Below are 72089 nucleotides of genomic sequence, written 5' to 3'. Positions count from 1 at the left end.
GATGTCACAACACATCATGATTGCATCTTGTTGGATTTCCAAGAAAAATAGTACTTTAAGTGCTCAAACACACAACTTTTGTGACTTTTCAAACTTTGAAGCTCGATAACTTCGGGAATTGTGGACCAAATTTCTTAAACAAAGTGTCAAATTAATCCACTCCACGAGATCTTTAAGATGTCACAACACATCATGATTGCATCTTGTTGAATTTCCCAGAAAAATAGTACTTTAAGTGCTCAAACACACAACTTTTGTGACTTTTCAAATTTTGAAGCTCGATAACTTCGGGAATTGTGGACCAAATTTCTTAAACAAAGTGTCAAATTAATCAGCTCCACGAGATCTTTAAGATTTCACAACACATCATGATTGCATCTTGTTGAATTTCCAAGAAAAACAGTACTTTAAGTGCTTAAACACACAACTTTTGTGACTTTTCAAACTTTGAAGCTCGATAACGTCGGCAAATGAGGACCAAATTTGTTAAACAAAGTATCAAATTAATCCGCTCCACGAGATCTTTAAGATGTCACAACACATCATGATTGCATCTTGTTGAATTTCCAAGAAAAATAGTACATTATGTGGTCAAACTCACAACTTTTGTGACTTTTCAAACTTTGAAGCTCGATAACTTCGGCAAATGAGGACCAAATTTGTTAAACAAAGTATCAAATTAATCCGCTCCACGAGATCTTTAAGATGTTACAACACATCATGATTGCATCTTGTTGAATTTCCAAGAAAAATAGTACATTATGTGGTCAAACTCACAACTTTTGTGACTTTTCAAACTTTGAAGCTCGATAACTTCGGCAAATGAGGACCAAATTTGTTAAACAAAGTATCAAATTAATCCGCTCCACGAGATCTTTAAGATATCACAACACATCATGATTGCATATTGTTGAATTTCCAAGAAAAATAGTACTTTAAGTGCACAAACACACAACTTTTGTGTCTTTTCAAACTTTGAAGCTCGATAACTTCGGGAATTGTCGACCAAATTTCTTAAACAAAGTGTCAAATTAATCAGCTCGACGAGATCTTTAAGATTTCACAACACATCATGAGTGCATCTTGTTGAATTTCCAAGAAAAATAGTACTTTAATTGCTCAAACACACAACTTTTGTGACTTTTCAAATTTTGAAGCTCGATAACTTCGGGAATTGTGGACCAAATTTCTTAAACAAAGTGTCAAATTAATCAGCTCCACGAGATCTTTAAGATTTCACAACACATCATGATTGCATCTTGTTGAATTTCCAAGAAAAACAGTACTTTAAGTGCTTAAACACACAACTTTTGTGACTTTTCAAACTTTGAAGCTCGATAACGTCGGCAAATGAGGACCAAATTTGTTAAACAAAGTATCAAATTAATCCGCTCCACGAGATCTTTAAGATGTCACAACACATCATGATTGCATCTTGTTGAATTTCCAAGAAAAATAGTACATTATGTGGTCAAACTCACAACTTTTGTGACTTTTCAAACTTTGAAGCTCGATAACTTCGGCAAATGAGGACCAAATTTGTTAAACAAAGTATCAAATTAATCCGCTCCACGAGATCTTTAAGATGTTACAACACATCATGATTGCATCTTGTTGAATTTCCAAGAAAAATAGTACATTATGTGGTCAAACTCACAACTTTTGTGACTTTTCAAACTTTGAAGCTCGATAACGTCGGCAAATGAGGACCAAATTTCTTAAACAAAGTGTCAAATTAATCAGCTCCACGAGATCTTTAAGATGTCACAACACATCATGATTGCATCTTGTTGGATTTCCAAGAAAAATAGTACTTTAAGTGCTCAAACACACAACTTTTGTGACTTTTCAAATTTTGAAGCTCGATAACTTCGGGAATTGTGGACCAAATTTCTTAAACAAAGTGTCAAGTTAATCCGCTCCACGAGATCTTTAAGATGTCACAACACATCATGTTTGCATCTTGTTGAATTTCCATGAAAAATAGTACATTATGTAGTCAAACTCACAACTTTTGTGACTTTTCAAACTTTGAAGCTCGATAACTTCGGCAAATGAGGACCAACTTTCTTAAACGACGTGTCAAATTAATCAGCTCGACGAGATCTTTAAGATTTCACGACACATCATGTTTGCATCTTGTTGAATTTCCAATAAAAACAGTACTTTAAGTGCACAAACACACAACTTTTGTGTCTTTTCAAACTTTGAAGCTCGATAACTTCGGCAAATGAGGACCAAATTTGTTAAACAAAGTATCAAATTAATCAGCTCGACGAGATCTTGAAGATTTCAAAACACATCATGATTGCATCTTGTTGAATTTCCAAGAAAAATAGTACATTATGTGGTCAAACTCACAACTTTTGTGACTTTTCAAACTTTGAAGCTCGATAACTTCGGGAATTGTGGACCAAATTTCTTAAACAAAGTGTCAAATTAATCAGCTCGACGAGGTCTTTAAGATTTCACAACACATCATGATTGCATCTTGTTGGATTTCCAAGAAAAATAGTACATTATGTGGTCAAACTCACAACTTTTGTGTCTTTTCAAATTTTGAAGCTCGATAACTTCGGGAATTGTGGACCAAATTTCTTAAACAAAGTGTCAAGTTAATCCGCTCCACGAGATCTTTAAGATGTCACAACACATCATGATTGCATCTTGTTGAATCTCCATGAAAAATAGTACTTTAAGTGCTCAAACACACAACTTTTGTGACTTTTCAAACTTTGAAGCTCGATAACGTCGGCAAATGAGGACCAAATTTCTTAAACAAAGTGTCAAATTAATCAGCTCCACGAGATCTTTAAGATGTCACAACACATCATGATTGCATCTTGTTGAATTTCCCAGAAAAATAGTACTTTAAGTGCTCAAACACACAACTTTTGTGACTTTTCAAACTTTGAAGCTCGATAACTTCGGCAAGTGAGGACCAAATTTGTTAAACAAAGTATCAAATTAATCAGCTCCACGAGATCTTTAAGATGTCACAACACATCATGATTGCATCTTGTTGGATTTCCAAGAAAAATAGTACATTATGTGGTCAAACTCACAACTTTTGTGTCTTTTCAAATTTTGAAGCTCGATAACTTCGGGAATTGTGGACCAAATTTCTTAAACAAAGTGTCAAGTTAATCCGCTCCACGAGATCTTTAAGATGTCACAACACATCATGATTGCATCTTGTTGAATCTCCATGAAAAATAGTACTTTAAGTGCTCAAACACACAACTTTTGTGACTTTTCAAACTTTGAAGATCGATAACTTCGGCAAATGAGGACCTAATTTGTTAAACAAAGTATCAAATTAATCCGCTCCACGAGATCTTTAAGATGACACAACACATCATGATTGCATCTTGTTGGATTTCCAAGAAAAATAGTACTGTAAGTGCTCAAACACACAACTTTTGTGACTTTTCAAATTTTGAAGCTCGATAACTTCGGGAATTGTGGACCAAATTTCTTAAACAAAGTGTCAAATTAATCAGCTCCACGAGATCTTTAAGATGTCACAACACATCATGATTGCATCTTGTTGAATTTCCAAGAAAAATAGTACATTATGTGGTCAAACTCACAACTTTTGTGACTTTTCAAACTTTGAAGCTCGATAACTTCGGCAAATGAGGACCAACTTTCTTAAACGACGTGTCAAATTAATCAGCTCGACGAGATCTTTAAGATTTCACGACACATCATGTTTGCATCTTGTTAAATTTCCAATAAAAACAGTACTTTAAGTGCTCAAACACACAACTTTTGTGACTTTTCAAAATTTGAAGCTCGATAACTTCGGCAAATGAGGACCAACTTTCTTAAACGAAGTGTCCAATTAATCAGCTCGACGAGATCTTTAAGATTTCACGACACATCATGTTTGCATCTTGTTGAATTTCCAATAAAAACAGTACTTTAAGTGCACAAACACACAACTTTTGTGTCTTTTCAAACTTTGAAGCTCGATAACTTCGGCAAATGAGGACCAAATTTGTTAAACAAAGTATCAAATTAATCCGCTCCACGAGATCTTTAAGATGTCACAACACATAATGATTGCATCTTGTTGAATTTCCATGAAAAATAGTACATTATGTAGTCAAACTCACAACTTTTGTGACTTTTCAAACTTTGAAGCTCGATAACTTCGGCAAATGAGGACCAACTTTCTTAAACGACGTGTCAAATTAATCAGCTCGACGAGATCTTTAAGATTTCACGACACATCATGTTTGCATCTTGTTGAATTTCCAATAAAAACAGTACTTTAAGTGCACAAACACACAACTTTTGTGTCTTTTCAAACTTTGAAGCTCGATAACTTCGGGAATTGTCGACCAAATTTCTTAAACAAAGTGTCAAATTAATCAGCTCGACGAGATCTTTAAGATTTCACAACACATCATGATTGCATCTTGTTGGATTTCCAAGAAAAATAGTACTTTAAGTGCTCAAATACACAACTTTTGTGACTTCAAATTTTGAAGCCCGATAACTTCGGGAATTGTCGACCAAATTTCTTAAACAAAGTGTCAAATTAATCAGCTCGACGAGGTCTTTAAGATTTCACAACACATCATGATTGCATCTTGTTGGATTTCCAAGAAAAATTGTACTTTAAGTGCTCAAACACACAACTTTTGTGACTTTTCAAACTTTGAAGCTCGATAACTTCGGCAAATGAGGACCAAATTTGTTAAACAAAGTATCAAATTAATCAGCTCGACGAGATCTTGAAGATTTCAAAACACATCATGATTGCATCTTGTTGAATTTCCAAGAAAAATAGTACATTATATGGTCAAACTCACAACTTTTGTGACTTTTCAAACTTTGAAGCTCGATAACTTCGGGAATTGTGGACCAAATTTCTTAAACAAAGTGTCAAATTAATCAGCTCGACGAGGTCTTTAAGATTTCACAACACATCATGATTGCATCTTGTTGGATTTCCAAGAAAAATAGTACATTATGTGGTCAAACTCACAACTTTTGTGACTTTTCAAACTTTGAAGCTCGATAACGTCGGCAAATGAGGACCAAATTTCTTAAACAAAGTGTCAAATTAATCAGCTCCACGAGATCTTTAAGATGTCACAACACATCATGATTGCATCTTGTTGAATTTCCCAGAAAAATAGTACTTTAAGTGCTCAAACACACAACTTTTGTGACTTTTCAAACTTTGAAGCTCGATAACTTCGGCAAGTGAGGACCAAATTTGTTAAACAAAGTATCAAATTAATCAGCTCCACGAGATCTTTAAGATGTCACAACACATCATGATTGCATCTTGTTGGATTTCCAAGAAAAATAGTACATTATGTGGTCAAACTCACAACTTTTGTGTCTTTTCAAATTTTGAAGCTCGATAACTTCGGGAATTGTGGACCAAATTTCTTAAACAAAGTGTCAAGTTAATCCGCTCCACGAGATCTTTAAGATGTCACAACACATCATGATTGCATCTTGTTGAATCTCCATGAAAAATAGTACTTTAAGTGCTCAAACACACAACTTTTGTGACTTTTCAAACTTTGAAGATCGATAACTTCGGCAAATGAGGACCTAATTTGTTAAACAAAGTGTCAAATTAATCAGCTCCACGAGATCTTTAAGATGTCACAACACATCATGATTGCATCTTGTTGGATTTCCAAGAAAAATAGTACTTTAGGTGCTCAAACACACAACTTTTGTGACTTTTCAAACTTTGAAGCTCGATAACTTCGGCAAATGAGGACCAAATTTCTTAAACAAAGTGTCAAATTAATCAGCTCCACGAGATCTTTAAGATGTCACGACACATCATGTTTGCATCTTGTTAAATTTCCAATAAAAACAGTACTTTAAGTGCTCAAACACACAACTTTTGTGACTTTTCAAATTTTGAAGCTCGATAACTTCGGGAATTGTGGACCAAATTTCTTAAACGAAGTGTCAAATTAATCAGCTCGACGAGATCTTTTGATGACACAACACATCATGATTGCTTCTTGTTGGATTTCCAAGAAAAATAGTACTGTAAGTGCTCAAACACACAACTTTTGTGACTTTTCAAATTTTGAAGCTCGATAACTTCGGGAATTGTGGACCAAATTTCTTAAACAAAGTGTCAAATTAATCAGCTCCACGAGATCTTTAAGATGTCACAACACATCATGATTGCATCTTGTTGGATTTCCAAGAAAAATAGTACTTTAGGTGCTCAAACACACAACTTTTGTGACTTTTCAAACTTTGAAGCTCGATAACTTCGGCAAATGAGGACCAAATTTGTTAAACAAAGTATCAAATTAATCCGCTCCACGAGATCTTTAAGATGTCACAACACATCATGATTGCATATTGTTGAATTTCCAAGAAAAATAGTACTTTAAGTGCACAAACACACAACTTTTGTGTCTTTTCAAACTTTGAAGCTCGATAACTTCGGGAATTGTCGACCAAATTTCTTAAACAAAGTGTCAAATTAATCAGCTCGACGAGATCTTTAAGATTTCACAACACATCATGAGGGCATCTTGTTGAATTTCCAAGAAAAATAGTACTTTAATTGCTCAAACACACAACTTTTGTGACTTTTCAAATTTTGAAGCTCGATAACTTCGGGAATTGTGGACCAAATTTCTTAAACAAAGTGTCAAATTAATCAGCTCCACGAGATCTTTAAGATTTCACAACACATCATGATTGCATCTTGTTGAATTTCCAAGAAAAACAGTACTTTAAGTGCTTAAACACACAACTTTTGTGACTTTTCAAACTTTGAAGCTCGATAACTTCGGGAATTGTGGACCAAATTTGTTAAACAAAGTATCAAATTAATCCGCTCCACGAGATCTTTAAGATGTCACAACACATCATGATTGCATCTTGTTGAATTTCCAAGAAAAATAGTACATTATGTGGTCAAACTCACAACTTTTGTGACTTTTCAAACTTTGAAGCTCGATAACTTCGGCAAATGAGGACCAACTTTCTTAAACGACGTGTCAAATTAATCAGCTCGACGAGATCTTTAAGATTTCACGACACATCATGTTTGCATCTTGTTAAATTTCCAATAAAAACAGTACTTTAAGTGCTCAAACACACAACTTTTGTGACTTTTCAAAATTTGAAGCTCGATAACGTCGGCAAATGAGGACAAAATTTCTTAAACAAAGTGTCAAATTAATCAGCTCCACGAGATCTTTAAGATGTCACAACACATCATGATTGCATCTTGTTGGATTTCCAAGAAAAATAGTACTGTAAGTGCTCAAACACACAACTTTTGTGACTTTTCAAATTTTGAAGCTCGATAACTTCGGGAATTGTGGACCAAATTTCTTAAACAAAGTGTCAAATTAATCAGCTCCACGAGATCTTTAAGATTTCACAACACATCATGATTGCATCTTGTTGAATTTCCAAGAAAAACAGTACTTTAAGTGCTTAAACACACAACTTTTGTGACTTTTCAAACTTTGAAGCTCGATAACGTCGGCAAATGAGGACCAAATTTGTTAAACAAAGTATCAAATTAATCCGCTCCACGAGATCTTTAAGATGTCACAACACATCATGATTGCATCTTGTTGAATTTCCAAGAAAAATAGTACATTATGTGGTCAAACTCACAACTTTTGTGACTTTTCAAACTTTGAAGCTCGATAACTTCGGCAAATGAGGACCAAATTTGTTAAACAAAGTATCAAATTAATCCGCCCCACGAGATCTTTAAGATGTCACAACACATCATGATTGCATCTTGTTGAATTTCCAAGAAAAATAGTACATTATGTGGTCAAACTCACAACTTTTGTGACTTTTCAAACTTTGAAGCTCGATAACGTCGGCAAATGAGGACAAAATTTCTTAAACAAAGTGTCAAATTAATCAGCTCCACGAGATCTTTAAGATGTCACAACACATCATGATTGCATCTTGTTGGATTTCCAAGAAAAATAGTACTGTAAGTGCTCAAACACACAACTTTTGTGACTTTTCAAATTTTGAAGCTCGATAACTTCGGGAATTGTGGACCAAATTTCTTAAACAAAGTGTCAAGTTAATCCGCTCCACGAGATCTTTAAGATGTCACAACACATCATGATTGCATCTTGTTGAATCTCCATGAAAAATAGTACTTTAAGTGCTCAAACACACAACTTTTGTGACTTTTCAAACTTTGAAGCTCGATAACTTCGGCAAATGAGGACCTAATTTGTTAAACAAAGTATCAAATTAATCCGCTCCACGAGATCTTTAAGATGACACAACACATCATGATTGCATCTTGTTGGATTTCCAAGAAAAATAGTACTGTAAGTGCTCAAACACACAACTTTTGTGACTTTTCAAATTTTGAAGCTCGATAACTTCGGGAATTGTGGACCAAATTTCTTAAACAAAGTGTCAAATTAATCAGCTCGACGAGGTCTTTAAGATTTCACAACACATCATGATTGCATCTTGTTGGATTTCCAAGAAAAATAGTACTTTAAGTGCTCAAACACACAACTTTTGTGACTTTTCAAACTTTGAAGCTCGATAACTTCGGGAATTGTGGACCAAATTTCTTAAACAAAGTGTCAAATTAATCCACTCCACGAGATCTTTAAGATGTCACAACACATCATGATGGCATCTTGTTGGATTTCCAAGAAAAATAGTACTGTAAGTGCTCAAACACACAACTTTTGTGACTTTTCAATCTTTGAAGCTCGATAACTTCGGCAAATGAGGACCAAATTTGTTAAACAAAGTATCAAATTAATCCGCTCCACGAGATCTTTAAGATGTCACAACACATCATGATTGCATCTTGTTGAATTTCCAAGAAAAATAGTACATTATGTGGTCAAACTCACAACTTTTGTGACTTTTCAAACTTTGAAGCTCGATAACTTCGGCAAATGAGGACCAACTTTCTTAAACGACGTGTCAAATTAATCAGCTCGACGAGATCTTTAAGATTTCACGACACATCATGTTTGCATCTTGTTGAATTTCCAATAAAAACAGTACTTTAAGTGCACAAACACACAACTTTTGTGTCTTTTCAAACTTTGAAGCTCGATAACTTCGGGAATTGTCGACCAAATTTCTTAAACAAAGTGTCAAATTAATCAGCTCGACGAGATCTTTAAGATTTCACAACACATCATGATTGCATCTTGTTGGATTTCCAAGAAAAATAGTACTTTAAGTGCTCAAATACACAACTTTTGTGACTTCAAATTTTGAAGCCCGATAACTTCGGGAATTGTCGACCAAATTTCTTAAACAAAGTGTCAAATTAATCAGCTCGACGAGGTCTTTAAGATTTCACAACACATCATGATTGCATCTTGTTGGATTTCCAAGAAAAATTGTACTTTAAGTGCTCAAACACACAACTTTTGTGACTTTTCAAACTTTGAAGCTCGATAACTTCGGCAAATGAGGACCAAATTTGTTAAACAAAGTATCAAATTAATCCGCTCCACGAGATCTTTAAGATGTCACAACACATCATGATTGCATCTTGTTGAATTTCCAAGAAAAATAGTACATTATGTGGTCAAACTCACAACTTTTGTGACTTTTCAAACTATGAAGCTCGATAACTTCGGGAATTGTGGACCAAATTTCTTAAACAAAGTGTCAAATTAATCAGCTCCACGAGATCTTTAAGATGTCACAACACATCATGATTGCATCTTGATGGATTTCCAAGAAAAATAGTACTTTAAGTGCTCAAACACACAACTTTTGTGACTTTTCAAATTTTGAAGCCCGATAACTTCGGGAATTGTCGACCAAATTTCTTAAACAAAGTGTCAAATTAATCAGCTCGACGAGATCTTTAAGATGTCACAACACATCATGATTTCATCTTGTTGGATTTCCAAGAAAAATAGTACTTTAATTGCTCAAACACACAACTTTTGTGACTTTTCAAATTTTGAAGCTCGATAACTTCGGGAATTGTGGACCAAATTTCTTAAACAAAGTGTCAAATTAATCAGCTCCACGAGATCTTTAAGATGTCACAATACATCATGATTGCATCTTGTTGGATTTCCAAGAAAAATAGTACTTTAAGTGCTCAAATACACAACTTTTGTGACTTTTCAAATTTTGAAGCCCGATAACTTCGGGAATTGTCGACCAAATTTCTTAAACAAAGTGTCAAATTAATCAGCTCGACGAGGTCTTTAAGATTTCACAACACATCATGATTGCATCTTGTTGAATTTCCAAGAAAAACAGTACTTTAAGTGCTCAAACACACAAGTTTTGTGACTTTTCAAATTTTGAAGCTCGATAACTTCGGCAAATGAGGACCAAATTTGTTAAACAAAGTATCAAATTAATCCGCTCCACGAGATCTTTAAGATGTCACAACACATCATGATTGCATCTTGTTGGATTTCCAAGAAAAATAGTACTTTAAGTGCACAAACACACAACTTTTGTGTCTTTTCAAACTTTGAAGCTCGATAACTTCGGGAATTGTCGACCAAATTTCTTAAACAATGTGTCAAATTAATCAGCTCGACGAGATCTTTAAGATTTCACAACACATCATGATTGCATCTTGTTGAATCTCCATGAAAAATAGTACTTTAAGTGCTCAAACACACAACTTTTGTGACTTTTCAAACTTTGAAGCTCGATAACTTCGGGAATTGTGGACCAAATTTCTTAAACATAGTGTCAAATTAATCCACTCCACGAGATCTTTAAGATGTCACAACACATCATGATTGCATCTTGTTGAATTTCCAAGAAACATAGTACATTATGTGGTCAAACTCACAACTTTTGTGACTTTTCAAACTTTGAAGCTCGATAACTTCGGCAAATGAGGACCAAATTTGTTAAACAAAGTATCAAATTAATCCGCTCCACGAGATCTTTAAGATGTCACAACACATAATGATTGCATCTTGTTGAATTTCCATGAAAAATAGTACATTATGTAGTCAAACTCACAACTTTTGTGACTTTTCAAACTTTGAAGCTCGATAACTTCGGCAAATGAGGACCAACTTTCTTAAACGACGTGTCAAATTAATCAGCTCGACGAGATCTTTAAGATTTCACGACACATCATGTTTGCATCTTGTTGAATTTCCAATAAAAACAGTACTTTAAGTGCACAAACACACAACTTTTGTGTCTTTTCAAACTTTGAAGCTCGATAACTTCGGGAATTGTCGACCAAATTTCTTAAACAAAGTGTCAAATTAATCAGCTCGACGAGATCTTTAAGATTTCACAACACATCATGATTGCATCTTGTTGGATTTCCAAGAAAAATAGTACTTTAAGTGCTCAAATACACAACTTTTGTGACTTCAAATTTTGAAGCCCGATAACTTCGGGAATTGTCGACCAAATTTCTTAAACAAAGTGTCAAATTAATCAGCTCGACGAGGTCTTTAAGATTTCACAACACATCATGATTGCATCTTGTTGGATTTCCAAGAAAAATTGTACTTTAAGTGCTCAAACACACAACTTTTGTGACTTTTCAAACTTTGAAGCTCGATAACTTCGGCAAATGAGGACCAAATTTGTTAAACAAAGTATCAAATTAATCCGCTCCACGAGATCTTTAAGATGTCACAACACATCATGATTGCATCTTGTTGAATTTCCAAGAAAAATAGTACATTATGTGGTCAAACTCACAACTTTTGTGACTTTTCAAACTATGAAGCTCGATAACTTCGGGAATTGTGGACCAAATTTCTTAAACAAAGTGTCAAATTAATCAGCTCCACGAGATCTTTAAGATGTCACAACACATCATGATTGCATCTTGTTGGATTTCCAAGAAAAATAGTACTTTAAGTGCTCAAACACACAACTTTTGTGACTTTTCAAATTTTGAAGCCCGATAACTTCGGGAATTGTCGACCAAATTTCTTAAACAAAGTGTCAAATTAATCAGCTCGACGAGATCTTTAAGATGTCACAACACATCATGATTTCATCTTGTTGGATTTCCAAGAAAAATAGTACTTTAATTGCTCAAACACACAACTTTTGTGACTTTTCAAATTTTGAAGCTCGATAACTTCGGGAATTGTGGACCAAATTTCTTAAACAAAGTGTCAAATTAATCAGCTCCACGAGATCTTTAAGATGTCACAATACATCATGATTGCATCTTGTTGGATTTCCAAGAAAAATAGTACTTTAAGTGCTCAAATACACAACTTTTGTGACTTCAAATTTTGAAGCCCGATAACTTCGGGAATTGTCGACCAAATTTCTTAAACAAAGTGTCAAATTAATCAGCTCGACGAGGTCTTTAAGATTTCACAACACATCATGATTGCATCTTGTTGAATTTCCAAGAAAAACAGTACTTTAAGTGCTCAAACACACAAGTTTTGTGACTTTTCAAACTTTGAAGCTCGATAACTTCGGCAAATGAGGACCAAATTTGTTAAACAAAGTATCAAATTAATCAGCTCGACGAGATCTTGAAGATTTCAAAACACATCATGATTGCATCTTGTTGAATTTCCAAGAAACATAGTACATTATGTGGTCAAACTCACAACTTTTGTGACTTTTCAAACTTTGAAGCTCGATAACTTCGGCAAATGAGGACCAAATTTGTTAAACAAAGTATCAAATTAATCCGCTCCACGAGATCTTTAAGATGTCACAACACATCATGATTGCATCTTGTTGGATTTCCAAGAAAAATAGTACTTTAAGTGCACAAACACACAACTTTTGTGTCTTTTCAATCTTTGAAGCTCGATAACTTCGGGAATTGTCGACCAAATTTCTTAAACAATGTGTCAAATTAATCAGCTCGACGAGATCTTTAAGATTTCACAACACATCATGATTGCATCTTGTTGAATCTCCATGAAAAATAGTACTTTAAGTGCTCAAACACACAACTTTTGTGACTTTTCAAATTTTGAAGCTCGATAACTTCGGGAATTGTGGACCAAATTTCTTAAACAAAGTGTCAAATTAATCAGCTTCACGAGATCTTTAAGATTTCACAACACATCATGATTGCATCTTGTTGGATTTCCAAGAAAAATAGTACTTTAAGTGCTCAAACACACAACTTTTGTGACTTTTCAAACTTTGAAGCTCGATAACTTCGGCAAATGAGGACCAAATTTGTTAAACAAAGTATCAAATTAATCCGCTCCACGAGATCTTTAAGATGTCACAACACATCATGATTGCATCTTGTTGAATTTCCAAGAAAAATAGTACATTATGTGGTCAAACTCACAACTTTTGTGACTTTTCAAACTATGAAGCTCGATAACTTCGGGAATTGTGGACCAAATTTCTTAAACAAAGTGTCAAATTAATCAGCTCCACGAGATCTTTAAGATGTCACAATACATCATGATTGCATCTTGTTGGATTTCCAAGAAAAATAGTACTTTAAGTGCTCAAATACACAACTTTTGTGACTTCAAATTTTGAAGCCCGATAACTTCGGGAATTGTCGACCAAATTTCTTAAACAAAGTGTCAAATTAATCAGCTCGACGAGGTCTTTTAGATTTCACAACACATCATGATTGCATCTTGTTGGATTTCCAAGAAAAATAGTACTTTAAGTGCTCAAACACACAACTTTTGTGACTTTTCAAACTTTGAAGCTCGATAACTTCGGCAAATGAGGACCAAATTTGTTAAACAAAGTATCAAATTAATCCGCTCCACGAGATCTTTAAGATGTCACAACACATCATGATTGCATCTTGTTGAATTTCCAAGAAAAATAGTACATTATGTGGTCAAACTCACAACTTTTGTGACTTTTCAAACTTTGAAGCTCGATAACTTCGGCAAATGAGGACCAAATTTGTTAAACAAAGTATCAAATTAATCCGCTCCACGAGATCTTTAAGATGTCACAACACATCATGATTGCATCTTGTTGAATTTCCAAGAAAAATAGTACATTATGTGGTCAAACTCACAACTTTTGTGACTTTTCAAACTATGAAGCTCGATAACATAAGGACCAAATTTCTTAAACAAAGTGTCAAATTAATCAGCTCCACGAGATCTTTAAGATGTCACAACACATCATGATTGCATCTTGTTGGATTTCCAAGAAAAATAGTACTGTAAGTGCTCAAACACACAACTTTTGTGACTTTTCAAATTTTGAAGCTCGATAACTTCGGGAATTGTGGACCAAATTTCTTAAACAAAGTGTCAAGTTAATCCGCTCCACGAGATCTTTAAGATGTCACAACACATCATGATTGCATCTTGTTGAATCTCCATGAAAAATAGTACTTTAAGTGCTCAAACACACAACTTTTGTGACTTTTCAAACTTTGAAGCTCGATAACTTCGGCAAATGAGGACCTAATTTGTTAAACAAAGTATCAAATTAATCCGCTCCACGAGATCTTTAAGATGACACAACACATCATGATTGCATCTTGTTGGATTTCCAAGAAAAATAGTACTTTAAGTGCTCAAATACACAACTTTTGTGACTTCAAATTTTGAAGCCCGATAACTTCGGGAATTGTCGACCAAATTTCTTAAACAAAGTGTCAAATTAATCAGCTCGACGAGGTCTTTAAGATTTCACAACACATCATGATTGCATCTTGTTGGATTTCCAAGAAAAATAGTACTTTAAGTGCTCAAACACACAACTTTTGTGACTTTTCAAACTTTGAAGCTCGATAACTTCGGCAAATGAGGACCAAATTTGTTAAACAAAGTATCAAATTAATCCGCTCCACGAGATCTTTAAGATGTCACAACACATCATGATTGCATCTTGTTGAATTTCCAAGAAAAATAGTACATTATGTGGTCAAACTCACAACTTTTGTGACTTTTCAAACTTTGAAGCTCGATAACTTCGGGAATTGTGGACCAAATTTCTTAAACAAAGTATCAAATTAATCAGCTCCACGAGATCTTTAAGATGTCACAACACATCATGATTGCATCTTGTTGGATTTCCAAGAAAAATAGTACTTTAAGTGCTCAAACACACAACTTTTGTGACTTTTCAAACTTTGAAGCTCGATAACTTCGGGAATTGTGGACCAAATTTCTTAAACAAAGTGTCAAATTAATCCACTCCACGAGATCTTTAAGATGTCACAACACATCATGATTGCATCTTGTTGGATTTCCAAGAAAAATAGTACTGTAAGTGCTCAAACACACAACTTTTGTGACTTTTCAATCTTTGAAGCTCGATAACTTCGGCAAATGAGGACCAAATTTGTTAAACAAAGTATCAAATTAATCCGCTCCACGAGATCTTTAAGATGACACAACACATCATGATTGCATCTTGTTGAATCTCCATGAAAAATAGTACTTTAAGTGCTCAAACACACAACTTTTGTGACTTTTCAAATTTTGAAGCCCGATAACTTCGGGAATTGTCGACCAAATTTCTTAAACAAAGTGTCAAATTAATCAGCTCCACGAGATCTTTAAGATGTCACAACACATCATGATTTCATCTTGTTGGATTTCCAAGAAAAATAGTACTTTAAGTGCTCAAACACACAACTTTTGTGACTTTTCAAACTTTGAAGCTCGATAACTTCGGGAATTGTGGACCAAATTTCTTAAACAAAGTGTCAAATTAATCAGCTCCACGAGATCTTTAAGATGTCATAATACATCATGATTGCATCTTGTTGGATTTCCAAGAAAAATAGTACTTTAAGTGCTCAAATACACAACTTTTGTGACTTTTCAAACTTTGAAGCTCGATAACTTCGGGAATTGTCGACCAAATTTCTTAAACAAAGTGTCAAATTAATCAGCTCCACGAGATCTTGAAGATTTCACAACACATCATGATTGCATCTTGTTGGATTTCCAAGAAAAATAGTACTGTAAGTGCTCAAACACACAACTTTTGTGACTTTTCAAACTATGAAGCTCGATAACTTCGGGAATTGTGGACCAAATTTCTTAAACAAAGTGTCAAATTAATCAGCTCCACGAGATCTTTAAGATGTCACAACACATCATGATTGCATCTTGTTGGATTTCCAAGAAAAATAGTACTTTACGTGCTCAAACACACAACTTTTGTGACTTTTCAAACTTTGAAGCTCGATAACTTCGGGAATTGTGGACCAAATTTCTTAAACAAAGTGTCAAATTAATCCACTCCACGAGATCTTTAAGATGTCACAACACATCATGATTGCATCTTGTTGGATTTCCAAGAAAAATAGTACTGTAAGTGCTCAAACACACAACTTTTGTGACTTTCCAATCTTTGAAGCTCGATAACTTCGGCAAATGAGGACCAAATTTGTTAAACAAAGTATCAAATTAATCCGCTCCACGAGATCTTTAAGATGTCACAACACATCATGATTGCATCTTGTTGAATTTTCAAGAAAAATAGTACATTATGTGGTCAAACTCACAACTTTTGTGACTTTTCAAACTTTGAAGCTCGATAACTTCGGCAAATGAGGACCAACTTTCTTAAACGACGTGTCAAATTAATCAGCTCGACGAGATCTTTAAGATTTCACAACACATCATGATTGCATCTTGTTGAATCTCCATGAAAAATAGTACTTTAAGTGCTCAAACACACAACTTTTGTGACTTTTCAAACTTTGAAGCTCGATAACTTCGGCAAATGAGGACCAAATTTGTTAAACAAAGTATCAAATTAATCCGCTCCACGAGATCTTTAAGATGTCACAACACATAATGATTGCATCTTGTTGAATTTCCATGAAAAATAGTACATTATGTAGTCAAACTCACAACTTTTGTGACTTTTCAAACTTTGAAGCTCGATAACTTCAGCAAATGAGGACCAACTTTCTTAAACGACGTGTCAAATTAATCAGCTCGACGAGATCTTTAAGATTTCACGACACATCATGTTTGCATCTTGTTGAATTTCCAATAAAAACAGTACTTTAAGTGCACAAACACACAACTTTTGTGTCTTTTCAAACTTTGAAGCTCGATAACTTCGGGAATTGTCGACCAAATTTCTTAAACAAAGTGTCAAATTAATCAGCTCGACGAGATCTTTAAGATTTCACAACACATCATGAGTGCATCTTGTTGAATTTCGAAGAAAAATAGTACTTTAATTGCTCAAACACACAACTTTTGTGACTTTTCAAATTTTGAAGCTCGATAACTTCGGGAATTGTGGACCAAATTTCTTAAACAAAGTGTCAAATTAATCAGCTCCACGAGATCTTTAAGATGTCACAATACATCATGATTGCATCTTGTTGGATTTCCAACAAAAATAGTACTTTAAGTGCTCAAACACACAACTTTTGTGACTTTTCAAACTTTGAAGCTCGATAACTTCGGCAAATGAGGACCAAATTTGTTAAACAAAGTATCAAATTAATCCGCTCCACGAGATCTTTAAGATGTCACAACACATCATGATTGCATCTTGTTGAATTTCCAAGAAAAATAGTACATTATGTGGTCAAACTCACAACTTTTGTGACTTTTCAAACTTTGAAGCTCGATAACTTCGGGAATTGTGGACCAACTTTCTTAAACGACGTGTCAAATTAATCAGCTCGACGAGATCTTTAAGATTTCACGACACATCATGTTTGCATCTTGTTGAATTTCCAATAAAAACAGTACTTTAAGTGCACAAACACACAACTTTTGTGTCTTTTCAAACTTTGAAGCTCGATAACTTCGGGAATTGTCGACCAAATTTCTTAAACAAAGTGTCAAATTAATCAGCTCGACGAGATCTTTAAGATTTCACAACACATCATGAGTGCATCTTGTTGAATTTCGAAGAAAAATAGTACTTTAATTGCTCAAACACACAACTTTTGTGACTTTTCAAATTTTGAAGCTCGATAACTTCGGGAATTGTGGACCAAATTTCTTAAACAAAGTGTCAAATTAATCAGCTCCACGAGATCTTTAAGATGTCACAATACATCATGATTGCATCTTGTTGGATTTCCAAGAAAAATAGTACTTTAAGTGCTCAAATACACAACTTTTGTGACTTCAAATTTTGAAGCCCGATAACTTCGGGAATTGTCGACCAAATTTCTTAAACAAAGTGTCAAATTAATCAGCTCGACGAGGTCTTTAAGATTTCACAACACATCATGATTGCATCTTGTTGGATTTCCAAGAAAAATAGTACTTTAAGTGCTCAAACACACAACTTTTGTGACTTTTCAAACTTTGAAGCTCGATAACTTCGGCAAATGAGGACCAAATTTGTTAAACAAAGTATCAAATTAATCCGCTCCACGAGATCTTTAAGATGTCACAACACATCATGATTGCATCTTGTTGAATTTCCAAGAAAAATAGTACATTATGTGGTCAAACTCACAACTTTTGTGACTTTTCAAATTTTGAAGCTCGATAACTTCGGGAATTGTGGACCAAATTTCTTAAACAAAGTATCAAATTAATCAGCTCCACGAGATCTTTAAGATGTCACAACACATCATGATTGCATCTTGTTGGATTTCCAAGAAAAATAGTACTTTAAGTGCTCAAACACACAACTTTTGTGACTTTTCAAACTTTGAAGCTCGATAACTTCGGGAATTGTGGACCAAATTTCTTAAACAAAGTGTCAAATTAATCCACTCCACGAGATCTTTAAGATGTCACAACACATCATGATTGCATCTTGTTGGATTTCCAAGAAAAATAGTACTGTAAGTGCTCAAACACACAACTTTTGTGACTTTTCAAATTTTGAAGCCCGATAACTTCGGGAATTGTCGACCAAATTTCTTAAACAAAGTGTCAAATTAATCAGCTCCACGAGATCTTTAAGATGACACAACACATCATGATTGCATCTTGTTGAATCTCCATGAAAAATAGTACTTTAAGTGCTCAAACACACAACTTTTGTGACTTTTCAAATTTTGAAGCCCGATAACTTCGGGAATTGTCGACCAAATTTCTTAAACAAAGTGTCAAATTAATCAGCTCCACGAGATCTTTAAGATGTCACAACACATCATGATTTCATCTTGTTGGATTTCCAAGAAAAATAGTACTTTAAGTGCTCAAACACACAACTTTTGTGACTTTTCAAACTTTGAAGCTCGATAACTTCGGGAATTGTGGACCAAATTTCTTAAACAAAGTGTCAAATTAATCAGCTCCACGAGATCTTTAAGATGTCATAATACATCATGATTGCATCTTGTTGGATTTCCAAGAAAAATAGTACTTTAAGTGCTCAAATACACAACTTTTGTGACTTTTCAAACTTTGAAGCTCGATAACTTCGGCAAGTGAGGACCAAATTTGTTAAACAAAGTATCAAATTAATCCGCTCCACGAGATCTTTAAGATGTCACAACACATAATGATTGCATCTTGTTGAATTTCCATGAAAAATAGTACATTATGTAGTCAAACTCACAACTTTTGTGACTTTTCAAACTTTGAAGCTCGATAACTTCGGCAAATGAGGACCAACTTTCTTAAACGACGTGTCAAATTAATCAGCTCGACGAGATCTTTAAGATTTCACGACACATCATGTTTGCATCTTGTTGAATTTCCAATAAAAACAGTACTTTAAGTGCACAAACACACAACTTTTGTGTCTTTTCAAACTTTGAAGCTCGATAACTTCGGGAATTGTCGACCAAATTTCTTAAACAAAGTGTCAAATTAATCAGCTCGACGAGATCTTTAAGATTTCACAACACATCATGAGTGCATCTTGTTGAATTTCGAAGAAAAATAGTACTTTAATTGCTCAAACACACAACTTTTGTGACTTTTCAAATTTTGAAGCTCGATAACTTCGGGAATTGTGGACCAAATTTCTTAAACAAAGTGTCAAATTAATCAGCTCCACGAGATCTTTAAGATGTCACAATACATCATGATTGCATCTTGTTGGATTTCCAACAAAAATAGTACTTTAAGTGCTCAAACACACAACTTTTGTGACTTTTCAAACTTTGAAGCTCGATAACTTCGGCAAATGAGGACCAAATTTGTTAAACAAAGTATCAAATTAATCCGCTCCACGAGATCTTTAAGATGTCACAACACATCATGATTGCATCTTGTTGAATTTCCAAGAAAAATAGTACATTATGTGGTCAAACTCACAACTTTTGTGACTTTTCAAACTTTGAAGCTCGATAACTTCGGGAATTGTGGACCAACTTTCTTAAACGACGTGTCAAATTAATCAGCTCGACGAGATCTTTAAGATTTCACGACACATCATGTTTGCATCTTGTTGAATTTCCAATAAAAACAGTACTTTAAGTGCACAAACACACAACTTTTGTGTCTTTTCAAACTTTGAAGCTCGATAACTTCGGGAATTGTCGACCAAATTTCTTAAACAAAGTGTCAAATTAATCAGCTCGACGAGATCTTTAAGATTTCACAACACATCATGAGTGCATCTTGTTGAATTTCGAAGAAAAATAGTACTTTAATTGCTCAAACACACAACTTTTGTGACTTTTCAAATTTTGAAGCTCGATAACTTCGGGAATTGTGGACCAAATTTCTTAAACAAAGTGTCAAATTAATCAGCTCCACGAGATCTTTAAGATGTCACAATACATCATGATTGCATCTTGTTGGATTTCCAAGAAAAATAGTACTTTAAGTGCTCAAATACACAACTTTTGTGACTTCAAATTTTGAAGCCCGATAACTTCGGGAATTGTCGACCAAATTTCTTAAACAAAGTGTCAAATTAATCAGCTCGACGAGGTCTTTAAGATTTCACAACACATCATGATTGCATCTTGTTGGATTTCCAAGAAAAATAGTACTTTAAGTGCTCAAACACACAACTTTTGTGACTTTTCAAACTTTGAAGCTCGATAACTTCGGCAAATGAGGACCAAATTTGTTAAACAAAGTATCAAATTAATCCGCTCCACGAGATCTTTAAGATGTCACAACACATCATGATTGCATCTTGTTGAATTTCCAAGAAAAATAGTACATTATGTGGTCAAACTCACAACTTTTGTGACTTTTCAAATTTTGAAGCTCGATAACTTCGGGAATTGTGGACCAAATTTCTTAAACAAAGTATCAAATTAATCAGCTCCACGAGATCTTTAAGATGTCACAACACATCATGATTGCATCTTGTTGGATTTCCAAGAAAAATAGTACTTTAAGTGCTCAAACACACAACTTTTGTGACTTTTCAAACTTTGAAGCTCGATAACTTCGGGAATTGTGGACCAAATTTCTTAAACAAAGTGTCAAATTAATCCACTCCACGAGATCTTTAAGATGACACAACACATCATGATTGCATCTTGTTGAATCTCCATGAAAAATAGTACTTTAAGTGCTCAAACACACAACTTTTGTGACTTTTCAAATTTTGAAGCCCGATAACTTCGGGAATTGTCGACCAAATTTCTTAAACAAAGTGTCAAATTAATCAGCTCCACGAGATCTTTAAGATGTCACAACACATCATGATTTCATCTTGTTGGATTTCCAAGAAAAATAGTACTTTAAGTGCTCAAACACACAACTTTTGTGACTTTTCAAACTTTGAAGCTCGATAACTTCGGGAATTGTGGACCAAATTTCTTAAACAAAGTGTCAAATTAATCAGCTCCACGAGATCTTTAAGATGTCATAATACATCATAATTGCATCTTGTTGGATTTCCAAGAAAAATAGTACTTTAAGTGCTCAAATACACAACTTTTGTGACTTTTCAAACTTTGAAGCTCGATAACTTCGGGAATTGTCGACCAAATTTCTTAAACAAAGTGTCAAATTAATCAGCTCCACGAGATCTTGAAGATTTCACAACACATCATGATTGCATCTTGTTGGATTTCCAAGAAAAATAGTACTGTAAGTGCTCAAACACACAACTTTTGTGACTTTTCAAATTTTGAAGCTCGATAACTTCGGGAATTGTGGACCAAATTTCTTAAACAAAGTGTCAAATTAATCAGCTCCACGAGATCTTTAAGATTTCACAACACATCATGATTGCATCTTGTTGGATTTCCAAGAAAAATAGTACTTTAAGTGCTCAAACACATAACTTTTGTGACTTTTCAAACTTTGAAGCTCGATAACTTCGGGAATTGTCGACCAAATTTCTTAAACAAAGTGTCAAATTAATCAGCTCCACGAGATCTTGAAGATTTCACAACACATCATGATTGCATCTTGTTGGATTTCCAAGAAAAATAGTACTGTAAGTGCTCAAACACACAACTTTTGTGACTTTTCAAATTTTGAAGCTCGATAACTTCGGGAATTGTGGACCAAATTTCTTAAACAAAGTGTCAAATTAATCAGCTCCACGAGATCTTTAAGATTTCACAACACATCATGATTGCATCTTGTTGGATTTCCAAGAAAAATAGTACTTTAAGTGCTCAAACACACAACTTTTGTGACTTTTCAAATTTTGAAGCCCGATAACTTCGGGAATTGTCGACCAAATTTCTTAAACAATGTGTCAAATTAATCAGCTCGACGAGATCTTTAAGATTTCACAACACATCATGATTGCATCTTGTTGAATCTCCATGAAAAATAGTACTTTAAGTGCTCAAACACACAACTTTTGTGACTTTTCAAACTTTGAAGCTCGATAACTTCGGGAATTGTGGACCAAATTTCTTAAACAAAGTGTCAAATTAATCCACTCCACGAGATCTTTAAGATGTCACAACACATCATGATTGCATCTTGTTGAATTTCCAAGAAAAATAGTACATTATGTGGTCAAACTCACAACTTTTGTGACTTTTCAAACTTTGAAGCTCGATAACTTCGGCAAATGAGGACCAAATTTGTTAAACAAAGTATCAAATTAATCCGCTTCACGAGATCTTTAAGATGTCACAACACATAATGATTGCATCTTGTTGAATTTCCATGAAAAATAGTACATTATGTAGTCAAACTCACAACTTTTGTGACTTTTCAAACTTTGAAGCTCGATAACTTCGGCAAATGAGGACCAACTTTCTTAAACGACGTGTCAAATTAATCAGCTCGACGAGATCTTTAAGATTTCACGACACATCATGTTTGCATCTTGTTGAATTTCCAATAAAAACAGTACTTTAAGTGCACAAACACACAACTTTTGTGTCTTTTCAAACTTTGAAGCTCGATAACTTCGGGAATTGTCGACCAAATTTCTTAAACAAAGTGTCAAATTAATCAGCTCGACGAGATCTTTAAGATTTCACAACACATCATGAGTGCATCTTGTTGAATTTCGAAGAAAAATAGTACTTTAATTGCTCAAACACACAACTTTTGTGACTTTTCAAATTTTGAAGCTCGATAACTTCGGGAATTGTGGACCAAATTTCTTAAACAAAGTGTCAAATTAATCAGCTCCACGAGATCTTTAAGATGTCACAATACATCATGATTGCATCTTGTTGGATTTCCAAGAAAAATAGTACTTTAAGTGCTCAAATACACAACTTTTGTGACTTCAAATTTTGAAGCCCGATAACTTCGGGAATTGTCGACCAAATTTCTTAAACAAAGTGTCAAATTAATCAGCTCGACGAGGTCTTTAAGATTTCACAACACATCATGATTGCATCTTGTTGGATTTCCAAGAAAAATAGTACTTTAAGTGCTCAAACACACAACTTTTGTAACTTTTCAAACTTTGAAGCTCGATAACTTCGGGAATTGTGGACCAAATTTCTTAAACAAAGTGTCAAATTAATCCACTCCACGAGATCTTTAAGATGTCACAACACATCATGATTGCATCTTGTTGGATTTCCAAGAAAAATAGTACTGTAAGTGCTCAAACACACAACTTTTGTGACTTTTCAATCTTTGAAGCTCGATAACTTCGGCAAATGAGGACCAAATTTGTTAAACAAAGTATCAAATTAATCCGCTCCACGAGATCTTTAAGATGACACAACACATCATGATTGCATCTTGTTGAATCTCCATGAAAAATAGTACTTTAAGTGCTCAAACACACAACTTTTGTGACTTTTCAAATTTTGAAGCCCGATAACTTCGGGAATTGTCGACCAAATTTCTTAAACAAAGTGTCAAATTAATCAGCTCCACGAGATCTTTAAGATGTCACAACACATCATGATTTCATCTTGTTGGATTTCCAAGAAAAATAGTACTTTAAGTGCTCAAACACACAACTTTTGTGACTTTTCAAACTTTGAAGCTCGATAACTTCGGGAATTGTGGACCAAATTTCTTAAACAAAGTGTCAAATTAATCAGCTCCACGAGATCTTTAAGATGTCATAATACATCATGATTGCATCTTGTTGGATTTCCAAGAAAAATAGTACGTTAAGTGCTCAAATACACAACTTTTGTGACTTTTCAAATTTTGAAGCCCGATAACTTCGGGAATTGTCGACCAAATTTCTTAAACAAAGTGTCAAATTAATCAGCTCGACGAGGTCTTTAAGATTTCACAATACATCATGATTGCATCTTGTTGAATTTCCAAGAAAAACAGTACTTTAAGTGCTCAAACACACAAGTTTTGTGACTTTTCAAACTTTGAAGCTCGATAACTTCGGCAAATGAGGACCAACTTTCTTAAACGAAGTGTCCAATTAATCAGCTCGACGAGATCTTTAAGATGATACAACACATCATGATTGCTTCTTGTTGGATTTCCAAGAAAAATAGTACTGTAAGTGCTCAAACACACAACTTTTGTGACTTTTCAAATTTTGAAGCTCGATAACTTCGGCAAATGAGGACCAAATTTGTTAAACAAAGTATCAAATTAATCCGCTCCACGAGATCTTTAAGATGTCACAACACATCATGATTGCATATTGTTGAATTTCCAAGAAAAATAGTACTTTAAGTGCACAAACACACAACTTTTGTGTCTTTTCAAACTTTGAAGCTCGATAACTTCGGGAATTGTCGACCAAATTTCTTAAACAAAGTGTCAAATTAATCAGCTCGACGAGATCTTTAAGATTTCACAACACATCATGATTGCATCTTGTTGAATTTCCAAGAAAAATAGTACTTTAATTGCTCAAACACACAACTTTTGTGACTTTTCAAATTTTGAAGCTCGATAACTTCGGGAATTGTGGACCAAATTTCTTAAACAAAGTGTCAAATTAATCAGCTCTACGAGATCTTTAAGATGTCACAACACATCATGATTGCATCTTGTTGGATTTCCAAGAAAAATAGTACTTTAAGTGCTCAAACACACAACTTTTGTGACTTTTCAAACTTTGAAGCTCGATAACTTCGGCAAATGAGAACCAAATTTGTTAAACAAAGTATCAAATTAATCCGCTCCACGAGATCTTTAAGACGTCACAACACATCATGATTGCATCTTGTTGAATTTCCAAGAAAAATAGTACATTATGTGGTCAAACTCACAACTTTTGTGACTTTTCAAATTTTGAAGCTCGATAACTTCGGGAATTGTCGACCAAATTTCTTAAACAAAGTGTCAAATTAATCAGCTCCACGAGATCTTTAAGATTTCACAACACATCATGATTGCATCTTGTTGAATTTCCAAGAAAAACAGTACTTTAAGTGCTCAAACACACAAGTTTTGTGACTTTTCAAACTTTGAAGCTCGATAACTTCGGCAAATGAGGACCAAATTTGTTAAACAAAGTATCAAATTAATCAGCTCGACGAGATCTTGAAGATTTCAAAACACATCATGATTGCATCTTGTTGAATTTCCAAGAAAAATAGTACTCTATGTGCTCAAACACACAACATTTGTGACTTTTCAAATTTTTAAGCTCTATAACTTCGGCAAATGAGGACCAACTTTCTTAAACGAAGTGTCAAATTAATCAGCTCGACGAGATCTTTAAGATTTCACAACACATCATGATTGCATCTTGTTGGATTTCCAAGAAAAATAGTACTGTAAATGCTCAAACACACAACTTTTGTGACTTTTCAAACTTTGAAGCTCGATAACTTCGGCAAATGAGGACCAAATTTGTTAAACAAAGTATCAAATTAATCCGCTCCACGAGATCTTTAAGATGTCACAACACATCATGATTGCATCTTGTTGAATTTCCAAGAAAAATAGTACATTATGTGGTCAAACTCACAACTTTTGTGACTTTTCAAATTTTGAAGCTCGATAACTTCGGGAATTGTGGACCAAATTTCTTAAACAAAGTGTCAAATTAATCCGCTCCACGAGATCTTTAAAATGTCACAACACATCATGATTGCATATTGTTGAATTTCCAAGAAAAATAGTACTTTAAGTGCACAAACACACAACTTTTGTGTCTTTTCAAACTTTGAAGCTCGATAACTTTGGGAATTGTCGACCAAATTTCTTAAACAAAGTGTCAAATTAATCAGCTCGACGAGATCTTTAAGATTTCACAACACATCATGATTGCATCTTGTTGGATTTCCAAGAAAAATAGTACTTTAAGTGCTCAAACACACAACTTTTGTGACTTTTCAAATTTTGAAGCCCGATAACTTCGGGAATTGTGGACCAAATTTCTTAAACAAAGTGTCAAATTAATCAGCTCTACGAGATCTTTAAGATGTCACAACACATCATGATTGCATCTTGTTGGATTTCCAAGAAAAATAGTACTTTAAGTGCTCAAACACACAACTTTTGTGACTTTTCAAACTTTGAAGCTCGATAACTTCGGCAAATGAGAACCAAATTTGTTAAACAAAGTATCAAATTAATCCGCTCCACGAGATCTTTAAGATGTCACAACACATCATGATTGCATCTTGTTGAATTTCCAAGAAAAATAGTACATTATGTGGTCAAACTCACAACTTTTGTGACTTTTCAAACTTTGAAGCTCGATAACTTCGGCAAATGAGGACCAAATTTGTTAAACAAAGTATCAAATTAATCCGCTCCACGAGATCTTTAAGATGTCACAACACATCATGATTGCATATTGTTGAATTTCCAAGAAAAATAGTACTTTAAGTGCACAAACACACAACTTTTGTGTCTTTTCACACTTTGAAGCTCGATAACTTCGGGAATTGTCGAACAAATTTCTTAAACAAAGTGTCAAATTAATCAGCTCGACGAGATCTTTAAGATTTCACAACACATCATGATTACATCTTGTTGAATTTCCAAGAAAAATAGTACTTTAATTGCTCAAACACACAACTTTTGTGACTTTTCAAATTTTGAAGCTCGATAACTTCGGGAATTGTGGACCAAATTTCTTAAACAAAGTGTCCAATTAATCAGCTCCACGAGATCTTTAAGATGTCACAACACATCATGATTTCATCTTGTTGGATTTCCAAGAAAAATAGTACTTTAAGTGCTCAAACACACAACTTTTGTGACTTTTCAAATTTTGAAGCCCGATAACTTCGGGAATTGTCGACCAAATTTCTTAAACAAAGTGTCAAATTAATCAGCTCGACGAGATCTTTAAGATGTCACAACACATCATGATTTCATCTTGTTGGATTTCCAAGAAAAATAGTACTTTAATTGCTCAAACACACAACTTTTGTGACTTTTCAAATTTTGAAGCCCGATAACTTCGGGAATTGTCGACCAAATTTCTTAAACAAAGTGTCAAATTAATCAGCTCCACGAGATCTTTAAGATGTCACAACACATCATGATTTCATCTTGTTGGATTTCCAAGAAAAATAGTACTTTAAGTGCTCAAACACACAACTTTTGTGACTTTTCAAATTTTGAAGCCCGATAACTTCGGGAATTGTCGACCAAATTTCTTAAACAAAGTGTCAAATTAATCAGCTCGACGAGATCTTTAAGATGTCACAACACATCATGATTTCATCTTGTTGGATTTCCAAGAAAAATAGTACTTTAATTGCTCAAACACACAACTTTTGTGACTTTTCAAACTTTGAAGCTCGATAACTTCGGCAAATGAGGACCAAATTTGTTAAACAAAGTATCAAATTAATCAGCTCGACGAGATCTTTAAGATTTCACAACACATCATGATTGCATCTTGTTGAATTTCCAAGAAAAATAGTACTCTATGTGCTCAAACACACAACTTTTGTGACTTTTCAAATTTTGAAGCTCGATAACTTCGAGAATTGTGGACCAAATTTCTTAAACAAAGTGTCAAATTAATCAGCTCCACGAGATCTTTAAGATGTCACAACACATCATGATTGCATCTTGTTGGATTTCCAAGAAAAATAGTACATTATGTGGTCAAACTCACAACTTTTGTGACTTTTCAAACTTTGAAGCTCGATAACGTCGGCAAATGAGGACCAAATTTGTTAAACAAATTATCAAATTAATCAGCTCGACGAGATCTTTAAGATTTCACAACACATCATGATTGCATCTTGTTGGATTTCCAAGAAAAATAGTACTGTAAGTGCTCAAACACACAACTTTTGTGACTTTTCAAACTTTGAAGCTCGATAACGTCGGCAAATGAGGACCAAATTTGTTAAACAAAGTATCAAATTAATCCGCTCCACGAGATCTTTAAGATGTCACAACACATCATGATTGCATATTGTTGAATTTCCAAGAAAAATAGTACTTTAAGTGCACAAACACACAACTTTTGTGTCTTTTCACACTTTGAAGCTCGATAACTTCGGGAATTGTCGACCAAATTTCTTAAACAAAGTGTCAAATTAATCAGCTCGACGAGATCTTTAAGATTTCACAACACATCATGATTGCATCTTGTTGAATTTCCAAGAAAAATAGTACTTTAATTGCTCAAACACACAACTTTTGTGACTTTTCAAATTTTGAAGCTCGATAACTTCGGGAATTGTGGACCAAATTTCTTAAACAAAGTGTCCAATTAATCAGCTCCACGAGATCTTTAAGATGTCACAACACATCATGATTGCATCTTGTTGAATTTCCAAGAAAAATAGTACATTATGTGGTCAAACTCACAACTTTTGTGACTTTTCAAACTTTGAAGCTCGATAACTTCGGCAAATGAGGACCAAATTTGTTAAACAAAGTATCAAATTAATCCGCTCCACGAGATCTTTAAGATGTCACAACACATAATGATTGCATCTTGTTGAATTTCCATGAAAAATAGTACATTATGTAGTCAAACTCACAACTTTTGTGACTTTTCAAACTTTGAAGCTCGATAACTTCGGCAAATGAGGACCAACTTTCTTAAACGACGTGTCAAATTAATCAGCTCGACGAGATCTTTAAGATTTCACGACACATCATGTTTGCATCTTGTTGAATTTCCAATAAAAACAGTACTTTAAGTGCACAAACACACAACTTTTGTGTCTTTTCAAACTTTGAAGCTCGATAACTTCGGGAATTGTCGACCAAATTTCTTAAACAAAGTGTCAAATTAATCAGCTCGACGAGATCTTTAAGATTTCACAACACATCATGAGTGCATCTTGTTGAATTTCGAAGAAAAATAGTACTTTAATTGCTCAAACACACAACTTTTGTGACTTTTCAAATTTTGAAGCTCGATAACTTCGGGAATTGTGGACCAAATTTCTTAAACAAAGTGTCAAATTAATCAGCTCCACGAGATCTTTAAGATGTCACAATACATCATGATTGCATCTTGTTGGATTTCCAAGAAAAATAGTACTTTAAGTGCTCAAATACACAACTTTTGTGACTTCAAATTTTGAAGCCCGATAACTTCGGGAATTGTCGACCAAATTTCTAAAACAAAGTGTCAAATTAATCAGCTCGACGAGGTCTTTAAGATTTCACAACACATCATGATTGCATCTTGTTGGATTTCCAAGAAAAATAGTACTTTAAGTGCTCAAACACACAACTTTTGTGACTTTTCAAACTTTGAAGCTCGATAACTTCGGGAATTGTGGACCAAATTTCTTAAACAAAGTGTCAAATTAATCCACTCCACGAGATCTTTAAGATGTCACAACACATCATGATTGCATCTTGTTGGATTTCCAAGAAAAATAGTACTGTAAGTGCTCAAACACACAACTTTTGTGACTTTTCAATCTTTGAAGCTCGATAACTTCGGCAAATGAGGACCAAATTTGTTAAACAAAGTATCAAATTAATCCGCTCCACGAGATCTTTAAGATGACACAACACATCATGATTGCATCTTGTTGAATATCCATGAAAAATAGTACTTTAAGTGCTCAAACACACAACTTTTGTGACTTTTCAAATTTTGAAGCCCGATAACTTCGGGAATTGTCGACCAAATTTCTTAAACAAAGTGTCAAATTAATCAGCTCCACGAGATCTTTAAGATGTCACAACACATCATGATTTCATCTTGTTGGATTTCCAAGAAAAATAGTACTTTAAGTGCTCAAACACACAACTTTTGTGACTTTTCAAACTTTGAAGCTCGATAACTTCGGGAATTGTGGACCAAATTTCTTAAACAAAGTGTCAAATTAATCAGCTCCACGAGATCTTTAAGATGTCATAATACATCATGATTGCATCTTGTTGGATTTCCAAGAAAAATAGTACTTTAAGTGCTCAAATACACAACTTTTGTGACTTTTCAAATTTTGAAGCCCGATAACTTCGGGAATTGTCGACCAAATTTCTTAAACAAAGTGTCAAATTAATCAGCTCGACGAGGTCTTTAAGATTTCACAATACATCATGATTGCATCTTGTTGAATTTCCAAGAAAAACAGTACTTTAAGTGCTCAAACACACAAGTTTTGTGACTTTTCAAACTTTGAAGCTCGATAACTTCGGCAAATGAGGACCAACTTTCTTAAACGAAGTGTCCAATTAATCAGCTCGACGAGATCTTTAAGATGATACAACACATCATGATTGCTTCTTGTTGGATTTCCAAGAAAAATAGTACTGTAAGTGCTCAAACACACAACTTTTGTGACTTTTCAAATTTTGAAGCTCGATAACTTCGGCAAATGAGGACCAAATTTGTTAAACAAAGTATCAAATTAATCCGCTCCACGAGATCTTTAAGATGTCACAACACATCATGATTGCATATTGTTGAATTTCCAAGAAAAATAGTACTTTAAGTGCACAAACACACAACTTTTGTGTCTTTTCAAACTTTGAAGCTCGATAACTTCGGGAATTGTCGACCAAATTTCTTAAACAAAGTGTCAAATTAATCAGCTCGACGAGATCTTTAAGATTTCACAACACATCATGATTGCATCTTGTTGAATTTCCAAGAAAAATAGTACTTTAATTGCTCAAACACACAACTTTTGTGACTTTTCAAATTTTGAAGCTCGATAACTTCGGGAATTGTGGACCAAATTTCTTAAACAAAGTGTCAAATTAATCAGCTCTACGAGATCTTTAAGATGTCACAACACATCATGATTGCATCTTGTTGGATTTCCAAGAAAAATAGTACTTTAAGTGCTCAAACACACAACTTTTGTGACTTTTCAAACTTTGAAGCTCGATAACTTCGGCAAATGAGAACCAAATTTGTTAAACAAAGTATCAAATTAATCCGCTCCACGAGATCTTTAAGATGTCACAACACATCATGATTGCATCTTGTTGAATTTCCAAGAAAAATAGTACATTATGTGGTCAAACTCACAACTTTTGTGACTTTTCAAATTTTGAAGCTCGATAACTTCGGGAATTGTCGACCAAATTTCTTAAACAAAGTGTCAAATTAATCAGCTCGACGAGATCTTTAAGATTTCACAACACATCATGATTGCATCTTGTTGAATTTCCAAGAAAAATAGTACTTTAATTGCTCAAACACACAACTTTTGTGACTTTTCAAATTTTGAAGCTCGATAACTTCGGGAATTGTGGACCAAATTTCTTAAACAAAGTGTCAAATTAATCAGCTCCACGAGATCTTTAAGATTTCACAACACATCATGATTGCATCTTGTTGAATTTCCAAGAAAAACAGTACTTTAAGTGCTCAAACACACAAGTTTTGTGACTTTTCAAACTTTGAAGCTCGATAACTTCGGCAAATGAGGACCAAATTTGTTAAACAAAGTATCAAATTAATCAGCTCGACGAGATCTTGAAGATTTCAAAACACATCATGATTGCATCTTGTTGCATTTCCAAGAAAAATAGTACTCTATGTGCTCAAACACACAACATTTGTGACTTTTCAAATTTTTAAGCTCTATAACTTCGGCAAATGAGGACCAACTTTCTTAAACGAAGTGTCAAATTAATCAGCTCGACGAGATCTTTAAGATTTCACAACACATCATGATTGCATCTTGTTGGATTTCCAAGAAAAATAGTACTGTAAATGCTCAAACACACAACTTTTGTGACTTTTCAAACTTTGAAGCTCGATAACTTCGGCAAATGAGGACCAAATTTGTTAAACAAAGTATCAAATTAATCCGCTCCACGAGATCTTTAAGATGTCACAACACATCATGATTGCATCTTGTTGAATTTCCAAGAAAAATAGTACATTATGTGGTCAAACTCACAACTTTTGTGACTTTTCAAATTTTGAAGCTCGATAACTTCGGGAATTGTGGACCAAATTTCTTAAACAAAGTGTCAAATTAATCCGCTCCACGAGATCTTTAAGATGTCACAACACATCATGATTGCATATTGTTGAATTTCCAAGAAAAATAGTACTTTAAGTGCACAAACACACAACTTTTGTGTCTTTTCAAACTTTGAAGCTCGATAACTTTGGGAATTGTCGACCAAATTTCTTAAACAAAGTGTCAAATTAATCAGCTCGACGAGATCTTTAAGATTTCACAACACATCATGATTGCATCTTGTTGGATTTCCAAGAAAAATAGTACTTTAAGTGCTCAAACACACAACTTTTGTGACTTTTCAAATTTTGAAGCCCGATAACTTCGGGAATTGTGGACCAAATTTCTTAAACAAAGTGTCAAATTAATCAGCTCTACGAGATCTTTAAGATGTCACAACACATCATGATTGCATCTTGTTGGATTTCCAAGAAAAATAGTACTTTAAGTGCTCAAACACACAACTTTTGTGACTTTTCAAACTTTGAAGCTCGATAACTTCGGCAAATGAGAACCAAATTTGTTAAACAAAGTATCAAATTAATCCGCTCCACGAGATCTTTAAGATGTCACAACACATCATGATTGCATCTTGTTGAATTTCCAAGAAAAATAGTACATTATGTGGTCAAACTCAGAACTTTTGTGACTTTTCAAACTTTGAAGCTCGATAACTTCGGCAAATGAGGACCAAATTTGTTAAACAAAGTATCAAATTAATCCGCTCCACGAGATCTTTAAGATGTCACAACACATCATGATTGCATATTGTTGAATTTCCAAGAAAAATAGTACTGTAAGTGCTCAAACACACAACTTTTGTGACTTTTCAATCTTTGAAGCTCGATAACTTCGGCAAATGAGGACCAAATTTGTTAAACAAAGTATCAAATTAATCCGCTCCACGAGATCTTTAAGATGACACAACACATCATGATTGCATCTTGTTGAATATCCATGAAAAATAGTACTTTAAGTGCTCAAACACACAACTTTTGTGACTTTTCAAATTTTGAAGCCCGATAACTTCGGGAATTGTCGACCAAATTTCTTAAACAAAGTGTCAAATTAATCAGCTCCACGAGATCTTTAAGATGTCACAACACATCATGATTTCATCTTGTTGGATTTCCAAGAAAAATAGTACTTTAAGTGCTCAAATACACAACTTTTGTGACTTTTCAAATTTTGAAGCCCGATAACTTCGGGAATTGTCGACCAAATTTCTTAAACAAAGTGTCAAATTAATCAGCTCGACGAGGTCTTTAAGATTTCACAATACATCATGATTGCATCTTGTTGAATTTCCAAGAAAAACAGTACTTTAAGTGCTCAAACACACAAGTTTTGTGACTTTTCAAACTTTGAAGCTCGATAACTTCGGCAAATGAGGACCAACTTTCTTAAACGAAGTGTCCAATTAATCAGCTCGACGAGATCTTTAAGATGATACAACACATCATGATTGCTTCTTGTTGGATTTCCAAGAAAAATAGTACTGTAAGTGCTCAAACACACAACTTTTGTGACTTTTCAAATTTTGAAGCTCGATAACTTCGGCAAATGAGGACCAAATTTGTTAAACAAAGTATCAAATTAATCCGCTCCACGAGATCTTTAAGATGTCACAACACATCATGATTGCATATTGTTGAATTTCCAAGAAAAATAGTACTTTAAGTGCACAAACACACAACTTTTGTGTCTTTTCAAACTTTGAAGCTCGATAACTTCGGGAATTGTCGACCAAATTTCTTAAACAAAGTGTCAAATTAATCAGCTCGACGAGATCTTTAAGATTTCACAACACATCATGATTGCATCTTGTTGAATTTCCAAGAAAAATAGTACTTTAATTGCTCAAACACACAACTTTTGTGACTTTTCAAATTTTGAAGCTCGATAACTTCGGGAATTGTGGACCAAATTTCTTAAACAAAGTGTCAAATTAATCAGCTCTACGAGATCTTTAAGATGTCACAACACATCATGATTGCATCTTGTTGGATTTCCAAGAAAAATAGTACTTTAAGTGCTCAAACACACAACTTTTGTGACTTTTCAAACTTTGAAGCTCGATAACTTCGGCAAATGAGAACCAAATTTGTTAAACAAAGTATCAAATTAATCCGCTCCACGAGATCTTTAAGATGTCACAACACATCATGATTGCATCTTGTTGAATTTCCAAGAAAAATAGTACATTATGTGGTCAAACTCACAACTTTTGTGACTTTTCAAATTTTGAAGCTCGATAACTTCGGGAATTGTCGACCAAATTTCTTAAACAAAGTGTCAAATTAATCAGCTCGACGAGATCTTTAAGATTTCACAACACATCATGATTGCATCTTGTTGAATTTCCAAGAAAAATAGTACTTTAATTGCTCAAACACACAACTTTTGTGACTTTTCAAATTTTGAAGCTCGATAACTTCGGGAATTGTGGACCAAATTTCTTAAACAAAGTGTCAAATTAATCAGCTCCACGAGATCTTTAAGATTTCACAACACATCATGATTGCATCTTGTTGAATTTCCAAGAAAAACAGTACTTTAAGTGCTCAAACACACAAGTTTTGTGACTTTTCAAACTTTGAAGCTCGATAACTTCGGCAAATGAGGACCAAATTTGTTAAACAAAGTATCAAATTAATCAGCTCGACGAGATCTTGAAGATTTCAAAACACATCATGATTGCATCTTGTTGCATTTCCAAGAAAAATAGTACTCTATGTGCTCAAACACACAACATTTGTGACTTTTCAAATTTTTAAGCTCTATAACTTCGGCAAATGAGGACCAACTTTCTTAAACGAAGTGTCAAATTAATCAGCTCGACGAGATCTTTAAGATTTCACAACACATCATGATTGCATCTTGTTGGATTTCCAAGAAAAATAGTACTGTAAATGCTCAAACACACAACTTTTGTGACTTTTCAAACTTTGAAGCTCGATAACTTCGGCAAATGAGGACCAAATTTGTTAAACAAAGTATCAAATTAATCCGCTCCACGAGATCTTTAAGATGTCACAACACATCATGATTGCATCTTGTTGAATTTCCAAGAAAAATAGTACATTATGTGGTCAAACTCACAACTTTTGTGACTTTTCAAATTTTGAAGCTCGATAACTTCGGGAATTGTGGACCAAATTTCTTAAACAAAGTGTCAAATTAATCCGCTCCACGAGATCTTTAAGATGTCACAACACATCATGATTGCATATTGTTGAATTTCCAAGAAAAATAGTACTTTAAGTGCACAAACACACAACTTTTGTGTCTTTTCAAACTTTGAAGCTCGATAACTTTGGGAATTGTCGACCAAATTTCTTAAACAAAGTGTCAAATTAATCAGCTCGACGAGATCTTTAAGATTTCACAACACATCATGATTGCATCTTGTTGGATTTCCAAGAAAAATAGTACTTTAAGTGCTCAAACACACAACTTTTGTGACTTTTCAAATTTTGAAGCCCGATAACTTCGGGAATTGTGGACCAAATTTCTTAAACAAAGTGTCAAATTAATCAGCTCTACGAGATCTTTAAGATGTCACAACACATCATGATTGCATCTTGTTGGATTTCCAAGAAAAATAGTACTTTAAGTGCTCAAACACACAACTTTTGTGACTTTTCAAACTTTGAAGCTCGATAACTTCGGCAAATGAGAACCAAATTTGTTAAACAAAGTATCAAATTAATCCGCTCCACGAGATCTTTAAGATGTCACAACACATCATGATTGCATCTTGTTGAATTTCCAAGAAAAATAGTACATTATGTGGTCAAACTCAGAACTTTTGTGACTTTTCAAACTTTGAAGCTCGATAACTTCGGCAAATGAGGACCAAATTTGTTAAACAAAGTATCAAATTAATCCGCTCCACGAGATCTTTAAGATGTCACAACACATCATGATTGCATATTGTTGAATTTCCAAGAAAAATAGTACTTTAAGTGCACAAACACACAACTTTTGTGTCTTTTCACACTTTGAAGCTCGATAACTTCGGGAATTGTCGACCAAATTTCTTAAACAAAGTGTCAAATTAATCAGCTCGACGAGATCTTTAAGATTTCACAACACATCATGATTACATCTTGTTGAATTTCCAAGAAAAATAGTACTTTAATTGCTCAAACACACAACTTTTGTGACTTTTCAAATTTTGAAGCTCGATAACTTCGGGAATTGTGGACCAAATTTCTTAAACAAAGTGTCCAATTAATCAGCTCCACGAGATCTTTAAGATGTCACAACACATCATGATTGCATCTTGTTGGATTTCCAAGAAAAATAGTACTTTAGGTGCTCAAACACACAACTTTTGTGACTTTTCAAACTTTGAAGCTCGATAACTTCGGCAAATGAGAACCAAATTTGTTAAAGAAAGTATCAAATTAATCCGCTCCACGAGATCTTTAAGATGTCACAACACATCATGATTGCATCTTGTTGAATTTCCAAGAAAAATAGTACATTATGTGGTCAAACTCACAACTTTTGTGACTTTTCAAACTTTGAAGCTCGATAACTTCGGCAAATGAGGACCAAATTTGTTAAACAAAGTATCAAATTAATCCGCACCACGAGATCTTTAAGATGTCACAACACATCATGATTGCATATTGTTGAATTTCCAAGAAAAATAGTACTTTAAGTGCACAAACACACAACTTTTGTGTCTTTTCACACTTTGAAGCTCGATAACTTCGGGAATTGTCGAACAAATTTCTTAAACAAAGTGTCAAATTAATCAGCTCGACGAGGTCTTTAAGATTTCACAACACATCATGATTGCATCTTGTTGAATTTCCAAGAAAAATAGTACTCTATGTGCTCAAACACACAACTTTTGTGACTTTTCAAATTTTGAAGCTCGATAACTTCGGGAATTGTGGACCAAATTTCTTAAACAAAGTGTCCAATTAATCAGCTCCACGAGATCTTTAAGATGTCACAACACATCATGATTGCATCTTGTTGGATTTCCAAGAAAAATAGTACTTTAGGTGCTCAAACACACAACTTTTGTGACTTTTCAAACTTTGAAGCTCGATAACTTCGGCAAATGAGAACCAAATTTGTTAAACAAAGTATCAAATTAATCCGCTCCACGAGATCTTTAAGATGTCACAACACATCATGATTGCATCTTGTTGAATTTCCAAGAAAAATAGTACATTATGTGGTCAAACTCACAACTTTTGTGACTTTTCAAACTTTGAAGCTCGATAACTTCGGCAAATGAGGACCAAATTTGTTAAACAAAGTATCAAATTAATCCGCTCCACGAGATCTTTAAGATGTCACAACACATCATGATTGCATATTGTTGAATTTCCAAGAAAAATAGTACTTTAAGTGCACAAACACACAACTTTTGTGTCTTTTCACACTTTGAAGCTCGATAACTTCGGGAATTGTCGAACAAATTTCTTAAACAAAGTGTCAAATTAATCAGCTCGACGAGATCTTTAAGATTTCACAACACATCATGATTACATCTTGTTGAATTTCCAAGAAAAATAGTACTTTAATTGCTCAAACACACAACTTTTGTGACTTTTCAAATTTTGAAGCTCGATAACTTCGGGAATTGTGGACCAAATTTGTTAAACAAAGTATCAAATTAATCAGCTCGACGAGATCTTTAAGATTTCACAACACATCATGATTGCATCTTGTTGAATTTCCAAGAAAAATAGTACTCTATGTGCTCAAACACACAACTTTTGTGACTTTTCAAATTTTGAAGCTCGATAACTTCGAGAATTGTGGACCAAATTTCTTAAACAAAGTGTCAAATTAATCAGCTCCACGAGATCTTTAAGATGTCACAACACATCATGATTGCATCTTGTTGGATTTCCAAGAAAAATAGTACATTATGTGGTCAAACTCACAACTTTTGTGACTTTTCAAACTTTGAAGCTCGATAACGTCGGCAAATGAGGACCAAATTTGTTAAACAAATTATCAAATTAATCAGCTCGACGAGATCTTTAAGATTTCACAACACATCATGATTGCATCTTGTTGGATTTCCAAGAAAAATAGTACTGTAAGTGCTCAAACACACAACTTTTGTGACTTTTCAAACTTTGAAGCTCGATAACGTCGGCAAATGAGGACCAAATTTGTTAAACAAAGTATCAAATTAATCCGCTCCACGAGATCTTTAAGATGTCACAACACATCATGATTGCATATTGTTGAATTTCCAAGAAAAATAGTACTTTAAGTGCACAAACACACAACTTTTGTGTCTTTTCACACTTTGAAGCTCGATAACTTCGGGAATTGTCGACCAAATTTCTTAAACAAAGTGTCAAATTAATCAGCTCGACGAGATCTTTAAGATTTCACAACACATCATGATTGCATCTTGTTGAATTTCCAAGAAAAATAGTACTTTAATTGCTCAAACACACAACTTTTGTGACTTTTCAAATTTTGAAGCTCGATAACTTCGGGAATTGTGGACCAAATTTCTTAAACAAAGTGTCCAATTAATCAGCTCCACGAGATCTTTAAGATGTCACAATACATCATGATTGCATCTTGTTGGATTTCCAAGAAAAATAGTACTTTAAGTGCTCAAACACACAACTTTTGTGACTTTTCAAATTTTGAAGCCCGATAACTTCGGGAATTGTCGACCAAATTTCTTAAACAAAGTGTCAAATTAATCAGCTCCACGAGATCTTTAAGATGTCACAACACATCATGATTTCGTCTTGTTGGATTTCCAAGAAAAATAGTACTTTAAGTGCTCAAACACACAACTTTTGTGACTTTTCAAATTTTGAAGCCCGATAACTTCGGGAATTGTCCACCAAATTTCTTAAACAAAGTGTCAAATTAATCAGCTCGACGAGATATTTAAGATGTCACAACACATCATGATTTCATCTTGTTGGATTTCCAAGAAAAATAGTGCTTTAATTGCTCAAACACACAACTTTTGTGACTTTTCAAACTTTGAAGCTCGATAACTTCGGCAAATGAGGACCAAATTTGTTAAACAAAGTATCAAATTAATCAGCTCGACGAGATCTTTAAGATTTCACAACACATCATGATTGCATCTTGTTGAATTTCCAAGAAAAATAGTACTCTATGTGCTCAAACACACAACTTTTGTGACTTTTCAAATTTTGAAGCTCGATAACTTCGAAAATTGTGGACCAAATTTCTTAAACAAAGTGTCAAATTAATCAGCTCCACGAGATCTTTAAGATGTCACAACATATCATGATTGCATCTTGTTGAATTTCCAAGAAAAATAGTACTTTAATTGCTCAAACACACAACTTTTGTGACTTTTCAAATTTTGAAGCTCGATAACTTCGGGAATTGTGGACCAAATTTCTTAAACAAAGTGTCCAATTAATCAGCTCCACGAGATCTTTAAGATGTCACAATACATCATGATTGCATCTTGTTGGATTTCCAAGAAAAATAGTACTTTAAGTGCTCAAACACACAACTTTTGTGACTTTTCAAATTTTGAAGCTCGATAACTTCGAGAATTGTGGACCAAATTTCTTAAACAAAGTGTCAAATTAATCAGCTCCACGAGATCTTTAAGATGTCATAACACATCATGATTGCATCTTGTTGAATTTCCAAGAAAAATAGTACTTTAATTGCTCAAACACACAACTTTTGTGACTTTTCAAATTTTGAAGCTCGATAACTTCGGGAATTGTCGACCAAATTTCTTAAACAAAGTGTCAAATTAATCAGCTCCACGAGATCTTTAAGATGTCACAACACATCATGATTTCATCTTGTTGGATTTCCAAGAAAAATAGTACTTTAAGTGCTCAAACACACAACTTTTGTGACTTTTCAAATTTTGAAGCCCGATAACTTCGGGAATTGTCGACCAAATTTCTTAAACAAAGTGTCAAATTAATCAGCTCGACGAGATCTTTAAGATGTCACAACACATCATGATTTCATCTTGTTGGATTTCCAAGAAAAATAGTACTTTAATTGCTCAAACACACAACTTTTGTGACTTTTCAAACTTTGAAGCTCGATAACTTCGGCAAATGAGGACCAAATTTGTTAAACAAAGTATCAAATTAATCAGCTCGACGAGATCTTTAAGATTTCACAACACATCATGATTGCATCTTGTTGAATTTCCAAGAAAAATAGTACTCTATGTGCTCAAACACACAACTTTTGTGACTTTTCAAATTTTGAAGCTCGATAACTTCGAGAATTGTGGACCAAATTTCTTAAACAAAGTGTCAAATTAATCAGCTCCACGAGATCTTTAAGATGTCACAACACATCATGATTGCATCTTGTTGGATTTCCAAGAAAAATAGTACATTATGTGGTCAAACTCACAACTTTTGTGACTTTTCAAACTTTGAAGCTCGATAACTTCGGGAATTGTGGACCAAATTTCTTAAACAAAGTCTCAAATTAATCAGCTCGACGAGATCTTTAAGATGTCACAACACATCATGATTGCATCTTGTTGAATTTCCCAGAAAAATAGTACTTTAAGTGCTCAAACACACAACTTTTGTGACTTTTCAAACTTTGAAGCTCGATAACTTCGGCAAATGAGGACCAAATTTGTTAAACAAAGTATCAAATTAATCCGCTCCACGAGATCTTTAAGATGTCACAACACATCATGATTGCATCTTGTTGGATTTCCAAGAAAAATAGTACTTTAAGTGCTCAAACACACAACTTTTGTGACTTTTCAAACTTTGAAGCTCGATAACTTCGGGAATTGTGGACCAAATTTCTTAAACAAAGTGTCAAATTAATCCACTCCACGAGATCTTTAAGATGTCACAACACATCATGATTGCATCTTGTTGGATTTCCAAGAAAAATAGTACTGTAAGTGCTCAAACACACAACTTTTGTGACTTTTCAAACTTTGAAGCTCGATAACTTCGGCAAATGAGGACCAAATTTGTTAAACAAAGTATCAAATTAATCTGCTCCACGAGATCTTTAAGATGTCACAACACATCATGATTGCATCTTGTTGGATTTCCAAGAAAAATAGTACTTTAAGTGCTCAAACACACAACTTTTATGACTTTTCAAACTTTGAAGCTCGATAACTTCGGGAATTGTGGACCAAATTTCTTAAACAAAGTGTCAAATTAATCCACTCCTCGAGATCTTTAAGATGACACAACACATCATGATTGCATCTAGTTGGATTTCCAAGCAAAATAGTACTGTAAGTGCTCAAACACACAACTTTTGTGACTTTTCAAATTTTGAAGCTCGATAACTTCGGGAATTGTGGACCAAATTTCTTAAACAATGTGTCAAGTTAATCCGCTCCACGAGATCTTTAAGATGTCACAACACATTATGATTGCATCTTGTTGAATCTCCATGAAAAATAGTACTTTAAGTGCTCAAACACACAACTTTTGTGACTTTTCAAACTTTGAAGCTCGATAACTTCGGCAAATGAGGACCTAATTTGTTAAACAAAGTATCAAATTAATCCGCTCCACGAGATCTTTAAGATGACACAACACATCATGATTGCATCTTGTTGGATTTCCAAGAAAAATAGTACTGTAAGTGCTCAAACACACAACTTTTGTGACTTTTCAAATTTTGAAGCTCGATAACTTCGGGAATTGTGGACCAAATTTCTTAAACAAAGTGTCAAATTAATCAGCTCGACGAGATCTTTAAGATTTCACAACACATCATGATTGCATCTTGTTGAATCTCCATGAAAAATAGTACTTTAAGTGCTCAAACACACAACTTTTGTGACTTTTCAAACTTTGAAGCTCGATAACTTCGGGAATTGTGGACCAAATTTCTTAAACAAAGTGTCAAATTAATCCGCTCCACGAGATCTTTAAGATGTCACAACACATCATGATTGCATCTTGTTGAATTTCCAAGACAAATAGTACATTATGTGGTCAAACTCACAACTTTTGTGACTTTTCAAACTTTGAAGCTCGATAACTTCGGCAAATGAGGACCAACTTTCTTAAACGACGTGTCAAATTAATCAGCTCGACGAGATCTTTAAGATTTCACGACACATCATGTTTGCATCTTGTTGAATTTCCAATAAAAACAGTACTTTAAGTGCTCAAACACACAACTTTTGTGACTTTTCAAATTTTGACGCTCGATTACTTCGGCAAATGACCTCTAAATGTCAAGATAAAATATAAGAAAGTAAAAGGAAAAAATGGCGTTAATTGTGCGATGATGTGGAAAATGATTTGTGGGAAAAATCTTACCAAATACTGACAAAAAGACTTGGATTGGGAAAAAGGCAATATCCAAATGAAGAAGAAATTAGAATTCAGGTAGAGAAATTGTTCCAGAGATATCTGTCATATTGTACGCTTGTCCTAATGGAAATAATTATGTGAAAAACGAATATACAGACAAAGGCTAGAGAGAATAAATCGACGGCTGTCGCTTTGTACAGCATCTACGTACAGAACTGTATTCCTGGAAACCGGGTAGGCTATAGCCGGCATGCCACCGTTGTCTCTATTAATAGAGGAAAGAAAAGAAATCTACGAACACGGAAATGAAATAAAACAAAAAGCTAGAGAAACATATAAAAAATTGCGGGAAAAATAGACAGAAAAGAAAGGTAACGTAGAGATATTTATTTAAGATGTGGTGAAATGGAAAAATTGAGATGGAGGGTAAATAAGTTATTGGGTATTACAGGTTGGTGTGGACACGGGATATTCGGTACGTATTTGCAGAAAATAAATAAAGCTACAGACGAATCATGCTGGTTTTGTGGCTTATCGAAAGCCCCGAACACACAATGTTCCAGTGTAGGGTATTTCGGGAACAAAGGGAAAGAGCAGTGCAAAGGTGGGTAAAAAAGATAAATAAAGACAATATATCAGAAATAATGTTACAAAATATAGAGGGGTGGGGAATTGTAACTGATTGGATGGAGAAAGTTATGGAGGTGAATGAGATAAATAAAGGTTGTTACCCCTTTTACCCGAAGTAATGCTAAGACGGTTCCGGGTAGGAAGCACAAAGGGGAAAAAAGGGAAGGAGTTTTAGTCGGTCGATCATGGAAATGATCAACCCGACACTATGTGAGCAAAAAAGAACGCTATAAGCCAGGCCGCATGTCTGTTTTGCAGATTTCTCCAATCCTCTGTAAAAATAAATAAATAAATAAATAAAAATTTTCGTTCGTTTTAATTCAAGTTACTTCGGGTTAATTCGGATTAATTCGTGTTAATTCGGGTTACTTTGGGTTTATTCGGGTTTGTTCGGGTTCCCGTGGGTTGAGTTACATATCGGGCGCGTCCCCCGGGTGGCGGATAGGGAAGCGGCCATTGACTCCTTTGGGTGTCAGTGGTCAGTGGGGGCCATAAGTCGCTGTTTTTCAGAGTAATCTAGAACGGCTACGAAAACCCCCACCGTGGACCAGCTCAAATAGTGATGACAATGCCTGATCACGAAAAAAATAAGACTACGGTGCAAGGGAGGGAAACCCTAGTACCGGTCGATATGGGGGTGGGCGACCAGGCCTCCCTCGACCGTCAGCCAATTACTGGTAGAAGATTTTTTGACTTGGGCAGACCAAGGAGTGTCTCACTCACCGGTGGGGAAATTTTCAAGAAAAGAAAATTTATAGATACGTCTTTTGGTAGAGTGGATAATGTAGAGCCGTATAAGGAAAAGGATTGTACAGCATGTAATGTATTGATAGATGCAATTCAAATGATAACGAAAATAGAAAAAATATTAGTGGCAAATGTTGAACAAAATACAAAAAAAGAAATCAAAGAGGCGGTGAGAAGATTGAGCAGACAAGTAGAGACTATGAATAGCGATATGGTAACTGAGTGGCTGACGCAGCATAAAAAGGAAAAAGAAAAATTAACAATTGATGTGGACATACAGGTAAACCTAAAAAATATGGAAACTAATAATGCCTTTACCCAAACTGCAAATGATGAAATTGATTCTATAGTCCCGAGTGATGATTATGGGTTATTTGTAGCTTTAAAGGATAAAAAGTGGAGCAAAACTGTATTTAGAAATACAGAAATTAAAACAGGAAACCCTCTATTAACTAAGGACTGTACTGTGAAAGTTGCTATTGGTGAACTCACAAATGATGACATCAACCAGGGCTTTGTAAACATGTACATGAAAAAATATCCTGAATTAAAAGATGTGGTGGACGATTTTGTTACGTTGGAGCAAAATTGCAAAATAAGAAGTAACGAAAAGGAAACTCAATTGAGAAATAAAATAATATCAATAAAATTTAATGGAACGGAAGAAGACCTTTTTATGAAAATGATAAAACTAAAAAAAGAATGCGGTAACGAGGAAATAATTGTGCTACACCAACCAAATAAAATTAAATTAGATCATTTTCAAAAAATGATTGAACTACTATTCCAGGGGACAGACACCAATGTGTACATATACAGAGATAAAGATGAAAGTACTCAAGGAAAGCAATGGAAACGCAGGGAGCGACCGACGTATGCTGTTGTTGTTAGTAGTCAACAGAAAGGGTACAATGAGACACTTGCGGAAGTTAAAAAAGCCTTGGAAGGAAACAAAGTAACGGAGGACATTAGGTCAATAAAATCAACTAAAGAAGGAAAACTTATCATAACAACAGATAGAAAACAGGAAAGTATAGATGAAATACAGAGGATTTTAAAAGATGTGCAGGGGTATAATGAAAAGGACATTAAAAAATTTGGAAAAAGGGAAGATGGAACAGATTTAGTATATATTAGAGGCATAGACGCATTAACTAAAAGAGATAATGTAATTGAATCGATTAAGAGAGAAATTCCTGGGATAGCTTATAATTATATTAGTGAATTGAGGCCTATGAGTAATGGAATGCAAACTGTTACTATTAGTGCAGGGAAAAATAGCATTGATGCGTTATTACGTAAAAGAATAATTAAAATAGGGATGGTACGATGCTATGTAGAGAAAAGGCACATTATTAAAAGATGTTTGAAATGTTGGCAATATGATCATACAGTGGATAATTGTCAGGGTATAGATAGAAGAAACCAATGCTATAAATGTGGGAAGGAGGGGCATTCAATAAAAGACTATGATAACGGGGAGGAATGTCCCATATGTAAAGAAAGTGGACATTCGGCAGGCAGGGGCAAATGTCAACTGTTTAAAAAACAATTATCTGTTGTTAGAAGAGAATATCGGAGAACTTTCTCTCAAATAAACCAAGAAACAAAAAGCTAACTCTAGGAAAAGGAAATAAATAAATAAATCTGATAGTGTATATAAAACTCGCTCAAATTACTATAATAATACAGGGTGTTTCTAAATTATGGTGCCAAATTGATATAGAAGGTAGATTACATCATTTTATGCCAGAAATTCTATATAAATGTGTGTCCAAAAATGCTTAATAAAAAAGATACAGGGCGTTTTATGATAGTTTGGAAAAACATATTTTTATTATTTTTTTCCAAAGGGCTTTTGTGATTTTATTGAAAGTTGGTACACAAGATGTGGCCGACGGGTGCAACAACTATTGATGAGTACATTATTTTTAGTTGCTATGGTAACCAAATAACATTAGTGGCCTAGAAATTTTTTCCATAAATTTTTTTTGTGTGTGGACAAAATGCATATTTGATCAGATTTTCTTAGAGTTTGTTTAAAAATACACAAAAAAGGTACTCTGGTTTAAAACCGATAACGTACTCAGTTTTCGAGAAAAATGATTAAGTATGAGACACTGCAAACTGCTCATCTACCATTGCGTTTAGGTTTCGGATATTTAGCTGGCCATGCTTTTTTATTATTTTCTGTTGTCAAAGTCAGTCTTTTAGATCCATGTCATGTTGTTCGTTTCTAAAAATTTTATAATTTTTTTTAATAACAATGGCTGAAAGATACACTTTCCAAGAACTTACCGACATGCATTTAATTTTTGGTAAATGTGATAGTAATTCAAGGGCAGCAAGAAGATGTTATCAAGAGATATATCCTAATAGGAGAATTCCTTCAAGAAAACTGTTTGTTTCAATTGACCTTCGCCTTAGAGAGACAGGAAGTTTGAGAAACATTAACAAAAATGCTGGTAGACCGCGTACAACAAGAACTGTTGAAAATGAAGAGCAGATATTAAGGCATTTTGAACAAGATAATACGTTAAGTACTAGAAGAATAGGTGCTATGCAAAATATACCGCATTCCGTAGTGTGGAGAGTAGCTAAAGAGCAAGCCTTATATCCGTATCACCTATTACAAGTACAAGAACTGCTGCCAACGGATTTTGGAAAAAGGACAACGTTCTGCAATTGGGTTCTCCATAAAATAGAACGTGAATCAGATTTTGCGAAAAATATACTATTTACAGATGAGGCTTCATTTACAAAAGATGGAGTTTTCAATTCAAGAAATAACCATAAGTGGAGTGAAGAAAATCCCAGAGAAACAGTAGTTACTCAATCCCAAAATAAATTTAAAATAAATTTCTGGGTGGGCATTTTGGGAACTAAAATTTTGGGCCCTGTTGAATTACCTCAAAATTTAAATGGTGGTCATTATTTAAACTTCTTGACGCACCAACTTCCAGAAGTATTGGAACATATCGATTTGCAAACACGACGAAAAATGTGGCTTATGCATGATGGTGCTCCTGCCCACTACTCCAGAAATGTCAGGACACATTTAAATAATACTTTTCCTACTAAGTGGATTGGTCGTGGATATGATGCTCCGCAAAAATGGCCACCAAGAAGCCCCGATCTAAATCCTTTAGATTTTTTTCTATGGGGTAATGTAAAGGAGAAAGTGTATAGTAGGCCAATCCCGAATGAAAACTTTTTAAGGCAAAGAATTGAGGATGTATTTGCGGATATAAAACAAAACGAGAGAAGTATAGAGAAAGTACAATTTAACTTCCTCAAAAGAGTCAGAGCTTGTATTCGTAGTGGTGGAAAACATTTCGAACAATTTGTAAATTGATACTTGTTAAGTATGTTTTGTTGTTATTAGTTTCTTTATTAATAATTTTTTAAATTTAAACCACTGCCTTTGCCAACAGAAAATAATAAATAAAATGAGCAGTTTGCAGTGTCTCATACTTAATCATTTTTCTCGAAAACTGAGTACGTTATCGGTTTTAAACCAGAGTACCTTTTTTGTGTATTTTTAAACAAACTCTAAGAAAATCTGATCAAATATGCATTTTGTCCACACACAAAAAAAATTTATGGAAAAAATTTCTAGGCCACTAATGTTATTTGGTTACCATAGCAACTAAAAATAATGTACTCATCAATAGTTGTTGCACCCGTCGGCCACATCTTGTGTACCAACTTTCAATAAAATCACAAAAGCCCTTTGGAAAAAAATAATAAAAATATGTTTTTCCAAACTATCATAAAACGCCCTGTATCTTTTTTATTAAGCATTTTTGGACACACATTTATATAGAATTTCTGGCATAAAATGATGTAATCTACCTTCTATATCAATTTGGCACCATAATTTAGAAACACCCTGTATAATAAATAAGATGAAATAGCTTGATAAAACGATAAAAGCCTTAAAAGAAATAAAAATTTTACAGATAAACCTAAACAGAAGACGTGTGGCGCATGATGTGACATATAAAACAATACAAGAAAATAAGATTGATATTCTAATAGGACAGGAACCAAATATAAACCACTCTTATAAGCAATATTGTGATAGGAGAGGAGATTGTTTTGTTAATATGTATAATGCGGCCATTGATATAAAAAATGTGTATTCTGATGATGGTTTTGTAGCAGTGGAGACAAATCTATTTATTGTAATATCGGTATATTTTTCCCCAAATAGAGACATTGAGGAGTTTAAAGAGATGATAAATAAACTTGAAGAATTTCTAAAGCAACAACATAAAGAAACTATAATTGCTGGTGATTTAAACGCGAAAACACATGTTTTTTATTCTAAAAATAAAAATGACAGGGGTCGAATTTTGGAAGAGTTTATCGATGCAGGAAATTTTATCGTGATAAATGATGGGTGCAAACCAACTTTTGTTGGAGCAAATGGTTCGTCAATTATAGATTTTACCGTAGCAACGGCTGGCATAGGACGCCTTATTACACAATGGACGGTACAGGACCAGAGGGAAAATATGAGCGATCACCGTACTTTAACGTACAGAATTCAGTGCGGGGTAAAACAAGTAATGGTAGAGCCGTATAGATGGAAATTCCCTAGTGGCGACAATCAGAGGGCTTGGCAAAAATTTATTGACGATTGTACGGGTGTTTTTATAACGGGAACTGGACCGGAACAAATTATGAATACTCTGAAAAAAATATGCGATAAACAATTTCGTAAAGGAACCCATGCCAATAAACCTTCGGTATATTGGTGGAATTCTGATATCGCGGAGAAAAGAAAAATGTGTATTAAAATTAGAAGAGAATTAACTAGAAATCGGTCAAAAAATAATGTACTAACAAAAAAACTGGAGGGTGAATTGAAGAAGGCTAAAAAAGAACTGAAAAGAGAAATTAACAAAAGCAAAAAAAGAAATTGGATAAAACTATGTGAGGAATTAAATGACGATCCTTGGGGCAAAGCCTATCAAATTATTATGAAAAGATTCAAATTAACTAAATTTCAAAAAATTAGTGAAGATATAATTGATCGAGAAGTTGAAAAGTTATTTCCTATTGAGCCTAAAGGTGTCTGGGTGAGTCCAGTTGGATTGCACAGTGATATTAAGGAATTTACAGTAAAAGAACTGGATAAAGCTTTGTCTCAAATTAAAATAAAAAAAGCTCCGGGTCCTGATGGTTTTATACCGGATATGGTCAGGAAGCTGGTTTCGACTCATAAAAACGACTGCTTGAAAGTTTATAATGAGTGTCTGATAAAAGGAGAATTCCCGGAAGTATGGAAAATAGCTAGACTTATACTAATAGAGAAACCAAAAAAAGCGGATAATATACAAACCTATAGGCCTTTATGTCTTATAAGTGTTTTTGGAAAACTATTTGAATTGTTAATTAAAAATAGACTACAAAAGGAAATAGATGAAAGGAATATGATACATAGGGACCAATATGGATTTGTTAAAGGTAATTCAACTGAAAATGCATTAGGGAAAGTTAAAAATATAGTGGATGATATAAATAAGGAAGCGCATAAAAATAAGGAAATTGCTGTTATGGTTATGATTGATATACGAAATGCGTTTAATACGGTATTGTGGACAAAAATAATTAATATTTTACAAGATAATAAAATTAGTGCTTATTTAATTAAAATTCTGCAATCTTATATGAGTAATAGAAAAATAATTAAATCAAATGGAAAATTGGTAGAAGTTACTTGTGGAGTTCCTCAGGGATCCATTTTAGGGCCGGTGTTGTGGAACATCGTGTACGATGAATTATTGAATGTCAAAGTTGAGAAAGGAGTAAACTTGGTAGCGTACGCGGACGACCTGGCGATAATAGTAACGGGGAAAAACTCAGAAGATCTCGAGGGCAAGATACAATTCACGATGGAACAGGTCACGCACAAATTGAAAGAGATGCGCCTGGAGGTAGCTGTTGAGAAAACGCAATTACTAGTACTGGCCGGCAGAAGGAAAGTTCGACAACTGAAAGTAGGATTAGAAGGACGTGAGCTACACAGTGTCCAGAGCGCAAAATACCTGGGTGTATACTTAGATCGAGACCTGAGAATGAAGGAGCACGTAGAACGGATCTGCGAAAAGTGCCACCGGCTTATGGGTTTGATGGTGGGAATTACGACAAAAATAACGGGTCCCCGTCAAAGTAAAAAAACAATTGCTTGCGAGCGTCGTGACGTCCACTTTACTGTACGCCGCGCCAGTGTGGTGGAGGGTAATAGAGAAAAGTACCTACCTGAGTCCTTTGGCAAGAGTCAATCGTAGGATAGCGATAATGGTCGCAGCGGCATATCGCACTGTACCGACAGCAGCGGTGGAAGTAATTTTCGGGCTTCCACCGATAGACCTACAGATCAAAGAAAGGGCAAAAGGCTACGGAAAAGAGACGAAAGAGAAGACCGCTTACCGAAGCGAACTTCTAAAGGAGTGGCAAGAAAGGTGGAAAAACTATCAGGGGTGGACGAAGGTCTTCATTAAGGACGTGGGCCAGTGGAAAAACCGCAAGTGGGGTGAGGTAACTTCTTCCTCACTCAAGCTCTTACGGGTCACGGAACTTTCGGAACGTATCTGAAGAGAATAAAACGGAAAGATGACAGTGCATGCTGGTATTGCGGAGAAAGGGACAATGCGCGTTACACAATCTTTTTCTATGAAAATTTTGCAGCAGAGAGGGGAGAGGCATCACACGAATGCGCTGAAGAAGTGACAATGGAGAACGTGTCCATGCTCATGCTAAGATCTGAAAAAGATTGGAACAGCGTCAGTAACATGATCAACAAAATCATCAAAAAGAAATCGGACAAGGAAAGGAGCATAGAAAGGAGAGAGCCTATAGCGCCGTGAACGATGAGACAAATACCACCCCCCCCCCCCTGAAGTAATGCCTAGCGGCGGTTCCGGGGGGGACTCAAGGTAAAGAGAGGAGGGTTTTAGTGGGTAGGCGTCCCACTTAGGGACGAATCCCACATAACCCGGTCGCCAGAACATCAGACCGGGTACCTTTGGAAGGTTTCCCCCCTCTATAAAAAAAAAAAAAGGTTAGTTCAGGTTAGTTCGGGGGTCAAAGTCCTATCCGCACCTCCACGTGGTGACCCCTGGATGCCTCCGGCTACCGAGACCGGGTAACCATCCCCGGTGGAGGGAAGCGGAGGTAACCAACGCGGAGGGCACAACAAGACATGGCAATGGAAAGGGAAAAGAGTAAGACGGTTACGGAGCAGGGGAGGGAAACCCCAGTTCCGGTCGGTGTTGGCAGTGGTAGTGCAGGCTGCCCCCGACCGTTAGCAAGCAACTGTACAGAATCTATGGTGGGAAGCCAGGCCGAGATGCAGGGGATTGCTTCTGGAACAAAGACACCTGGAAGGAGGGTTTTCGGAACCTCTCCGACCAAAGTTTGGTCTTCATTCGTGGATGGAGATAAAAAGGTGGACAGAACACCAAAGACTCCAAGAAACATAGTGGAACTAGACCTAACCTGGAACGAAGAAGAAGGCATATCTCAATCAACAAAGAAAAGGAAGTACGAAAATCAGGAAAAGGAAAACAGAGAGACAGAACAAGATATAGAAGATCAAAAGACACGCATATTAATCAAAAAGGCAATAGAACTTATCAATATTCTAAACAAGGACATCAACAAAACACAGAGCATAATGCGATAAAACCCAAACACAAAAAGAGAACTCAAAGAACAAATAAACAAAATAGCCAGTATTACGAGTCAACTTACAACCCAAGCCATAAAGAAGGCACTAGAAGAAAAAATGGATAGACAAAACACAACGAGAACGCAAATTGGACAGACGGAAAAAGTTTATCGAACCACGGAAACACAAACGGACTTTCTAGGAAACGAACCAAACACAGTACTGAGAAGACAGCAATTAAATATGGTAAATGACTACAGAGACTTTAAGCTCATCAAGCATATGGAATGGAATGAAAATCTAATGAAAAACGTAAAAGTAATGGAGGGAAATCCAGTAAATGCTCGAACTGAAAAGTTAAGGTTACTTATAGAGTGTAATAAAGAGGAAGGAAATAAAGGAAATGATATACAAAATATGTACAAAAACAGATATCTAGAACTAAATGAATTGAGAGAACCTGTGGAAATACTAGAAAACAGTACGAAGATGAAGAGAAATGGTGAGGAACAAATGATTAAAAAACGTATAATAAAAGTTATAATAGACAATTACGAAGAAGACTTGTGGAAAAAATTACAAGAGGTAAAAGAAATAGAGATACAAAGTAAGGAAGAGAAAATAATAGCACATCAGATAACACAGTTAACTATTGGGGAGCAAAAGAAAATGATACAAGCGACGTTCGAAGGGACCAACATACAAGTAGATATATACACGCAAAGAGGAAAAGAAGAAATTAACAAAGAAGGTAGGGCAGAGAAACTACAAAAATCTTATGCTTTAGTAGTCAGTAAAGGAAACACGGAATTTAAAACACTAGCGAATAACGTAGTTACATGTATGTCCTCTATGATAACGAGTGATGTGAACCTGCAATAGGGATCCTTTCCCATGAAACAGCAAACCAAGTATTTCCTTGAAATGTGCAGAGACAGCAACCTATCTATATAAATTATTACAATAGCTAGATAGGGGAGCTTCTTATGTTTTAAACGTAGAATAGAGTAGTCTTGTGCATTGTGCTTCGCGTTTTTTTAAAAATCTCCCTTTCCTGGACGAAAACCTAACTGGCGCAGTCGGTAGGATTCATCGAAACGATATTACGACAAAAATCGCGTAAAGTTCCGTTTCAACGGTTAATTCGGTGATCCTAAGAATCAAGATTGTCCCGTGAAAAGAAGAGAAGACAAGCATCGTTTCTGAAGAAACGCAACCAGGCAGAAGACAAGCATCGCTTCTGAAAAACCACAAGCAACAAGAAGATAAGCATCACTTCTGAAGGAAGACAACCAGGGAGAAGAAGAAAAATCGTTCAACTCCTCTTGGAACTAGGACTTTAAGGGCTAAGATTAAGAAGAAGCAGAACGAATAATTCAGGAATGAATATTTTCCTTTTAATATTAATGTAAGTAATTGATTTTTCATTTTTTTTGTCACAAGATAATTTCCTTGAGTAATAATTAGAGATAGGAGCTCGTATAAATCGAAATAGTTAACTTAATTATTGAGTGATTAAACACTTAATGTCAGATTCAGAGACAGAACTTTCTGAAATTATAAACAAATTCGGTTTATCTCAATGTAAAAATCCTCATACTCGATCTAGTAGCAATTCTGAATATCGTGAATATTATCATAATATGACTACTCCCACACAAAATCCACCAGCAGCTGTTAACTATCAGCTTCTACGTCTTTACGTTGATACGATTCCCTCGTATGATGGAAACCCTCATACACTGCAAATATTTCTAAACAACTGTACCAGCCTGATTAACATATTCTATAGGCAGGGTGATGAAGCCCATAATAAATTAAACGTAAGAGCAATAATTGGCAAATTATCCGGCCGTTCTTTAACTTTAATTGGAACTAGATTAAACGAGCTAGACAAGTGGCTAGATATCAAAAATGCTTTAGAACTCACTTTTGGCGACCAAAGAGATTTGCAATGTTTAATTCAAGACATGTTGGATTTACGTCCTAATAAAAATGAAACTCCATATAATTTCGGCATGAGATGTCAGGATTCTCGTTCATTGATTTTTTCAAAATTAAACACACTAAATTTAAGTGATGAGTCTCGTAGAGCAAAAATGGAAGACTACGAAGATTTAGTTTTAAAAGCTTTTATTAGAGGCTTAACAGGTCAATTACAGAATAATATCCGTTTGAAACAACCCGACAGTCTAGAAAGGGCAATGGCACTTGTAATTGAAGAAAAAAACTTCATGTACGGACAACACCGTAGCAATTCCTTGAATACCCAGAGATTTAATCCCAATGTTAGAATAACTCCCACACACTTTCAACATTCGGTTCAACAAAAGCATGATTCATTTGGACCCAATAACTTTAATATGAAACCACCGAGTAATTCTCAAAATTTCTTTCAAAGACCAGCTTTCAATAATAATTTCCCAAGATTTAGTCAACCAAATTTCCAATCCCCAATGATGAGACCAACGAATTTTCAACCCAATACATTCCAAAATAACTTCAGACCTCAAAGATTCCCACAATTTGTGCCATATCGAAGTCAAATAAGTCGTAACCAAACCATGAACTCTGCTAATAGACCTTTTATTAATCAGCGATCTTTACCACAAATTAACGAGCCGATGGATACGTCGTCTGGTAATTCTAAATTATCTTCAAAAGCTAATCCAAAATACAACTTCGCTGGATTACACCAACAAAATATAGAGGAATGTGAAAACACTTATTATAACCAACCCTTTGAATATTACCAAGATGAAAATCCCAATTTCGATAAAGAATATTTAAAAATTCCACACGATTCGAAGATATACCCACGGACTATTACAACGAGTCGCGCTTTTATGCTGAGATGGCAAATTCTTACGAACGCGAGCCAGTAGATGAACGACCTTACGACAATGACCCAGTGATAAATCCCGATGCAAGTATTTCTCAGAATTTTCCCATGGTCGAGGCCGAGAACAACAAAACCTGATAAATATTAATACCACCGCTTCAAATCTACCTTATATCAAAATTCCCGAAATGAATGCTAAATTACTTATCGATACCGGAAATACTAAGAGTTTACTGTCAGAAGAAATCGTCAAAAAGTATTATAAAAAGTTTATTTTCAATGAATATTTCCAAATTAAAACCGCTCATATGACAAGTTATCAATCAAGCCATTTTTATACCAATTTTCGACACATTTCAAACTAAATTACAACACAAATTTTACGTTTTCGATCTCAGTGATGAATACGATGGATTAATAGGCATTGATTTATTAAGTCGGTTGAAAGCAATTTTAAACGTTGAACAAAGGTTCTTGGAAACTCCCTTTGTCAAAATTCCTATTATCTATAATCCTGAAGAAAAGTTAAATAAAAAATATAATGATTCCCTGCACATAAATTATTCCGTAACAATTCCCGCTAGAACAAATCAGGTAGTAAAATTGCCAGTCGATATGACTAATGGAACTGCATTAATAAAACATGTTAAATTTACAAATCAAGTCGAAACACCTCAAGCTATTGTTAATATAATAAACAATTTTGCTATCACTTCGGTAATAAATTCTAGTGAAAATCCCTTTACCATAAAATTAAAAGCTCCAGTAGAAATTGAACCTATAGATACGACCGAAATCAATTTCATTGAAAAAATGGAAACGGATAGTTTAATCAACAACGACACGATGACCTCCCATGATCGATTGTTGAAAGCTAACTTAAAATCACTTAGATTAGACCACTGTAATGTTGAAGAGAAACGTTATATTAGAGACTTATGTTTAGAATACCGTGACATATTTTATTGTGAACAAATCCCGTTAACATTCAGCAACCAAATCAGCCATAAAATAAATCTAACAGACGAATCTCCAATTTATACTAAAACTTATAGGTACCCTGAAGTTCACAAATCGGAAGTGAAATCCCAAATTAATAAAATGTTGGAACAAGAAATTATCCAGGATTCCGTATCCCCATGGTCAAGTCCGATATGGATTGTCCCAAAGAAGCTCGACGCTTCGGGAAAAAAGAAATGGCGCTTGGTAGTGGACTACCGAAAACTAAATGAAAGAACAATTGACGACAAATATCCTTTGCCTAATATAACGGATATATTAGATAAATTAGGCAAATGTCAATATTTCTCTACACTAGACCTAGCAAATGGGTTCTACCAAATCCAAATGGACCCGAGTGATGTTCAAAAAACCGCATTTTCCACCGAAAATGGTCACTACGAGTTTAAAAGAATGCCTTTTGGACTCAAGAACGCACCATCGACATTTCAACGCGTGATGGACGGTATCTTAAGGGGCATTCAAAATGAAGAATGTCTCGTGTACCTAGATGATATTGTCATATTTAGCACATCACTACAAGAACATTTAGAACGGCTAAGGAAAGTTTTCGAGAGGTTAAGAAGCACGAATTTCAAAGTCCAATTAGATAAGTCCGAGTTTCTCCGTAAGGAAATCAGTTATCTTGGACATGTAATTACCAATAAAGGCGTTAAACCAAACCCTGACAAAATCAATGTTATAAAAACTATCCTACTCCAAAGACTCAAAAAGAAATAAAAGGTTTTTTAGGTTTAATCGGGTATTACCGGAAATTTATTCATGACTTTGCAAAGATTACTAAGCCATTAACCTTATGCTTAAAGAAAAATTCCAAAGTTGTTCATAACTCTAGTTTTATTTCTGCTTTCGAAACGTGCAAAAATTTATTAATCAATGCTCCAATACTCCAATATCCAGATTTTAAAAAACCGTTTATCCTAACAACAGATTGCTTCAAATGTTGCGCTAGGAGCCATTTTGTCCCAAGGAACAATAGGCACAGATAAACCTATTGCATTCGCTTCTCGAACGTTAAACGACTCCGAAACGAAGTATACCGCTATAGAAAAAGAACTTTTGGCAATAGTATGGGCCTGCAAATATTTTAGACCATACTTGTTTGGTAGGAAATTTATTATACAGGGTGTCCGGAAATTAGAGGTAAATATTTCAGGGGGTGATTGTATGATAAAAAATAGGCAGAAAACCTCATATAAACATAGGTCGGCAAATGGACCCAAAGGGAGCTAGACCCTTTTAAAAGGTGAACCCTGAAGGTGGTTTTTTATCGATATACTCGAAACGGTTTGAGATAAAGTCATGAAATCTTGATTGTTAACTCAGATTTTTATGGTAAATTAGAAAATTACACGAAATTTAAACATCTTGTTTTGATGTGTGTTAAACAGGGCCGGCTTAGGTTATTTTAGGCCCTAACTTTTTTACTCGTTACTTTTCCTACATTTTGACTTCACGAATTGAAAAAGCATGGTTTTCTAGATTAAAAAGGTGCTTTTTGTCGACTTCGAAATAAGGCTCCGTTTTCGAGTAATATGGATTTTAAATAGTTCATGCAAAGTGCCATGTTTATTTATTATTACTTATTTATTTATTTTAACGGGAATTGGATTTTATAAAAACATCTCAAATTTTAAACAGTTCATGTAAAGTAACATGTAACGTGAAAAAAATACCAGAAACTTTAACGAAGCTTGCCATGAAAACAAGTGCGTCGTAAAAATGTCTATGGAAATAAGCAGACCTACACATGTCGGTAGTTATTAATTTTGACAGATCAGTAAGACAATTTCCTGTAAAATCGAGATTAACAGTAAGATAAAATGAATAATAATAATTATTCTAACGTCGAACTACGTGATATGCATTTTTATTATGGTTTAGCTGGCGGCAATGCATGTGCTGCAAGACGTTTGTATGAAGAGGCATTTCCAAATAGGCGAATCCCAAATTCACGGATGTACACTAACATCCATCAAAAACTGGGAGAATTTGGATCTTTTAAAGTAAGACGTCATGAGGCAGGACGTCCGCGAAAAACCCGAAATCCTGCAACAGAACTACGAGTCTTGAATGCCATTGAAAATAATCCTAACACAAGTGTAAGATCAATTGCAACTCAAGAAAATATTCTAAGAAGCTCAGCACATGGGATTTTGAAGGAACAGATCCTCTACCCCTATCATTACCAAAAGGTCCAAGCCCTTTCTCCGGAAGATCCTGTGGCTCGTGTACATTTCTGCAACTCCATTAGAAATCTTCATAATGAAAATGATGATTTTATACGGTCTATTCTTTTTACGGATGAAGCTGGATTTGGTCACGATGGTTTAAATAATCTTCACAATGAACATTATTGGTCTGATAATAATCCTCACGTCAAGATAGAACGAGGTTTTCAAAAAAAATTCTCCGTTAACGTGTGGACCGGTATTGTAGAAGACCACTTAATTGGACCCTATTTTTTGCCGCAAAGACTTACTGGTGAACTTTACTTGCATTTTTTAAGACATGAATTGCCCATTCTATTAGAAAATGTACCTATTCGAATTAGACAAACAATGTGACTGCTTCAAGACGGCGCACCTCCACATTACAGTTTAGCAGTGAGAGAATTTTTGGATGAAAATTTTTCTGAAAGATGGATGGGACGTGGGGGGTTTGTACCGTGGGCTCCTAGATCCCCCGATTTAAATCCTATGGACTTTTTCTTTTGGGGATACCTTAAAACCCTTGTGTACAAAACACCCGTGAATAACATTCAAGAGCTTAGGCAGAGAATCATTGACAACTGCGAGTTAATTAGACAGAAGGCGGAACTATATCCTAAAATTCGTTGGAACTTTTTAAAAAGAATTAATTTATGTTTGGAACTAGAAGGAGAGCATTTTGAGATGTTTTTATAAAATCCAATTCCCGTTAAAATAAATAAATAAGTAATAATAAATAAACATGGCACTTTGCATGAACTATTTAAAATCCATATTACTCGAAAACGGAGCCTTATTTCGAAGTCGACAAAAAGCACCTTTTTAATCTAGAAAACCATGCTTTTTCAATTTGTGAAGTCAAAATGTAGGAAAAGTAACGAGTAAAAAAGTTAGGGCATAAAATAACCTAAGCCGGCCCTGTTTAACACACATCAAAACAAGATGTTTAAATTTCGTTTAAATTTTCTAATTTACCATAAAAATCTGAGTTAACAATAAAGATTTCATGACTTTATCTCAAACCGTTTCGAGTATATCGATAAAAAACCACCTTCAGGGTTCACCTTTTAAAAGGGTCTAGCTCCCTTTGGGTCCATTTGCCGACCTATGTTTATATGAGGTTTTCTGCCTATTTTTTATCGTACAATCACCCCCTGAAATATTTACTTCTAATTTCCGGACACCCTGTATATACCGACCACAGACCATTGATGTGGCTCTTTAATTTAAAGGAACCAAATAGTAAACTAGAGCGATGGCGACTTCGTTTGGAAGAATTTGACTATCAGATAGTGTATAAAAAAGGAAAATCCAACACAAATGCAGACGCACTGTCACGCATACGAATTAACGCCCTGGAAAATGAATCCATAATTAATAACCCTGGAGATCAAGAAGAAGCTCTTGATTACCTAAAAGGAATAGGCGCTCTATTCGATCGATCGAATGAAGATATCGAAATCTTGAGTGATCTCAAAGATTACTTGCAACTCGATCCCGATATAAGACAGAATCCACAAAGCGACAAAAGCAAAACTAGACCGATTCAAATTATTTCCGATATTCAAATTAAACCTCCAGACACAGATATCAATACACAACATACAACATACAATGAAACCACAAATCGAGGCATACCAATTTTAGATGACATAGTCAATAACAAACTCAATCAAATCTTAATTTTTCCTCACGTTCATAACAAACTTGAAGTAAAACATGAGCAATATCAGCACATTAAAATAATCACTGTCAAAATTCCGAGAATTGATAACGAAAAATTAATATACGAATTTCTCCGCGACTATACTACTACAGGAAAACATTATCATATTTATTTCCATATCGCTGATTTGTACTTAAAGTTCAATAATATCTATCTGCAACATTTTTCAGAAAAAGGACCGAAATTATTAAAATGTACCAAACTAATTAATACTGTAAAAGATTTAGAAGAACAAATTACGTTAATTAAAAATCATCACGAAGGCAAGTTAAATCATCGTGGAATCAATGAAACTTTAGAGTACCTCAAACGAAATTATTATTGGATTAACATGCAAAAATCGGTAACTCAATATATAAATTCCTGCGATATTTGTCAAAGAGCAAAATACGCCCGGAGAAAACCTTATTTTCCTATAATGACCACGGAAACAGCATCGAAACCCTTCGAAATCGTACATATCGATATATTCTACTACAACCATCAGTCTTACTTGACAATTATTGACGCATTTTCAAAATTCGCGCAAGCCATAAAAATTCTTAGTAAAAATGCAATAAGTATAACTAATTCTTTAATTCAATATTTCTCATATTGTGGCGTACCGGAAAAAATCGTTTGCGACAACGGACTAGAATTCAATAACAGTACCGTAAAAGAAATTCTAAATATTCATAAGATTAAAATTCATTTTACCACCCCGCAACACCATGAGTCAAATAGTATTGTAGAACGTCTACATTCGACCCTGATAGAGCATCTTCGGTTACTACAGGAAACATTTCCAAATGACACCAATCTAATACCTTATGCAGTAATAGCTTATAATAGTTCTATTCACTCAGCTACAGGGTACACCCCCTTCGAATTAATCTATGGACACACAAACTCCCGAGATTCAAATGATACATTTTTGCTAAAACAATTTTACAACGATTACGCCTCAAATCATAAGAAAAAGTTAGAACTCATATATAATGATTTAAAAGAAAAATTAAAGATAAATAAAGAAAAAATTACAACTAAACACAACAATGAAGGAAACGAAAATATCGATTTCAAAGTAGGACAAAAAGTTTTTAAACAGAATGCTCAATCTCGCTCGAAAAAGACATATAAGTTTTTAGGTCCCTATACGATAGTCGAATTGTTAGAAAGAAACCGAGCAATAATATCATTAAATAGTAACCCCAACAAAAGAGAAACTATTCATATTAAAGAATTAAGACAACCACCTCGTTTAATTTCAGAACCTTCAACTTCGTCTACGGCGGACCAGATAAACCAATATTCCATGACTTAAAGGAAAATCCGGGATTATTACCTTTAAAATTAGGAAATGCCCAAAACGCAGTTGATTCTTGGACATTTATGCAAGTTTTTGACATAACCAATTTAACAACAAAATTCAAAGATTTACAGATCCAATCTCAACGTATAAAACATGCATTCGATAAGAACGACACTATCAGTGAAAGCTACAGGATGCCATTTTTTAACTCTTACGGTTTATTAACGTTTTTAGAAAACAAAATTTTAAATGAAATTTTTCAAATCAACCCCCTTCAAAATCTCACTCCGCTCGAAACGTGGATTAATCAATGGATTAGGTTCGTTTATAAAAACCATTACCGGTAATCTAGATGAGAATGATGCTGTAAAATACAATAAAGCTATTGACACGATTTTTAGTAATCAACAAAGTATGAAAACCCTAGTTAAAGAACAAATAACTTTGGTCACTAAATCTGTAAACGAGTTTCAAAGCAATATAAAAAATTTATCTAACAATGAACGAAAAATAGAAAAACAAGTAAATGAAATAGAAGAATATACTCATACTTCGGAAACCGATTCACTAAGTACGTACTGGTTCTTTTACGTGGAACTGGCCATATCTCAAATCATTGCCGAACTAGAAATTATGTATGATATTCTCGAAAAACTTCAAATTGCAATAACGTTTTCAAAATTAAATACGTTTCATAACTCGATTATCGACCCTAAAGAGTTATTGGACGAAATTAAAGGCATTTCAATATATTTGACAGAAAACAAAATACCCTTTGATCCAAAACCAGAAAATATATTGCATTTCGAAGAAATGATTAACATCAAAAGTTACAGCAACAACAATCAAATCGTATTCATTCTTGAGATTCCAATTGTTGAAAAGGCTATGTATAACTATTTCCATTTGTATTCAGTGCCTATGTTAAAAGATAACAACAACTTTCTTGTCATAATTCCACAATCAAAATTCTTAATAATAAACGAACAAAACCATATATCTTTTGATAACAAATGCAAAGAAATCATTCCTGGAGAGTTCATCTGTCAAGAATCCAACACCCTACAGTCAAATGAAAAGGCGCCCTGCGAAGTACAACTTTTGAAGAACAGCGGCAACCTATCGAACTGCCAACCCGTACCAGCAACATTAAGTTTAGTGAAAATTCAGAAAATAGGGAATAATAAATGGATCATTATCACACCCAGACCAACTTTAGCTATAAAACAATGCGGTAATGAAAGAACTAATGTATTTCCCTATGGAAGCTACTTATTAGAACTGAACCCTAATTGTTTTGTAAAAATTGAAAATTATGTATTAAGGGATTTTGAAAACCCGAATATACATGTAAGCCATATTGTATTACCCAAATTTCATTTTGACCAGATAACACATAAGGAAATTGTTAATTTTCAAAAATTTTGCTTAGATAAAGTAAACCTAAATGCCCTAAGCGAAATAAAAAGTATTTTAGAAATAGAACAACGAGATTTGGAAACGATGAACATGGAACCACTGTTAAATTATACCAATATTAATATTTGGACCATATTTATATATTTAATTTTCCTGGCTGTCATAATTGTACTAATATTCAAATATTTTAAAGGATGTATTGTTAAATGTTTTAAGCAAAAAACCAGCCCAAGACGGACGATTACCAGGACCCAGCCAAATTCGGAATGTGAACCCCCGAATCCAACTCTAAGGATGGAGGAGTTACATGTACATCCTCTATGATAACGAGTGATGGGAACCTGTAATAGGGATCCTTTCCCATGAAACAGCAAACCAAGTATTTCCTTGAAATGTGCAGAGACAGCAACCTGTCTATATAAATTGTTACAATAGCTAGATAGGAGAGCTTCTTATGTTTTAAACGTAGAATAGAGTAGTCTTGTGCATTGTGCTTCGCGTTTTTTTTTTAAATCTCCCTTTCCTGGACGAAAACCTAACTAGCATAATAAGGCCTTAAACGGCAAATCGTCAATTTGGCTCTAATAGAAGCGGCACTTTTTGAACAAATCGTGTACATCGTACGATTTCGTGCCATTTCCGTCATTCCTAACAATACTGAGCTTAAATATAGTCAAATCCGTGAAATCGGCGAGTTTCGTCGGAAATTGCCCGAAAACCACGATTTGGCGTTATTTCGCCAACGCTACAACCAATTTTGTTCAAATCGTCTCCTTTTGGCAAAATAAGCATAATAAGGCCTTAAACGGCAAATCGTCAATTTGGCTCTAATAGAAGCGGCACTTTTTGGCCAAATCGTATAATTTGGCGTTATCTCGCCAACGGTACAACCAATTTTGTTCAAATCGTCTCCTTTTGGCAAAATAAGCATAATAAGGCCTTAAACGGCAAATCGTCAATTTGGCTCTAATAGAAGCGGCACTTTTTGGCCAAATCGTACAATTTGGCGATATCTCGCAAACGGTACAAGCAATTTTGTTCAAATCGTCTCCTTTTGGCAAAATAAGCATAATAAGGCCTTAAACGGCAAATCGTCAATTTGGCTCTAATAGAAGCGGCACTTTTTGGCCAAATCGTACAATTTGGCGATATCTCGTAAACGCTACAACCAATTTTTTTCAAATCGTCTCCTTTTGGCAAAATAAGCATAATAAGGCCTTAAACGGCAAATCGTCAATTTGGCTCTAATAGAAGCGGCACTTTTTGGACAAATCGTACAATTTGGCGATATCTCACAAACGCTACAACCAATTTTGTTCAAATCTTCTCCTTTTGGCAAAATAAGCATAAGGCCTTAAACGGCAAATCGTCAATTTGGCTCTAATAGAAGCGGCACTTTTTGGCCAAATCTTATGATTTGGCGTTATCTCGCCAACGCTACAACCAATTTTGTTCAAATCGTCTCCTTTTGGCAAAATAAGCATAATAAGGCCTTAAACGGCAAATCGTCAATTTGGCTCTAATAGAAGCGGCACTTTTTGGCCAAATCGTACAATTTGGCGATATCTCGCAAACGGTACAACCAATTTTGTTCAAATCGTCTCCTTTTGGCAAAATAAGCATAATAAGGCCTTAAACGGCAAATCGTCAATTTGGCTCTACTAGAAGCGGCACTTTTTGGCCAAATCGTACAATTTGGCGATATCTCGCAAACGGTACAACCAATTTTGTTCAAATCGTCTCCTTTTGGCAAAATAAGCATAATAAGGCCTTAAACGGCAAATCGTCAATTTGGCTCTAATAGAAGCGGCACTTTTTGGCCAAATCGTACAATTTGGCGATATCTCGCAAACGGTACAACCAATTTTGTTCAAATCGTCTCCTTTTGGCAAAATAAGCATAATAAGGCCTTAAACGGCAAATCGTCAATTTGGCTCTAATAGAAGCGGCACTTTTTGGCCAAATCGTACAATTTGGCGATATTTCGCCAACGCTACAGCCAATTTTGTTCAAATCGTCTCCTTTTGGCAAAATAAGCATAATAAGGCCTTAAACGGCAAATCGTCAATTTGGCTCTAATAGAAGCGACACTTTTTGGCCAAATCTTATGATTTGGCGTTATCTCACCAACGCTACAACCAATTTTGTTCAAATCGTCTCCTTTTGGCAAAATAAGCATAATAAGGCCTTAAACGGCAAATCGTCAATTTGGCGATATCTCACAAACGCTACAACCAATTTTGTTCAAATCGTCTCCTTTTGGCAAAATAAGCATAATAAGGCCTTAAACGGCAAATCGTCAATTTGGCTCTAATAGAAGCGGCACTTTTTGGCCAAATCTTATGATTTGGCGATATTTCGCCAACGCTACAACCAATTTTGTTCAAATCGTCTCCTTTTGGCAAAATAAGCATAATAAGGCCTTAAACGCCAAATCGTCAATTTGGCTCTAATAGAAGCGGCACTTTTTGGCCAAATCGTACAATTTGGCGATATCTCACAAACGGTACAACCAATTTTGTTCAAATCGTCTCCTTTTGGCAAAATAAGCATAATAAGGCCTTAACCGGCAAATCGTCAATTTGGCTCTAATAGAAGCGGCACTTTTTGGCCAAATCGTACAATTTGGCGATATCTCGCAAACGCTACAACCAATTTTGTTCAAATCGTCTCCTTTTGGCAAAATAAGCATAATAAGGCCTTAAACGGCAAATCGTCAATTTGGCTCTAATAGAAGCGGCACTTTTTGGCCAAATCTTATGATTTGGCGATATTTCGCCAACGCTACAACCAATTTTGTTCAAATCGTCTCCTTTTGGCAAAATAAGCATAATAAGGCCTTAAACGGCAAATCGTCAATTTGGCTCTAATAGAAGCGGCACTTTTTGGCCTAATCGTACAATTTGGTGATATTTCGCCAACGCTACAACCAATTTTGTTCAAATCGTCTCCTTTTGGCAAAATAAGCATAATAAGGCCTTAAACGGTAAATCGTCAATTTGGCTCTAATAGAAGCGGCACTTTTTGGCCAAATCTTATGATTTGGCGTTATCTCGCCAACGCTACAGCCAATTTTGTTCAAATCGTCTCCTTTTGGCAAAATAAGCATAATAAGGCCTTAAACGGCAAATCGTCAATTTGGCTCTAATACAAGCGGCACTTTTTGGCCAAATCGTACAATTTGGTGATATCTCGCAAACGCTACAACCAATTTTGTTCAAATCGTCTCCTTTTGGCAAAATAAGCATAATAAGGCCTTAAACGGCAAATCGTCAATTTGGCTCTAATAGAAGCGGCACTTTTTGGCCAAATCGTACAATTTGGCGATATCTCGCAAACGGTACAAGCAATTTTGTTCAAATCGTCTCCTTTTGGCAAAATAAGCATAATAAGGCCTTAAACGGCAAATCGTCAATTTGGCTCTAATAGAAGCGGCACTTTTTGGCCAAATCGTACAATTTGGCGATATCTCGTAAACGCTACAACCAATTTTTTTCAAATCGTCTCCTTTTGGCAAAATAAGCATAATAAGGCCTTAAACGGCAAATCGTCAATTTGGCTCTAATAGAAGCGGCACTTTTTGGACAAATCGTACAATTTGGCGATATCTCACAAACGCTACAACCAATTTTGTTCAAATCTTCTCCTTTTGGCAAAATAAGCATAATAAGGCCTTAAACGGCAAATCGTCAATTTGGCTCTAATAGAAGCGGCACTTTTTGGCCAAATCTTATGATTTGGCGTTATCTCGCCAACGCTACAACCAATTTTGTTCAAATCGTCTCCTTTTGGCAAAATAAGCATAATAAGGCCTTAAACGGCAAATCGTCAATTTGGCTCTAATAGAAGCGGCACTTTTTGGCCAAATCGTACAATTTGGCGATATCTCGCAAACGGTACAACCAATTTTGTTCAAATCGTCTCCTTTTGGCAAAATAAGCATAATAAGGCCTTAAACGGCAAATCGTCAATTTGGCTCTACTAGAAGCGGCACTTTTTGGCCAAATCGTACAATTTGGCGATATCTCGCAAACGGTACAACCAATTTTGTTCAAATCGTCTCCTTTTGGCAAAATAAGCATAATAAGGCCTTAAACGGCAAATCGTCAATTTGGCTCTAATAGAAGCGGCACTTTTTGGCCAAATCTTATGATTTGGCGATATTTCGCCAACGCTACAACCAATTTTGTTCAAATCGTCTCCTTTTGGCAAAATAAGCATAATAAGGCCTTAAACGGCAAATCGTCAATTTGGCTCTAATAGAAGCGGCACTTTTTGGCCAAATCGTACAATTTGGCGATATCTCGCAAACGCTACAACCAATTTTGTTCAAATCGTCTCCTTTTGGCAAAATAAGCATAATAAGGCCTTAAACGGCAAATCGTCAATTTGGCTCTAATAGAAGCGGCACTTTTTGGCCAAATCGTACAATTTGGCGATATCTCGCAAACGCTACAACCAATTTTGTTCAAATCGTCTCCTTTTGGCAAAATAAGCATAATAAGGCCTTAAACGGCAAATCGTCAATTTGGCTCTAATAGAAGCGGCACTTTTTGGCCAAATCTTATGATTTGGCGATATTTCGCCAACGCTACAACCAATTTTGTTCAAATCGTCTCCTTTTGGCAAAATAAGCATAATAAGGCCTTAAACGGCAAATCGTCAATTTGGCTCTAATAGAAGCGGCACTTTTTGGCCAAATCTTATGATTTGGCGATATTTCGCCAACGCTACAACCAATTTTGTTCAAATCGTCTCCTTTTGGCAAAATAAGCATAATAAGGCCTTAACCGGCAAATCGTCAATTTGGCTCTAATAGAAGCGGCACTTTTTGGCCAAATCGTACAATTTGGCGATATCTCGCAAACGCTACAACCAATTTTGTTCAAATCGTCTCCTTTTGGCAAAATAAGCATAATAAGGCCTTAAACGGCAAATCGTCAATTTGGCTCTAATAGAAGCGGCACTTTTTGGCCAAATCTTATGATTTGGCGATATTTCGCCAACGCTACAACCAATTTTGTTCAAATCGTCTCCTTTTGGCAAAATAAGCATAATAAGGCCTTAAACGGCAAATCGTCAATTTGGCTCTAATAGAAGCGGCACTTTTTGGCCTAATCGTACAATTTGGTGATATTTCGCCAACGCTACAACCAATTTTGTTCAAATCGTCTCCTTTTGGCAAAATAAGCATAATAAGGCCTTAAACGGTAAATCGTCAATTTGGCTCTAATAGAAGCGGCACTTTTTGGCCAAATCTTATGATTTGGCGTTATCTCGCCAACGCTACAGCCAATTTTGTTCAAATCGTCTCCTTTTGGCAAAATAAGCATAATAAGGCCTTAAACGGCAAATCGTCAATTTGGCTCTAATACAAGCGGCACTTTTTGGCCAAATCGTACAATTTGGTGATATCTCGCAAACGCTACAACCAATTTTGTTCAAATCGTCTCCTTTTGGCAAAATAAGCATAATAAGGCCTTAAACGGCAAATCGTCAATTTGGCTCTAATAGAAGCGGCACTTTTTGGCCAAATCGTACAATTTGGCGATATCTCGCAAACGGTACAAGCAATTTTGTTCAAATCGTCTCCTTTTGGCAAAATAAGCATAATAAGGCCTTAAACGGCAAATCGTCAATTTGGCTCTAATAGAAGCGGCACTTTTTGGCCAAATCGTACAATTTGGCGATATCTCGTAAACGCTACAACCAATTTTTTTCAAATCGTCTCCTTTTGGCAAAATAAGCATAATAAGGCCTTAAACGGCAAATCGTCAATTTGGCTCTAATAGAAGCGGCACTTTTTGGACAAATCGTACAATTTGGCGATATCTCACAAACGCTACAACCAATTTTGTTCAAATCTTCTCCTTTTGGCAAAATAAGCATAATAAGGCCTTAAACGGCAAATCGTCAATTTGGCTCTAATAGAAGCGGCACTTTTTGGCCAAATCTTATGATTTGGCGTTATCTCGCCAACGCTACAACCAATTTTGTTCAAATCGTCTCCTTTTGGCAAAATAAGCATAATAAGGCCTTAAACGGCAAATCGTCAATTTGGCTCTAATAGAAGCGGCACTTTTTGGCCAAATCGTACAATTTGGCGATATCTCGCAAACGGTACAACCAATTTTGTTCAAATCGTCTCCTTTTGGCAAAATAAGCATAATAAGGCCTTAAACGGCAAATCGTCAATTTGGCTCTACTAGAAGCGGCACTTTTTTGCCAAATCGTACAATTTGGCGATATCTCGCAAACGGTACAACCAATTTTGTTCAAATCGTCTCCTTTTGGCAAAATAAGCATAATAAGGCCTTAAACGGCAAATCGTCAATTTGGCTCTAATAGAAGCGGCACTTTTTGGCCAAATCGTACAATTTGGCGATATCTCGCAAACGGTACAACCAATTTTGTTCAAATCGTCTCCTTTTGGCAAAATAAGCATAATAAGGCCTTAAACGGCAAATCGTCAATTTGGCTCTAATAGAAGCGGCACTTTTTGGCCAAATCGTACAATTTGGCGATATTTCGCCAACGCTACAGCCAATTTTGTTCAAATCGTCTCCTTTTGGCAAAATAAGCATAATAAGGCCTTAAACGGCAAATCGTCAATTTGGCTCTAATAGAAGCGACACTTTTTGGCCAAATCTTATGATTTGGCGTTATCTCACCAACGCTACAACCAATTTTGTTCAAATCGTCTCCTTTTGGCAAAATAAGCATAATAAGGCCTTAAACGGCAAATCGTCAATTTGGCGATATCTCACAAACGCTACAACCAATTTTGTTCAAATCGTCTCCTTTTGGCAAAATAAGCATAATAAGGCCTTAAACGGCAAATCGTCAATTTGGCTCTAATAGAAGCGGCACTTTTTGGCCAAATCTTATGATTTGGCGATATTTCGCCAACGCTACAACCAATTTTGTTCAAATCGTCTCCTTTTGGCAAAATAAGCATAATAAGGCCTTAAACGCCAAATCGTCAATTTGGCTCTAATAGAAGCGGCACTTTTTGGCCAAATCGTACAATTTGGCGATATCTCACAAACGGTACAACCAATTTTGTTCAAATCGTCTCCTTTTGGCAAAATAAGCATAATAAGGCCTTAACCGGCAAATCGTCAATTTGGCTCTAATAGAAGCGGCACTTTTTGGCCAAATCGTACAATTTGGCGATATCTCGCAAACGCTACAACCAATTTTGTTCAAATCGTCTCCTTTTGGCAAAATAAGCATAATAAGGCCTTAAACGGCAAATCGTCAATTTGGCTCTAATAGAAGCGGCACTTTTTGGCCAAATCTTATGATTTGGCGATATTTCGCCAACGCTACAACCAATTTTGTTCAAATCGTCTCCTTTTGGCAAAATAAGCATAATAAGGCCTTAAACGGCAAATCGTCAATTTGGCTCTAATAGAAGCGGCACTTTTTGGCCTAATCGTACAATTTGGTGATATTTCGCCAACGCTACAACCAATTTTGTTCAAATCGTCTCCTTTTGGCAAAATAAGCATAATAAGGCCTTAAACGGTAAATCGTCAATTTGGCTCTAATAGAAGCGGCACTTTTTGGCCAAATCTTATGATTTGGCGTTATCTCGCCAACGCTACAGCCAATTTTGTTCAAATCGTCTCCTTTTGGCAAAATAAGCATAATAAGGCCTTAAACGGCAAATCGTCAATTTGGCTCTAATACAAGCGGCACTTTTTGGCCAAATCGTACAATTTGGTGATATCTCGCAAACGCTACAACCAATTTTGTTCAAATCGTCTCCTTTTGGCAAAATAAGCATAATAAGGCCTTAAACGGCAAATCGTCAATTTGGCTCTAATAGAAGCGGCACTTTTTGGACAAATCGTACAATTTGGCGATATCTCACAAACGCTACAACCAATTTTGTTCAAATCGTCTCCTTTTGGCAAAATAAGCATAATAAGGCCTTAAACGGCAAATCGTCAATTTGGCTCTAATAGAAGCGGCACTTTTTGGACAAATCGTACAATTTGGCGATATCTCACAAACGCTACAACCAATTTTGTTCAAATCGTCTCGTTTTGGCATAATAAGCATAATAAGGCCTTAAACGGCAAATCGTCAATTTGGCTCTATTAGAAGTGGCACTTTTTGGCCAAATCGTACAATTTGGCGATATCTCGCAAACGGTACAAGCAATTTTGTTCAAATCGTCTCCTTTTGGCAAAATAAGCATAATAAGGCCTTAAACGGCAAATCGTCAATTTGGCTCTATTAGAAGCGGCACTTTTTGGCCAAATCGTACAATTTGGCGATATCTCGCAAACGGTACAACCAATTTTGTTCAAATCGTCTCCTTTTGGCAAAATAAGCATAATAAGGCCTTAAACGGCAAATCGTCAATTTGGCTCTAATAGAAGCGGCACTTTTTGGCCAAATCGTACAATTTGGCGATATCTCGCAAACGGTACAAGCAATTTTGTTCAAATCGTCTCCTTTTGGCAAAATAAGCATAATAAGGCCTTAAACGGCAAATCGTCAATTTGGCTCTAATAGAAGCGGCACTTTTTGGCCAAATCGTACAATTTGGCGATATCTCACAAACGCTACAACCAATTTTGTTCAAATCGTCTCCTTTTGGCAAAATAAGCATAATAAGGCCTTAAACGGCAAATCGTCAATTTGGCTCTAATAGAAGCGGCACTTTTTGGCCAAATCTTATGATTTGGCGATATTTCGCCAACGCTACAACCAATTTTGTTCAAATCGTCTCCTTTTGGCAAAATAAGCATAATAAGGCCTTAAACGGCAAATCGTCAATTTGGCTCTAATAGAAGCGGCACTTTTTGGCCAAATCGTACAATTTGGCGATATCTCGCAAACGCTACAACCAATTTTGTTCAAATCGTCTCCTTTTGGCAAAATAAGCATAATAAGGCCTTAAACGGCAAATCGTCAATTTGGCTCTAATAGAAGCGGCACTTTTTGGCCAAATCGTACAATTTGGCGATATCTCGCAAACGCTACAACCAATTTTGTTCAAATCGTCTCCTTTTGGCAAAATAAGCATAATAAGGCCTTAAACGGCAAATCGTCAATTTGGCTCTAATAGAAGCGGCACTTTTTGGCCAAATCGTACAATTTGGTGATATTTCGCCAACGCTACAACCAATTTTGTTCAAATCGTCTCCTTTTGGCAAAATAAGCATAATAAGGCCTTAAACGGCAAATCGTCAATTTGGCTCTAATAGAAGCGGCACTTTTTGGCCAAATCTTATGATTTGGCGTTATCTCGCCAACGCTACAGCCAATTTTGTTCAAATCGTCTCCTTTTGGCAAAATAAGCATAATAAGGCCTTAAACGGCAAATCGTCAATTTGGCTCTAATACAAGCGGCACTTTTTGGCCAAATCGTACAATTTGGTGATATCTCGCAAACGCTACAACCAATTTTGTTCAAATCGTCTCCTTTTGGCAAAATAAGCATAATAAGGCCTTAAACGGCAAATCGTCAATTTGGCTCTAATAGAAGCGGCACTTTTTGGACAAATCGTACAATTTGGCGATATCTCACAAACGCTACAACCAATTTTGTTCAAATCGTCTCCTTTTGGCAAAATAAGCATAATAAGGCCTTAAACGGCAAATCGTCAATTTGGCTCTAATAGAAGCGGCACTTTTTGGCCAAATCGTACAATTTGGTGATATTTCGCCAACGCTACAACCAATTTTGTTCAAATCGTCTCCTTTTGGCAAAATAAGCATAATAAGGCCTT

General features: G+C 35.1%; 1 protein-coding gene across 1 annotated transcript; it reads left to right on the top strand.

The window, feature by feature from the left end:
- The first annotated feature begins 45849 nt into the window (after nucleotides 1-45849).
- On the top strand, nucleotides 45850-48055 carry LOC136350149 (uncharacterized). The gene has a single exon (XM_066301662.1). It carries the CDS (start codon nucleotides 46418-46420, stop codon nucleotides 47504-47506), a length of 1089 nt encoding a protein of 362 aa, XP_066157759.1. The 5' UTR covers nucleotides 45850-46417; the 3' UTR covers nucleotides 47507-48055.
- The last annotated feature ends 24034 nt before the right edge of the window (nucleotides 48056-72089 follow it).

This window comes from Euwallacea fornicatus, unplaced genomic scaffold (assembly GCF_040115645.1).
Source record: "Euwallacea fornicatus isolate EFF26 unplaced genomic scaffold, ASM4011564v1 scaffold_124, whole genome shotgun sequence".
NCBI classification, from domain to species: Eukaryota; Metazoa; Arthropoda; class Insecta; order Coleoptera; family Curculionidae; genus Euwallacea; species Euwallacea fornicatus.
This window is presented reverse-complemented; position numbering and strand designations above follow the sequence as displayed.

Excerpts from the sequence above, each read along its gene's own strand:
- LOC136350149 (XM_066301662.1), top strand. The coding sequence starts at position 46,418 with ATGGCTGAAAGATACACTTTCCAAGAACTTACCGACATGCATTTAATT.